The following is a 72,089-nucleotide window of genomic DNA, read 5'->3' as shown; positions in this document are numbered from 1 at the left end:
AAATTCTCCGATCTGTGAGTTTTGTTGAGTTATATGCTTAGAAGCCCGCGCGTCCACTGTTTCTGCACTTAAAATCTTATTTATGCACATAACAGCCAAATGACGTTCGCCATTATGCCTTTGGCGCTCGCCATTTGGGCTTTTTTTCCAGAATAAGAGCGTTTAACGCTAATGGCGTTCGCCATTAGCCTAATAGCGTTCGCCATATCAGTTTGACGGACAGTTTTTCCAGAATAAGAGCGTTTAACGCTAATGGCGTTCGCCATTAGCCTAATAGCGTTCGCCATATCAGTTTGTCGGACATTTTTTCCAGAATAAGAGCGTTTAACGCTAATGGCGTTCGCCATTAGCCTAATAGCGTTCGCCATATCAGTTTGACGGACAGTTTTCGCGTTTTAAACTCCCAGATGCATTCATGAAAGGCCGATGCCTAGTGATGAACGGACTGAGTTCCAATGATGTTGTTGACTCCGGGCTTGTGGAGAGGCTTGGTTCCTTGCGGGGAACTCGGATTCTATGGTGATGAATCTGGGAGTGGTGATCCTGTAGTTGGTCACAAAATGGGTATACCGAGTCGTGTTGAGTCATGCATGGGTGTGTGCATTGCATTTGATATGTTGTTTTGTTGATGTTTATGAGTATGTTGATTATGATGATTATGATGAGCTGTGTTGGCATATGTGAAATATATTTATGTTTATATTTCTGTCGTTATATTATTATTTAATAACGTAATTCTCACCCCTTCTGCATGTGTTTATGTTCATCTATGATGAGCAATGTGCAGATAAAGAGGAGTAGCTATTGTTGAGGTTTGAAGAATAAGTGTAGAGTTATTCTACAGAGTCGAGTCAAATGCTCTGGTCATGTGACACCGGGGTTATGGGATTCGATAGATAATTGGTTATTATTTACGTTGTTTATGATGACTAATATGTTGAGATGCTTTGTTGAGATAATGTTGAAACATTATTATGAATTGTTATATGATGAATGATAATATTTGTGTTGTTGTCCGCTGCGAAGTTTTAATAAAATAAATAATATGTTTTATGTTGTGATGCGATAAGTGTTATGTTGTAAGAAATGTAAACTCTTCTACATGTTGTACTCTGATAATCTATTTAAATATGTCGTTTGGGTAGAAGGGTGTTACATTACCATGCCCTGCTGTTACTACTGTCCTTCAAAAATGACAGAAAAATTGCTTGTACTTTGCTGCATTAAATATGGCATGGTATGGTTGTCCTTTAAGTGCACAGCATGGTGTGTTTTAAGAGGAATGTCAAGAGTGTTTGTAGTTGGTCTTGGTTTGTGGCAGGTTTGTGAAGAAATGGCCAAGGGTTTTCTGGTTGGAAATTCAGTGAAGGTTCTTTGTGGTCTGCTATATGATGTTTGAAAACATTGTGTTTTGGTTCATTATGCTTGGACAGAAAATGCAAAAAAAAACAAACTGACTGCAACTCTTGGATTTTCAAGGCAGGTTTTGTTCTTCTTCTTTTGACAGCCAAAATCCTTGGCCAAGAAAATGAATTGTTTTTGAGAATGGGAAGTTGGTCCTTTTGCTGCAGTTTTTTTCATGACAGGTGGTCACTACAAACTCTGCTGTCTTGTGTTGCTAGCGGGGTTCAGTTTTGGATGAGTGTGGTTTTGAGCAAGGGCCAAGGTGTTTCCTTTGCTGCAGTATGGTGTGACAGCACAAATTAAGGTGTGGAAGCATGGATGAATGATTGCTTTGTACTCATTTTCCAAATCTTAAGCAAGTGAGGCATGGCTTTATGTACAATTGGTTATTTGGCTGCATAATGAGGCTCTAATGACAGAAGAAATGCTGCATAATTGCTGTCCTTTTGAGGTACAAGGCAAGGCATGGACAAGTATGGTTAAATTGTACCTTTCTTACAATTCAAGCAACCAAGTATAGATTCACATGTGCTGCATAATTTGACTTTGCAAACACACTTAAAATGATATTTATGAGCTGTCCCAATTGGCCAAATGCTGAAAAAATGTTTGAGTCAAAAAGTCAACTCTTGGTCAAACTTACATTTAAATGAAAAAGGTCAAAATATGCCATTTTGATTGGTGAAGTTTTGGCTCATGAAATTTATATTTTTGGAAAGAGGGGATCAAATGTGACTTGTAGGAAAAAACCTCACCAAAATTGGCCAAACGGTTTGAGAGATATGGCCTTCTGAAGTTCAAGATTTTCTGAAATCGATTCGATCATAACTTGCCAACCACACATGGGAATTGAGAGTTCTAGGACTTTTTGGAAATGGGAGAACAAGCTCTTCAACTTTCATGTTGGGCAAAAATTCATTTGAGGCTTGTATCAAAATGTAGGTTTGAGGATCAAGACTTTCCATTTATGGTAAGTTTCAGTTACAGGCCCAGTTTCTACTTTTGGAAATTTTTGATCTGGCTTCAAATTCTTCCATGATGGTGTTTGGCATGATGTATGATGACTATTTGGACATGAATGAGCTCTCACAAACCAAATCCAATCATCAAATCACTGATTAAATGGACAGTTGACCAACAGTTGACTTTTAGGGTTTCTGCCTGATTGTGTATTGACTGATGACTTCCAAACCCTAATTCCTTGAGAACTTGACTTCAAATGATGTCCCAAGTTGTATGAACTCTTGATTATTGACCATGGTGCCCGAATTCCACAAGAATGACCACCATCCATTGCTTTGACTGACAGTTGACTTTTTTAGGGTTTTTGACTGTCTGGGCATGAACTGCTGACCTCTGAGCCCTTAACCCTTGACCAAAATACTTCAAATAGACCTCTAAGCCATGTGAACTTGTTGGACAAACCCCAAGGCCTTGATTCAATGAGAAATTCTTTTGCTTGCTTGGTTGACTGATCAGGAGATTAGTTTGACCTAATTCTTGATTGCTTGCACTTGAGGCAACTGGGAACAATGCAATGCTATGCAATGGGCCATGACATGCTATGACCTAATATGAAAATGTATGTATAATGGTAGGTGCAAATTTGAGGTGCTACAGCTGCCCCTATTCAATCAGCTGGGAACCCGAACGGATGATAGCAACGGCTGTCAGACTTTCAGGGTAAACAGGGATTGAATACCAAAGAACCGTAGAATTTGCACAGACTGGATATAATATAAAAAGAACCACGTCATTTACCGATGACGACTGCAATTGACAGCTTCAGAAAAAGCCAAAACCATTTACCGATGGTTGGAGAACTGGAAACTTGATATTTACCGATATCAACTTCAGCACGAACATTTACCGATGGCGGCTGGGGAAAACAAACTTCTGAAAAGCAAAACCATTTACCGATGGTTAAAACTGGGCCCTTGATATTTACCGATATCAACTTCAGCCAGACCATTTACCGATGGCCGCTGGGAAAACAGATTTCTGAAAAGCAAAACCATTTACCGATGGTTAAAATTGGAAACTTTGATATTTACCGATATCAACTTCAGCACAACCATTTACCGATGGCTGCTGGGAAAACAGATTTCTGAAAAGCAAAACCATTTACCGATGGTTAAAATTGGAAACTTTGATATTTACCGATATCAACTTCAGCACAACCATTTACCGATGGCTGCTGGGAAAACAGATTTGATGTTGGAAGGAAGCAAGACCATTTACCGATGGTGGCTTCAAAGAAATTTGACATTTACCGATGTCAAACTTAGCAAGACCATTTACCGATGGCTGCTGCAACTGGGAATTCGACATTTACCGATACCGAAGAAAACGGGGCCATTTACCGATAGCATCTCCACTTGGGGAGGAATAAACTCTTTGTGGTGATACCAGACAAGACGTTTACCGACGACTTCTGGGGATCTTGATTTTGTTGACCAGACATTTACCGATGACTGGGATGAGACTCGACGTTTACCGACACCGAAACAATGGCGTTTACCGACACCAAAACAATGATGACCAGACATTTACTGATGACTGGAGAAAATACTCGATGCTTACAGACACCGAAACAATGGTGTTTACCGACACCAAAAATGATGACCAGACATTTACTGATGACTGGAGAGAAGACTCGATGTTTACGGACACCGAAACAATGGTGTTTACCGACACCAAAAATGATGACCAGACATTTACTGATGACTGGAGAGAAGACTCGATGTTTACGGACACCGAAACAATGGTGTTTACCGACACCAAACAAAGAAACACACGCGGGTGTTGATATGACACTTACTGGTATCACAAGAACGACATCTTAGATATGTCCAAGCAAGGTTGACCACCTGCTGGGGGTTTCTCTGAGGAGAAACAAACTTTCTGTCACCATCGGGTGAGGAAATAAACCTCTGTCACCATCGGGTGAGGAAATAAACCTCTGTCACCATCGGGTGAGGAAATAAACCTCTGTCACCATCGGGTGAGGAAATAAACCTCTGTGGGGAATAAACAATTCTGAATGCTGTCGAAGCAACTGTAGCAGTCTTGCTGTGCTGATGTTGAATGAAATGATCCGCCTCTGCCGGGGATACGGTCTGGTGAAGTTAACACATGAATGCATATGTTTGAATTTTTTTATGGCGTAATGCTCCATATTGAATGGGAATGCTACGCAATTTTTGAGGATGCAATGATTACTACATGCAAAATGCAAATGAACCCTGGCTAGGGAGCCGAAATGATCAGATACTCTGACTCTGTGGGGAGACTCCTCTTGGGGAACTACTCTGCGGGGAACTCTGCTTGAGGAATGGTAAAGTGACTTCACACTCATGTTTGAAGAACAGTACTGCTGCTGGGAAAAGATAAACTCCGCTGGGGATATCTTTCAGTCCACAGATAGGATAAATGTTGGAGATAAAAATTCAATGAACCAAACTCACTTGGGGAGGAAATTGGCAAATACGGGCCTGCTGGGGATAGGCAATCCTCAGATCTGTTGGGGAATAGAAAGCACTATCCACAGACGTCTTCGCAGGGGAACCTAGCTCTGGTAGCTTCCAAACTTGCTTGGGAAAAATATCTGTTGAGGAAACGTCCTCACAGATGCCAATCTGAAAAAACAGCACAACAAGATGCCCCCAGGGGGTACATGGACAAGATACGCTCAAGTGTCCTCAACATTCAAAATGATTTTCAAATGTTTCATCATTCTGCACATTATTGTGTAGCCTTCATGTTCTTATATATGCAATGCTCATCAAAAATTCGGACATTTTTGCAAACAAAACAGTAAAAATAAAAACAAAGAAGCTGTTTATCTGAATAACGATTTTTATTGATTGAAAATGTGCCTGAAGAGGCAAATACATTGGGAAGCAATTCCTAGAAAGAGGTAATTGCGCACAAAAGGAAAAATCTATCCTAATGGCAATGTGAACACGGCATCCACTATTTCCCAACTCTGTTATAACTCACAGATCATCAGTTTTCCTCCCAACTCCTTGCTTTCTGAGAAGAATGACTGGACAGATCACATCTTTCGAGATGGCAGACGACAAAGCTCGATGAAGTACAGACAACTCAGACTGTAGTCTTCGCTTTAATCCCTAACTTTTGCCTGGATCGCCCTTTCGGGTTTTCAATCCACCGGGATACCCATTTTTGCCTAAGCCGCCCTTGCGGGTTTTCGACTTACCGGGTGTACACATTTTTCGTTTTATCCCTAATTTTTGCCCGAACCTTTTTTTTCTTCTGTTTTTTGGTTCGTCGGGATGCCCATTTTTTGCCTGGACTCTTTATTCTTTTTGTCCAGCGGGTCAATTTATGCGAAGTATTTTTTGACTACATCTGAGTTAACAGGAGACGGAAAATCTTCACCATCCATAGTTGTAAGCATCAAGGCTCCACCGGAGAAGACCTTCTTCACAACATACGGACCTTCGTAATTGGGAGTCCACTTGCCCCTGTTATCCGTACCGGGAGGGAGGATCCTCTTCAAAACTAGATCACCGATCTGATAGCTTCGAGGACGCACTTTCTGATCAAAGGCTCGCTTCATCCTTCTCTGATACAACTGTCCATGGCATACAGCTGCTAACCGTCTTTCCTCGATAAGGCTCAATTCGTTAAACCTTGTTCGGATCCACTCGGCTTCGTCCAGTTTGACATCCAATAAAACTCTTAGAGAAGGAATCTCCACTTCAACAGGTAGGACAGCTTCCATACCATACACAAGGGAGTAAGGGGTTGCCCCGGTCGACGTACGTACTGAGGTACGGTACCCATGCAAAGCGAAAGGCAGCATCTCATGCCAATCCTTGTACGTAATGACCATCTTCTGTACAATCTTCTTGATATTCTTGTTTGCCGCTTCTACAGCACCATTCATCTTCGGTCTGTAAGGAGAAGAATTGTGATGTTCAATCTTGAAATCTTTGCAAAGCTCTTTCATCATCTTGTTATTGAGATTCGAACCATTGTCAGTGATGATTCTCTCAGGAACTCCATAACGACATATGATTTCTTTCTTGATGAACCGGGTAACCACTTGTTTGGTAACGTTAGCATAGGAAGCTGCTTCTACCCACTTGGTGAAATAATCAATCGCAACCAAGATGAAGCGATGCCCATTCGAAGCAGTAGGCTCAATCTTCCCAATCATATCAATGCCCCACATGGCAAACGGCCAAGGCGAATTCATGATATTCAGAGGGCTTGGTGGTACGTGCACCTTATCAGCATAGACTTGACACTTATGGCACTTCCGAGCATACTTGAAACAATCGGATTCCATAGTCATCCAGTAATAACCAGCTCTCAGCAATTTCTTCGACATTGCATGACCACCAGCATGGGTACCAAACGAACCCTCGTGCACTTCTTGCAATAACATGTCTGCTTCGTGTCTATCCACGCATCTGAGCAAGACCATGTCAAAGTTCCTTTTGTATAGCACATCATCCTGATTCAAATAGAAGCTTCCAGCTAGCCTCCTCAGGGTTTTCTTGTCATTTTTCGACGCACCTTCGGGGTACTCCTGGGTCTTGAGGAAATTCTTGATGTCATAATACCACGGCTTCTCATCAATCACAACAGACTCGGCTGCGAACACATACGCGGGCCTCTCAAGTCGATTCACCGCAACATGTGGCACATGATTCCACCAATGAACTTTGATCATAGATGACAAAGTAGCAAGGGCATCAGCCATCTGATTCTCATCCCGGGGGACATGATACAACTTCACTTTCTTGAAGAACGTCAGTATTCTTCTGGTATAATCTCTATACGGAATCAAATGCGGCTGGTTCGTATTCCAATCTCCATTGACTTGATTGATCACTAGAGCTGAATCTCCAAATATGTCAAGTGTTTTGATCCTCAGATCAATGGCTTCTTCTATCCTCATGATACAAGCCTCATACTCAGCTTCGTTGTTGGTGACGTCAAACGTCAATCTGGCAGAAAAAGGTATATGAGCACCTTTGGGATTGATCAATACTGCCCCAACACCGTTACCATTCATATTCACAGCCCCATCAAACATCAGTGTCCATTTGTCATCCGGGTCCGGTCCTTCCTCGACAAGAGGCTCTTCGCAATCTTTCATCTTGAGATACATGATGTCTTCATCAGGGAACTCAAACATCATAGGCTGATAATCTTCAATCGGTTGTTCGGCGAGGTAGTCTGACAGAATACTACCTTTGATGGCCTTCTGAGACGTGTACTGAATGTCATACTCTGTTAGAATCATCTGCCAACGGGCAACACGTCCGGTGAGAGCCGGTTTCTCAAAGATGTACTTTACTGGATCCATCTTAGAAATCAACAAAGTGGTATGGTTCAACATATACTGTCTTAGTCGGCGAGCAGCCCAGGCCAAAGCACAACAAGTTTTCTCGAGTAGTGAATATCTTGTTTCACAGTCGGTAAACTTTTTGCTAAGGTAGTATATGGCATGCTCTTTTCGACCAGACTCGTCATGCTGTCCCAATACACACCCCATTGAGTTCTCAGTCACTGACAGGTACATTATCAAAGGTCTCCCTGGAACTGGAGGTATAAGGATTGGAGGTTTCTGTAAGTACTCCTTGATCTTGTCAAAAGCTTTCTGACAATCATCATTCCATTTGATCGCTTGATTTTTTCTGAGTAGTTTGAAAATTGGTTCACATGTAGCAGTTAGATGAGATATGAACCTTGCAATGTAGTTCAACCTCCCTAAAAACCCACGGACTTGCTTCTCCGTCTTCGGTTCAGGCATCTCTTGAATAGCTTTGACTTTCGCTGGATCGACCTCAATCCCTTTCTCACTGACAATGAAGCCTAAGAGCTTCCCTGATCTCACTCCAAACGTACACTTGTTCGGATTTAACCTCAGCTTGAACTTTCTCAACCGGTCAAACAGCTTCTGCAAGTTAACCAGGTGCTCCTCTTCTGTCTGCGACTTCGCGATCATGTCGTCCACGTACACTTCAATTTCTTTGTGCATCATGTCATGAAAAAGAGTCGTCATTGCCCTCTGATAGGTAGCACCAGCATTCTTCAGCCCAAATGGCATCACTTTGTAGCAGAACGTGCCCCAAGGTGTAATGAACGTCGTCTTTTCCATGTCCTCTGGCGCCATCTTGATCTGATTGTATCCGGAGAAACCATCCATGAAAGAGAAATACCGAGGATTGAGCCGTATTATCAACCAATACATCGATGTGAGGTAATGGGAAATCATCTTTCGGACTCGCTCTGTTCAAATCCCGGTAATCAACACACATTCTGACTTTACCATCCTTTTTCGGCACAGGAACAATGTTGGCTACCCACGGTGGATAATTGGTAACAGCCAGAAAACCTGCATCCCACTGCTTCTGAACCTCTTCCTTGATCTTAGTTGCCATGTCAGGACTCGTTCTACGAAGCTTCTGCTTGACCGAAGGACATCCTTCTCTAAGAGGTAATCGGTGCATCACAATATCTGTATCTAACCCAGGCATATCTTGATACGACCAGGCGAACACTTCCACATATTCTCTCAGCATCTCAATCAGCCTCCTCTTGACAGAGTCCTCTAAAACAGCCCCAACCTTGATTTCTCTTTTGTCGTCCTCAGTACCCAGATTAATAGTTTCCAGCTCCTCCTGATGAGGTTGGATGACCCTTTCCTCCTGCTTCAGTAATCTGGCCAATTCTGCAGGGAGTTCACAGTCTTCCTCACTCTCCTCTTCAGCTTGGTATATGGGATTGTCGAAATCATACTGAGCCATAACAGAACTGTTCATAGTGAATGCCATAAGATCGCTTCTGCATGTTTGATGCTTTGTTTTAGAAAAAGAGTTCAATAAAGTCACAAAAACAAAAAACATTGCCATTTTTATTGTTTTTGAAAAAGTGAAATGAAAGCAAAAAATAGAAAGACAAGGATCACAAAGTTTGTTCAAAAAATGTCCTTCGTTAATGATAATCATTAAAACATGATGAGGCCCTACAAAAATGAATCACTACGCCTTGGGCAGAACGTAGGATTTTCATGCAAAATGACAAAACAACAGAAAATTACTCTGTCAGAAGAGTAACTTGAACCACTTCTTCAGCTGTCCAGTTGTTGATAGACCCCCCTGGTGCACACGGGCGAACCCAGTTGTCCAAATCGCAATCACCGTCACAGTCTTCAATACCGGTTGCAGAGACGTCGCCATGATTCATCAGCCCAGCGCTGGTAAAGGTACTTGGACCCGCTTGACCATTCTGCTCTGCTTGGAGAGGCTCATAACCAACACCAAATTTGTCTTCTTTAACCGGCAAATCCACCATCTTGCCCCAGCCTTCAGCTTTTCCGGAATCAACGACCTCCTTAGCCTGTTTGTAAGAAGTAATTGAAACACTCGGCTTCCTCTGCTCAGCGTACGCCGCCTTCTCAAGAGCCACAGTCTCAAACGCCTGGCATAAGGTTTCGTGGATCTCGCCATCCACCTCAACATATTTGAACGAGGACAGATGACTCACCAGAATCTCTTCATCACCGCACACAGTCACAATCTGACCGTTCCAGACATACTTGAGCTTTTGATGGAGAGTCGACGAGACTGCCCCTGCTGCATGAATCCATGGACGCCCCAATAGACAGCTATAGGCGGGCTGGATGTCCATGACATAGAAGATGATATCAAAAATCTCAGGACCTATCTTCACAGGCAAGGTAACTTCTCCACACACAGAACGTTTGGATCCGTCGAAAGCACGAACGATCAGGTCACTGGGATTAAGCACGAACCCTTCCGCATCAATCTTCCTCAGAATCTGCTTAGGCAACACATTCAGCGACGACCCGGTGTCTACCAATACATGAGACAACACTGCCCCCTTGCACTCCATGGTGATGTGCAAGGCTTTGTTATGGTTTCGCCCTTCAGGCGGTAAGTCCAGGTTGGTGAATCCTACACCATGCCTGGTGCTCACATTGGCCATCACGCCCTCCAGTTGATTGACAGAAATCTCCTGAGGTACGTAAGCCAGATTCAACATCTTCAGCAAGGCATTACGGTGTGCCTCAGAGCACATCAACAGCGAAAGTATAGAAATCTTGGACGGAGTTTGATTCAACTGGTCTACAATCTTGTAGTCACTTTTCTTGATTATCTTCATAAACTCCTCCACGTCTTTCTCAAATGAGCCCTCGGGCGCTTCCTTCTGAACAGGCTCTTCCTCAACCACAGCTTGTTTACCCTTTGCTTTGGCGAGAGCTTCGGCATTATTGTCCCTCAAAGGCTGCGGTGCGAATAGACGACCGCTTCTGGTAAAACCTCCTGGACCCCCTACATTATCCACAGCCGGACCAACAGTTGCAGGAACTCTATTCGGTAAACCAATTGTCACTGGAGTTTGATTCACTGGTCTTGTCTGACTTTCAGCCCTTCTGTAATTGCGGTGAGCATTATCATACTTCCACGGCACAGCTCTACTATTCTCAACAGCCCTTCTTCCAGATGCAGCGGTAGTAGTTGGAACACTGATGGTTACAGGCACGGGAATGGTAACTGGGGTACCATTTGCTGCAGGTGCACTGACGACCCTTTGTCCACGTTCTTCAGACGGTTTAAAGTAAATGGTGATAGTTGACGCTGTTCCACGATCTTTTACAGCCCTACTGAATTGCAAACAACCCTCATCCATCATACCCTGGATACCGGCCCTTAACTGGTCGCAACCATTCTCAGATTCTGCACAGCCCAAACAATTCTCATCACAGCCCGGGTAGACACCCCCCTTTAGCAGACGGCACTTCACAACTAGCAGAGAGGTCTGAACATCATCAACATTAACAACCAGATCTTCAGCTTCTTTCCCCTCAATATTGTTCACTCTATGCCCACCATGCTGAGGCATAGGGTTGTTCACGACGTTAGGCACTGGAGCGAAGTTGATTGCCTTGGCATCGATCAAATCTTGAACCTTGTGCTGGAGAGCTCGACACTTCTCAGTATGGTGGCCTGGTGCCCCAGAGTGAAAGTCACAACGGGCGTTTGCATCATAACCAGGAGGCAGCACTGTAGGCGAAGCCATTGTACGCAACTCAATCATCCCCAACCGGAGTAGTTCGGGTAGTAGCTCTGCGTAAGACATAGGCAGAGGATCAAATCTTCTATCAGCCTGCAATTTCTGTCTGGGCTGATAAGGACGCTGCTGTTGTTGTTGTTGTTGCGGTTGTTGAACTCTTGGTTGTTGTTGTTGACGAGGTTGAGGTGCCGGAATAGTCACTGCAGCCACTGGACGATATTGATCTCTGTTAGCATTTGTTCTGTACACACCCCCTCTGTGCTGTACAGCATTGGTCTCTCCTTCTCTACGGCGAGGTGCCCCAGAGAAGGGTTTCTTTAATGAAGACGAGGAACCAGCATCATGGATCCTACCAGCTTTTATTAGACTCTCAGTCCTCTCTCCACAAATGACAACATCAGAAAAACTACCGAACGGGCAGCTCCCCATCCGGTCCATAAACACACCTTGAAGAGTACTAATAAACATGTCTGTCAACTCCCTCTCCAGCATAGGGGGTTGAACTCTAGCAGCCAGTTCACGCCACCTCTGGGCATACTCCTTGAAGCTTTCTCCGGATTTCTGACATAGACTCTGCAGCTGAGTCCGGCTAGGCGCCATATCCATGTTATGTTTGTATTGCCTCAAAAAGGCCTCACCCAGATCCCTCCAACAGCGGATAGAATCTCTCTTCAATTCCATGTACCAGTCCAAAGAAGCCCCAGATAGACTGTCCTGGAAAAAATACATCCACATCTTTTCATCATCGGTATACGCAGAGATCTTTCTGTAGTAAGCCTGCACATGGGTGCGAGGGCAAGAAGTACCGTTGTATTTGTCGAAGGACGGTGCTTTGAACTTGTGAGGGATTCTCAAACCTTCAACCAATCCCATATTAGTAACATCAAAACCAAGAGAATTTTGACTTTCCATAGCACGGATCTTCTCAGCAAGAGCTTCAACTTTACGGTCTCTCTCATTAACCCTTCCCAGAACGTCTTCGTCTTCACTGAGCAGAGAGAACATATCCTCTTGTCTGTCAACAATCGGAACAGGATTACGGGCCGGAGCACGGACTACTCTGGCATTAGCGACATCTGGAACAATAGGTTGACCGTTGATTCGAATACCCCCCAACTCATCTCCCACAGCATGGTTGTTGACGGGTACAGCAGCAGTAACATTGTTATCATTGACTGGGCCTCCCTCTGGCGGAGCATGGTTGATCGGTGGATTTGCAGCCTCTTGTCGTTGAACCATAGCTCGAAGTTCTTCTTGACCTTGCGCAACCCCTTGCATCATATTCATAAACTGGGCCATGCTAGCCTTCATCTCAGCCAACTCAGCTTGAAATTGATCCATACTTCTCTGTTGATTCAGTCTTGTTGAGTAGCGGTGCGGACGTTGATCAGCTATCCTGCCTGAACAGGAACCAAGAGTGAGAAGTCACGATCAAGAACACCTGTTATGCAAGATGATATGAGTATGATGCTAATGATGCGTATGATGCACATGATATGCTCATTTCTCAGGCATTCAAAGAGCCTGACCCATCCTGAAAAGATGGCAACCTGCAGCAACAAGAGAACAAACAGATACAAGGAAATGCTGACATCCTTATATATACATAAGGGTGAAAAGGCATACAACCAATGTCAACAGAATATCTGAATAAACAACGTACAAAGAAAAAGAATCCCATCCAACAAGCCTGGAGGTGATTCTCAACAAAAAGATCCAAGAGATGGCTTACACGCAAATGAATCCCATCCAACAAGCCTGGAGGTGATTCTCAACAAAATACAATCAGAGATACAAACTAAGACAGACGGTCTTCAGGAATGAGGGTCTTCAGGTAATGGCACTGATCGATCAACAGTGAGCATTCTGAACAATCTGGTAAAGGAGTGATCTTCTCTTTCAACTGTCTTCTCAGCTCCAAGACTTCTCCTCCAAGGTGGTCCTCTGATGCCTGTCTCAAGTCTACTTCCTTCTTCAACTGGATGTCTTTATCTCTGAGTTGCTTCTCCAAGTCTCTGATCTTCTTCTGATAACTGGCTTCTGCTCTCTGCAGTCTCAAGCGCTCCCTATGCTCCTCATCCAACATAGACTCTATCTCCTCATATGACCTCTTCTTGCTCCTTGCTCTGCTAGCATCTTCTCCTTGCACTTCCCTGAGTTGATGGGCCATGTGCAACCTATCAGCTTTAGCTTTGTACAACTCCATATGGGTGTCTTGCTCCTTCTCCCTCAACCGACGATTCTCCATCAGGGCTTGCTTATAGTGCTCAGCAGACACACTATCAGCAAGGATCAAAGGTGGTTGCTCCTGCAACGGCTCCATCCTATCATAGGGTAACAACAAAGTTTCCACTCTCTTCTTGACCCAATCAGTGTAATCGGGCATAGCAACGGCAAACTTCTTCCCCAAGACGGATCCATCCTTCACTCCCACATCTCTCCAGGCTTTCCCTATCTGCTCCAACTTAGCAGGGTCATCCTTCTTCTCAAAACAGAAACTCTCAGCTATCTCTGCTTCGAGCGGTCTCTCACTCATAACAAACCCTAGCTGGCGAAGAGAAAGAACTGGGTTGTAATTGATGCAACCTTTGGTCCCTATGAGTGGCACGCCCCGGAATTCACCACAACTTATGATGACATCCTTCACATCCATCCGGTACGACTGCCACCTGATGTCATAGGAAGTGAGCGACATGACCCTCTGAGTCCACTTCAGAGTGCTCTGGGTGTCCACAAATGGTCCACTGGCTGGCAGGAGAGACATGAACCATTTGAACAGAAGAGGTAAACAACACCTAATGGCTCCTCCCTTACCATACCTGCTGTGGATGGCATAGTAAGTATCTGCTAGCAGAGTAGGGATTGGATTCCCTCTGATAAAGATGCTGATGGCAGCATGGTCAATGAAGTTTGGCATACTGGGAAATAGGACAATCCCATAGATCATGGCAGCTAACTGTGCGTGAAAAACTTCCCAATTCCCCTTCTCTGCTTCATCTCTGGCAATCTTCAACAGAAACCTCAACGGCAAACCTACAACTTCCCCACAGGGTTTCCAATTCTTACCGACCTCCTCAACACTCAACCGGAGAGCTCTGGCAATCAATCTGAAGTCGACCTCCTTTGGAACGTCCAAGAAGGGAGTCTGATGCTGAATAGGGATACCTAACAGGATAGAATACTCCTCGAGAGTAGGTGCTAACTGGTAATCTTGGAAAGTGAAGCATCTGAGTTCTGGATCGTAGAACTGAAGAAGCGTCTGCAGAGGCACTGGATCCACTACCGTCTTCAATACTGTCAAGATATCTCCATATCGCCCAACAAAACTCTTCAGTCGATCGTCTGTCACGAGGCTACCCAACTCAACTAGCGGAGTCAACGGCTCACGGTGGAAACTGTAGGAACAGGTCTTCCGCTTCAACTCTGGGACTGTTGCCATCTCTATCAGTAGACAAGCTCAGGAATGTACCTGAGAAATGATATGCATGCAGAGATTAGTTTTTTTTTTCTCTTTTTTTCTCTTTTTTTTTTTGATTTTTTTTTTAATGCGTTTCTTTTGAAAAATAAATATGCTATGATGCACATGATGCAGACATGGCTGGCTGGTTGTGCAGATTCTGATCACTAGGTCGAAGCTTCAGTCAAAATCAGAACATAAATCCAACTTAAGGTCAACTGAACACTGTCTGAACACAAAGTCACCATCAGAACCAAGTCACCAACGGAACCGAGTCACCAACGGTACCTGTAATGAAATAACCCTTCCCCACTCACGGGTGTAGTCTAGGCCAGGGTAAAGCTTGAGAGAAACGCAGCATAAATAACCTTTCGCAGAATACTGTCATATACACACCCGAAGTATGTAACGACAGCATCCCACCAGGGTCTGAACTGCTCGTGATATCAATGTTCCGCTAAGTGGCGCCATACCACCCGCTTCCCATGAATCACTCTATTCCTAGGTATCCTAGATTGCACTCATGGTCTGGGTATTGGACCTTTTACCTCAACTGACTCTTCCCCCCCACACAGAGAGAAACAAACAACCAGCCAGGTGAACAGATGCAAACATCAATGCAAACATGAATGCAAACAATAGACAATGAATGCAAACAATAAATAATGAATGCAAACAATAAATAATGAATGCAATTAATAAACACAGCACAAAGCAACCAAAACCCTAACCTAGAGAGCGCTAGGAGAGACTCGCTCAGGGAAGATGGACCAGCATAGGTCAACTTCTCTATTGTCCCCAGCAGAGTCGCCAACTGTCGCATCACGCGAAAAACCGGCGGGAAAACAGGACAACAGAGCCGCCACCGTGCGTTATTTATCCCAAAAGAGGGAAAGGAAACGCTCAGAGTAAACCTGGGAAAGACATGGTCTCGCGACCAAAGAGAATGGGATCGGGAATCGGTTATGCGAAGGGAAGGTATTAGCACCCCTACGCATCTGTAGTACTCTACGGGATCCACGCACAAAAGGAAGGATAAATTGGTTGCTAAACACTGCTTAAATACTCAGACACACTGGCTGAAAGAGACACAAGAAACTGACTGAAACTGACTCGGCAGGATATCGCATCCTGGGCCTACTTAGTCTATCAGGCATAGACATCAGAGTCGAAGTAGTTCGGACTGGGGAAACGACACATGCTCGCTAGGATATCGCATCCTATGCATACGTATCTTCTCGGACGAGAGAAGAATCAGAGCATTCGTAGCTCGGCTGACATGCATACAGACAAACTAGACAAAGGCAAACATGGAGCTTGAATGCCAATTGCTGGACTTACATCAGCATCCGAACCAAAACACACACAAAAAGGCAAACGTGGAGCCTGAATGCCAATTGCTGGACTTACATCAGCATCCGAACCAAAACACACACAACAGATAGATGGGGAGTCGGGGACTCAGCCTGTAACTGTCAAACACACGCAAACAGACAGCAAATGCTAAGGAGTACGGGGACTCGAGCCTAGCAAAGGTCAAACAACACACGCAAAAAGAAAAAAGGGCGACAAATTGCTAAGGAGTCACGGACTCGAGCCTAGCAAAGGTCAGACAACACACACAAAAAAAAAAGAAAAGGGCGCCCGGAGAGATCAGCTCAATCTCCTGCCTACATACTTCATCTGGTATGAAGATCAGGGCGATGTAGTTCCCCTACGCAGGGATAAAGGTTCTAGCCTAACCAGATAACAGAGGGAGACACAACTCTAGGGAGACTACGACTCGAGCCTAGATGTTGTCATGCAAAATCAACCCTAAGTTAAGGTTTCTAGCTAAGTGGCACAGGGAGCCAGCCTATCCTAAGTATGGCTCACACAGGAAGCAAGCCACACACACTTAACTTGCACAGGAAGCAAGCCAAGCAAAACCTACTTGCACAGGAAGCAAGTCTAAACTAATCCTAACTTGCACAGGAAGCAAGTCAAACAATCCTAACTTGCACAGGAAGCAAGTCAAACTATCCTAACTTGCACAGGAAGCAAGTCAAACAATCCTACAAGCACAGATAGCACACGCTATACACAAACAAGTGGCTCAAACAAAGGTTAGGTTTTAGTCAAGGGGTCATATCAACCTCAACAAACAAACCTCTGGAACTGGGTGCATGTTGCTCTTAACCTTGCCATTGAGAGACTAAGGTGAAGCAGATGAAAGGTGATGAGGGGTGTGCCTCATTGCTTCTATCCCTGGCCAGGGAGAGCATTTGACAAGAATGTGTGGGTTCAGAAAGTGGGAACCCTTCTACACATTTAAAACTGACTCAACTGTACCATTGTACAAGATCTTGGGTTTGTATCTGTAATGCATCAACACAGTGGTGTGAGCAAAACAGATGACACACTGAATAGTGGGGGATAGATTGCATATCCCTACCTTCCACCAATCGCCTCTTCACTTAGGAGGACTTTGACTCTATGCAAGGACAAAATTAAACAATCACAAACATTGCCTCTTAAGGAGGACTTCAGACAGTTGCCTGGCCAAGTAACAGGCCAGGTCTTCCAGACTACATGAAGTAGAAGAGACATACCTCAATGCAAATTGCTTATACAAGCAAAGCAAAGCAAAAGCTCACAAGGAACTAAAAGCAACTAAAGTACCAATTTGGAGGAGCAGTTGTGTTGCTGATGCTTTTTGATGGAATTGAAGTGAAATAATTGTCCCTTAGAGTCCTAGATGATGAATGATGAGAGTTGTTTGACTTTGTGGATGCTTGGAGTGAAATTCAATGTTCAGCCTCTTTGATGATGAACCAACAAGACAAGGTCAAGGTGTGGTTTTGGTGTTTGACAGCAAAATGAAAATGCATAGCAAGGGTGAGGTTTGAGTGTAGTGTAAAATGCCAAGGTTCTGTTGTGTTTTGGACAGGGTTTTGAAGAATGCAAAAAGCAAGGTGAAGCTTGAGAGAGTGAAAACTCACAGGTTGGTCTGCTGCTGCAAGGTTTTTATGACAGAGAAATGCAAGTGAGGTTTGTTTGCCAAGCAAGGTTGAATGGATGCTTGTTCTACTGTGTTGATGACAAAAAAAAACTGCAAATGGCCAAGTGAGTTGGTGCAGTCTTAGGGTGAGGGAGTGTATGCATTTGGTTGCATTGGCAAGGCTAGGTCAAGTTGGTTGGGGTAGGCTGCCATGACAGAGAATGTTGGAGAGTATGGTTTAAGCATTGGCCAAGAGTTGTTCTTGCTGCAGACCGGTTTTGATAGGCCCAAGCAAGGCAGAATTAATGCAGTTAGGAGGAGTCCTCTTCTGCTGCAGAATGTGTTTTCTTTTGGTGAATGCTAGTGGTTCAACATAATGAAAGGTTATGGAAAATGCAATGGCCAGGTTTAGGTTTTGGAGGTTTTGGACATAAGAAAATGGAATGCAAAATGGTAGGGTTAGGTCTGTGTTATTTTGGGCAGAAAGAGTGAGATGCACCTAGCAGGGTAAGTGAATGCTGTCATGTGGTTGTGGCAAGGCCAAGTCTGAGTTGGTTGTGGTGGACAAGGTTTTGGCAGAAAATGCACAAGCAAGGTGAGACTTTTAGGATTAGTGAAAGTGTTGTGGTATGCTAATGGTTTCTCATGACAGAAAAAGAATGGGATTAAGGTCTTGCCCTCCTGTTTTTGAAAATGCCCTTGCCACCTTTTAGCAAAGAGAAAAACCCCTACTGTTGAGTGTTGGCCCTTCTTTGTGTGCCTGTCCCTGGTTTTCTTATGACAGGTGTGTTTTTGTCATGGCCAAGGTAAGGTGTCTGGGATCATCCCCTGCTGCAATGTGCTTTTTAGAATCAGAATGCATTCCCTCATTTGCCTTGGCCAAATGGTTTTTTCTGCTGCCACTGCTATTACTAGTGAAAGCCAATATACCATGCCCTGCTGTTACTACTGTCCTTCAAAAATGACAGAAAAATTGCTTGTACTTTGCTGCATTAAATATGGCATGGTATGGTTGTCCTTTAAGTGCACAGCATGGTGTGTTTTAAGAGGAATGTCAAGAGTGTTTGTAGTTGGTCTTGGTTTGTGGCAGGTTTGTGAAGAAATGGCCAAGGGTTTTCTGGTTGGAAATTCAGTGAAGGTTCTTTGTGGTCTGCTATATGATGTTTGAAAACATTGTGTTTTGGTTCATTATGCTTGGACAGAAAATGCAAAAAAAAACAAACTGACTGCAACTCTTGGATTTTCAAGGCAGGTTTTGTTCTTCTTCTTTTGACAGCCAAAATCCTTGGCCAAGAAAATGAATTGTTTTTGAGAATGGGAAGTTGGTCCTTTTGCTGCAGTTTTTTTCATGACAGGTGGTCACTACAAACTCTGCTGTCTTGTGTTGCTAGCGGGGTTCAGTTTTGGATGAGTGTGGTTTTGAGCAAGGGCCAAGGTGTTTCCTTTGCTGCAGTATGGTGTGACAGCACAAATTAAGGTGTGGAAGCATGGATGAATGATTGCTTTGTACTCATTTTCCAAATCTTAAGCAAGTGAGGCATGGCTTTATGTACAATTGGTTATTTGGCTGCATAATGAGGCTCTAATGACAGAAGAAATGCTGCATAATTGCTGTCCTTTTGAGGTACAAGGCAAGGCATGGACAAGTATGGTTAAATTGTACCTTTCTTACAATTCAAGCAACCAAGTATAGATTCACATGTGCTGCATAATTTGACTTTGCAAACACACTTAAAATGATATTTATGAGCTGTCCCAATTGGCCAAATGCTGAAAAAATGTTTGAGTCAAAAAGTCAACTCTTGGTCAAACTTACATTTAAATGAAAAAGGTCAAAATATGCCATTTTGATTGGTGAAGTTTTGGCTCATGAAATTTATATTTTTGGAAAGAGGGGATCAAATGTGACTTGTAGGAAAAAACCTCACCAAAATTGGCCAAACGGTTTGAGAGATATGGCCTTCTGAAGTTCAAGATTTTCTGAAATCGATTCGATCATAACTTGCCAACCACACATGGGAATTGAGAGTTCTAGGACTTTTTGGAAATGGGAGAACAAGCTCTTCAACTTTCATGTTGGGCAAAAATTCATTTGAGGCTTGTATCAAAATGTAGGTTTGAGGATCAAGACTTTCCATTTATGGTAAGTTTCAGTTACAGGCCCAGTTTCTACTTTTGGAAATTTTTGATCTGGCTTCAAATTCTTCCATGATGGTGTTTGGCATGATGTATGATGACTATTTGGACATGAATGAGCTCTCACAAACCAAATCCAATCATCAAATCACTGATTAAATGGACAGTTGACCAACAGTTGACTTTTAGGGTTTCTGCCTGATTGTGTATTGACTGATGACTTCCAAACCCTAATTCCTTGAGAACTTGACTTCAAATGATGTCCCAAGTTGTATGAACTCTTGATTATTGACCATGGTGCCCGAATTCCACAAGAATGACCACCATCCATTGCTTTGACTGACAGTTGACTTTTTTAGGGTTTTTGACTGTCTGGGCATGAACTGCTGACCTCTGAGCCCTTAACCCTTGACCAAAATACTTCAAATAGACCTCTAAGCCATGTGAAATTGTTGGACAAACCCCAAGGCCTTGATTCAATGAGAAATTCTTTTGCTTGCTTGGTTGACTGATCAGGAGATTAGTTTGACCTAATTCTTGATTGCTTGCACTTGAGGCAACTGGGAACAATGCAATGCTATGCAATGGGCCATGACATGCTATGACCTAATATGAAAATGTATGTATAATGGTAGGTGCAAATTTGAGGTGCTACACACATGTCTACGTGCTATAGATCCAAACACCCTCAGATGACTCAAGCTAGGCTTGACACCAGACCAACATTCTTCTGGTGTGATTCCTTCTAGCTTTTTTGTCAGACATCTGTTTAGGATATATGTCGCAGTCGACATAACTTCTCCCCATAATTCTCTGGGTAGATGCTTGCCTTTCAACATACTTCTAACCATATTCATAATGGTTTTGTTCTTCCTTTTTGCGAATCCATTATGTTGTGGAGTGTACGGTGGCACCACCTCATGCACAAACCCTTCTTTCACACATAATGCATCGAAATATTTCGACACATATTCTCCACCACCATATGTTCTCAAAATCTCGATCTTTCGACCGCTCTGTCTTTCAACCATAAATTTAAACTTGGAAAATACCTCGATCACTTCCGTTTTCTTTTGGATCAGATAAGACCAGAAATTTCGATGGAAATCATCTATGAATGTAACAAAGTATTTGTCACCTCCAATCGAATCCTCCTGGAGAGTACCACATACATCAGAGTATATGACTTCAAGAATTGCCTTCGACCTGCTTCCTGCATCCTTACTGAAGTTGTTCTTATGTTGCTTTGCCTGCACACATTCTTCACACACTTCGTTTGGAATGTCGACTTCTGGTAATCCTGAAACCATATTTCTTCTCTTCAAATCTCTAATGTATTTGAAATTGAGATGGCCAAGTCTATAATGCCATATCCATTCATCTCTGCTGGCTGCTGTTGCAAGACACTTATGCTCTATCTCATTTAGTTCAATCTTGAAGGTTTTATTCTGAGACATTGGAGCCTTCAAGATCAACCTTCCATTTGAGTCGAGAACTCTCATTATCTTGTCTTTGATTGACACCTTATAGTTCTTTTCGACTAACTGCCATATACTGAGCAAATTACTCTTCATGCCTGGTATGTACAACACATTCGAAATTACTGATCTCTTGCCATTTTTCCTCATAATCAGAATACCACCAACACCTTCAACTGCTAGAGTGTTGTCATTTGCAAATTTCACCATGTTCTTCATTGCGGGCTTTATGTTGACAAACCAATCTTTCCTTCTAGACATGTGTGATGAGCATCCTGAGTCAAAGTACCATTGGTCCTTGAACCTCTCTTCATCTCTTGTTGTAACCATCAACAATGTTTCTTCTTCTTCATGTTTTGCCAACTTTGCATAAGTTTCTTGATTCTTCTGCTTTTTTGGACAATCACTATAATAATAACCATACTTCTGACAATTGTAACACTGAATGTCTCTTGTCTGGCTTTTGACCACCACCTCTTTGGTTGCCTTGGTTCTCAGGGTTTTCTCTGATTCGACCAGTTTCCTTTTTGCTGATTTCGACCAGTCGAATTGTTGTAACCTCCTCTGCCTTTGTTGCCATTCTAACTTCCTTTGCCTTTTCTTTCGTTTGTTGATTGAGCCTGCAAAGTCATATCACTCTTCAACTTTCCTACAACTCTTTCAGCCATTCTTTGTTCATGAGATTCAAGCGTCCCTTGAAGCTTTTCCTTTGTCAGTTTTGACAAATCTTTCGACTCTTCTATGGCTACTACCACGTGGTCGAACTTTGGAGCCAACAACCTCAAGATCTTTCCAACAACAGATCTTGATGTCAACACTTCTCCACATACTTTGATTTGATTCACCAGTTTCGTAACCTTGGTAAAGAAATCAATTATGCTTTCATTATCTTCCATCTGAAGTAATTCATATGTTCTTTTGTGAGTTTGTAACCTCACCTCTTTCACCTTCTCTGCGCCTCCAAACGGTTTTTCCAGAATTTCCCATGCTTCTTTTGCTGACTCTACATCACTAACATTTTCAAAGTTATATGCATCAACATATTATTGGATTATAAAAAGAGATTTATAATCTTTCTTCTTTAATTCTTTATGTGCAGCCTTTTCTTGATCCGCCGCGGCTTCTGCAAGCGTTGCTACTCCTTCCTTTACAAGATCCCAAAGATCTTGATAACAAAATACAACATTTATCTGCTTGCACCAATTCTCATAATTGTTGTTCTTGAGAATCAGAAGATTTGCTGGAAAATGCCCGTTTGAATGATTCGTTTCCATGGTGATTTTCTTCCCACAAATCGTTTTAACCGGAGCTCTTGATACCAGATGTTGGAAATTCCAAAAAACCTATGGAGAATTTCAATCAATCTTGATGAACAAGATTGTCATTATCCACATAGTAGCAATGAAAAGAGAAGAACAATGGAGAAAGAAGAGTGTAAAGAACGATGAAGGAGAAGAAGAATTAGAATTCTGCAGAGTTTCTCTCTGCCCACAAACTGTGAAAAACTTCTTATTCACTTTGCAACTGCAAAATAGTGTGAATTACAAGTGTTATGAATACTATATTCACCTCATTACAATAATAAGAGTTACTCTCTCTATTTATAGATTTAGGTTAACTTGGACCTCAAGCCAAAACCCCAAACTATAAAAGCCCAAAATAGCTAACACTACTAAAATAGGCCTAAGTCGAAATCCTATGTGAAGCAACCTGCTTCGTCACTTCGACACTAACACAACTCAATCACACTAGGTGGTTTGACACTTCCTTATTCTGTCGAGCAACCTGCTTCGACACAAGGAATTACAATTAAATAATATATATATATATATATATATATATATATATATATATATATATATATATATATATATATATAAAAATAGAAAACGACTTATTATTATTTACTTATTAAATAAATATAAAAATAATAAATGATAATATTACCTTAATTTTGGCTCCAATAATTATTTCAAATATATATAAAATTAAATAGACATAATGATAAATAGAAATAGAAAACCACTTATTGTTATTTAAGTATTAAATAAATATAAAAATACAAAATGACAATATTACCTTAATTGTAGCTTCAAAAATTACTTTAATAACTTAACAATTTATAGATATTATTATTTACTTATTAAATAAATATAAAAAATACAAAATAACAATATTAACCTTAATTTTGACTCCAATAATTACTTCAATGACTAAACAAGTTATATATAAAAGATATTATTTACTTATTAAATAAATATAAAAATACAAAATAACAATATTAACCTTAACTCCAAAAATTACTTCAATAACTTTTTGACTCCAAAAATTACTTTAATGACTTAAAAACTTTTATATATTATTATTATTATTTACTTATTAAATAAATATAAAAATACAAAATGACAATATTAACCTTAATTTTGGCTCCAAAAATTACTTCAATGACTTTTTAACTCTAAAACTTACTTTAATGACTTAACAACTTATATATATTATTATTTATTTATTAAATAAATATAAAAATACAAAATGACAATATTAACCTTAATTTTGTCTCTAAAAATTATTTCAATGAATTAGCAACTTTTATATATAAGATATTATTTACTTATTAAATAAATATAAAAATACAAAATGATAATATTAACTTTAATTTTGGCTTCAAAAATTACTTCAATGACTTAACAACTTTTATATATAAGATTTTCTCTTTCTCATTTTTATCTTTACTAAGTCAATTAAAAATAAAAACATTTAAATTAATTGTATTTTTTATATTACTTTATATTTATTCGATAATTCAATAATAAAATTTTCTTAAATATGATAATTTTTTTTTGAATGAGGTTATATATAAAAAGAAAATATGATACAAAAAGAGAGAGAAGACCAAGCCAAAACACTCTCAAGATTGGACAAACCTAAAAAAAAAAAAGGCAAACTAAGCCTATTTTTAATAAAATCAGCCCTAATGCACATAAGGATAAAAGAAAAATGAGAGGTATCAGTCAAGGATAAACCTAAATTAGCAAGGGTGTCTGCACAACTATTCCTTTCTATAAAATTATGAGAAACAACAAAATCCCACTTAGAGACTAAATTAATACACTTAATCCATTTGATCCTAATCAACCAAGACACACAATACAGAGGAGAAAAAGCTTTAACCACCATCGTCGAACCCGATTCCAACCAAACATTGCGCAAATTGTTCTCATTAGTGAATTCGATTGCTAGCATAACACCCATGAATCCGACAATGAGAGAATTGGAGACACCAAGAGAAGAGGCGAAACCACAAAAAACCCACTATAATCTCTAGCAAGACCCCCACAAGCCGATAAACATGAAGAGGAAATAGAAGCACCATCACAGTTTAACTTAACCCAACCCCTCAGAGGGGTTTGCCATATGACCTCCATAATGTTAGAAGCACACGAGGGTTGAATAGAAGCCTTAAACTGCTTAAGAATCCCAAAGTCATGCAAACTCATATGAGAACCAACCGTAATGTCATTACCTGCCGTAGAAACCGCAACCATAATGAAAGAAATAGAAGAGGACAAAGAAGTGAAAGAGTATGAATGTCCAACCAAGTTTCTAACCTTCCAAATCGAATAGAGAATGAAAATGTTGGCGACTTTAGAAATAGTCTTGCCAATCCTTAATAATGAAATTAAGATCAAGCATATTTTTCAACCAACTGCAAAGCATGGAAGCATAGGAAAAATTAAAGAATAAATGAGGTTCCATTTCCTCCTCCGAGCCACAAATATCACACCTAGAGGGAAGGGAAAAGTTACTTCTTTTCCATTGATTATCAGTGGGTAATTTTGATGAATAAGCCTTCATACCAAAAAATACTTAGATGGAGGAATTGATTTATTCCAGATTCATTTTCAATAATTCTTGAGTGTACCCTTATTCCGTTTAAAATCGTAAGCCGCTTTAAGAGGTAAATCTCCATGAGAAGAAAGATTCCAACATCTCTTATCCAGACAAAGATCAAATAGAATATGACAGTTTCTAATGCGCATCTGCAAAGAAAGCAAAATGGAGGTGGAAGATTTGGAAAAGTCCCAAGAACCATTAACTAAAATGATGCTGACCGAATGGCCAACAATGACGTCCGGAGTAACATCATCTAAAATTAACGGAGAACCACACCAACTATCAAACCAAAGACTCATAGATTCACCATTATCGATACATCAAGAGGAGTTATCTAAAACATTTTGGATTTCAAACTTAGCACTGGACCAAACAAAAGCGAAAAGATGATGGTTGATAAAATTATTATTGCGCATAACTCTCTTTCGAATAAGAACAACCCAACAATCATCATAGTTGATGATATCCCAGGCCAATTTCAGATTAGAGGCTTCATTTATCTTGTAACTTGATCTCAGGCCTAGATTGCCCTAATCAGTAGGCTTGGATATGTTATTCCAAACAACTGTTATCGTCTTTAATTTAGAAGTATCCCCGCTCCAAATAAACCTCAGCATAACCCTCTCAATATCACCAATAAGAGATAGCGACTAGGCGAACAAACTCATACTACGAGTAAGCATCCTGATATTAGTTGAATTAACCAACTCCACCCTCCAAGCAAAAGAAAGCAAATAACCTTTCCACGAAGCCAACTTATTGATCAATCTATCCGCAATTGGCTGCAAAAAAATTTCTCAGGTTTACTCTTGAAAAGAGGGACACCAAGATAAATGAAAGGGAGAGATCCTCTTTAAAACCCGGAAAGAGCAGCAAGAATATTAAGGTGAAAAAATGGATATGAGAATATTGATATTAGAGCATTTACCTTTGTAGAAAATAAAAATGTCGTCGACATAAAGAATGCGAGAAGGAACCATAACATTCTTCGTCCAACAATCAGATCTAACTTGCATGAGGAAACAAACATGAGAAGTTTTCAACTCAAAACTTCTTCAGCAAGACAAAACAGAAACGACGAAAGTTCAATAAACTAGTTAATAACTTATCAATTACTCCCTCCGTTCCTTTTTAAGTGTCCATTTTTTAAAAAAAATTTGTTTCTTTTTAAATGTCACTTGCAAAATTCAAGGTAGTACTAATGACACTTTTGTCAAAATTAGCCTTAAATAATTATTACAAAGAGAGAAAGTAAAATGAATGTAGTAAATAATTAAGGGTATTATAGGTAAAAGAAGAATTATTGTTTGAAAAGTAACTATAGCGATTAATTTTCTTGGTACGTATAAAAAGTAAAAAAATAACATTTAAAAAAGAACGGAGGGAGTATCATTTTGATATCATCCGACATAATTATTTTCTTCCTTTAGTATAAACACATCCCATTTGTTTTACTTATATTGAAAATATTAACAAATTTAATATATTTACCTATATATATATATATATATATATATATATATATATATAACTATATATATAACTATATATATATATATATATATATATATATATATATATATATATATATTTATATGTATTATTTATTCTAAAATAAAACGATAGTAACAATAAAGTCAATTTTGAAAAAAAAGAAGATAAATATACCAAATAAATTGAATTGAATATAGTTTTACACTACTATCCTTCAATAAAAAAAATCATCATTATATAACTAAATTATATTTTATTTAATATAAACCGAACATCTTTTACCCTCACCGTATTTTTAGGGCTGATTTTATTTTTCCGAATTGAAGTCTTAAATTATTCTTCATTTCGTTAAAGACTCAAACGATTTCTGTCCTAATGTGTAGTAACAAATGTTGGGAATCTCCAAAGCGACGCGCTTATTCCATTTTGTTATTTACGGTAGTACGGATTTATTTATTTATTATTAAAAGAATATACAAAAACCTTTTGAAATTTCCAAGTGCCTTTTCTTTCTCCCCCACCACTCTCAGACGGTTACCTTCTAAGAAATGTGCTAACACTTTCCTTTAAAGCCTCTACTCTCGCACCCATTTTCTTCCAACCATTATTTACAAAATCATATTCGCTCTAGGGTTTTCATCTTCACTCAAAAACACTTTCTCTATCTATTGTAACCGTTTTCATCACAATGTCTCGTCGCGGTGGAGGAAACCACCCCGATAATCGCCGGAGTCAACCATCTCCTGCACAACAATCTTCTGTCAATGCTGCAGGATCAGGCCGCGGCCGTGGACGCGGCTCGCGCGGTGGACGCACCGCCGGTTCTTCTTCCTCGGTACATCCACCTCCTCCGTCATATGCTTCGGCACCTGTTACCGTTCCTCCATCTGTTGCAGCACCGGTTGTTCCTCCATCTGTTGCAGCACCGGTTGTTCCTCCATCTATTGCAGCGTCCGTTGCTTCCTCGAGTTCGGCTCCAAATCTCCCGTCGCCGGCGACGGTTTCCATCGAGACACTATCGGCTGAAGTTAAACAGAAGGCTACTCTACAGTCTGCTCCATCGTCTCAGAAGGCGATTAGGTTTCCTAACCGACCTGATTACGGTCGATTGGGAAGGAAGATTCAAGTTCGTGCTAATCATTTTCAGTTGCAAGTGGCTGATAGGGATCTACACCACTATGATGTTAGTATATTATGCTCATACATTTTTTTAAACTATGACTTTAAGTGTATAGCTTTTGTTTTTCTTTATTATGTAGATAAGTTACAATGTGGTATGAATTTTTGAGAGGCTGAAAAGTTTGATAAATGTTATTAGGTATCTATTTCGCCAGAGATTACTTCAAAAAAAGTGTGCAGAGATATTATCAACCAGTTAGTTAAAATGTATCGGGAATCCCAGTTGGACAACCGCATACCTGCTTACGATGGGAGAAAGAGCTTATTTACTGCCGGACCGTTACCTTTTACTTCCAAGGTTTTTGTGGTTGTCTTGACTGACGACAATAGAGGATCCTCTTCTGATTCTGATAGGTGAGTTTGCTGCAACTGGGTTAGTAATGAGTAAATATGGTTACTATTTGTGATATGTTATGAATGGATTGCTGATTTTATGTACTGTTACAGGAAAAAGCGTGAGCGGGAGTTTAAGGTTACTATAAAGTTTGCTTCCAAGACGGATCTCTACAACCTTACTCAGTTTCTCCGTCGCATGCAGCTGGACTGTCCTTACGAAACCATTCAAGCTCTTGACGTTGCTTTGAGGGCAACTCCATCTGAGAAGTAGAGTTATATTTTGAGTGTTGTTTATTTGGGTTTGCTGAGTTTTTTTTTTAAGTGATCATGTTATAATTGATGAATTGTGTTTCAGCTATATTGTTGCTGGGAGGTCTTTTTTCTCTCCTAGTTTGGGGCAACCGGGTCCTCTTGGTGGTGGGACGGAGTATTACAGGGGCTTTTATCAAAGCATCAGGCCGACCCAAATTGGGCTTACTCTTAACATAGGTTTTAGTTTTACACATTACTAATATTTTCTTTTTGAGAACTCTTCAACTGAATCTAGGTTGCAATTGCAGTATTTGACCAGTGATACTTTGATTCAGATGTATCTTCAAGAGCTTTTTATGAACCGATACTTGTCACGGACTTTGTTTCCAAACATTTTAAATTGAATTTTTCAAGGCCACTGTCTGATCAAGATCGTGTCAAGGTAATACTTGTGATTTTATATGTTATGAGCCATGAACGAATACTAGTAGCCTGAAATCCTATGTTTATATTTTACTTTGAGTCAGATCAAGAAAGCTTTGAGAGATGTTAAGGTGAAACTATCTCATAGTGGGAAAATAAGGAGTTGTAAAGTGACCGGTGTCTCAAGAGAGCCACTCAGAGACCTAACGTGAGCAATTTGAATTTCTTTCTAGCATTTTAGTTATTCCTTGTCTGGGGTAAATTTCTCTTCTATAAGATAAGGTTTAGGTTAAGGGCTAGCTGTAAACTCCTTGGTCGAGCTTTATTTTTATCTCTCCACTCTTTGTAATTTGTTCTTCTTTTAGGTTCATGCTTGAAGATAATGTGACCAGAAAAAAAGTTATTGATTATTTTTATGAGAAATACAATATTGTCTTAAAGCATCCAGTTCTTCCTGCTCTCCAAGCTGGAAGTGACTCGAGACCTATGTTTTTTCCAATGGAGGTTATACTCTTTCTCTGTCTACGTTACGTTAATATAATGTTCTGGGCAATATTTTGTTAGACCTTATATCTGCTGCGTTTTTATTCGTGTCAGCTTTGTCAAATTGAGCCTGGTCAGAGGTACTCCAAAAGATTGAATGAAGAGCAAGTAACGGCTCTTTTAAGGGCTACTTGTCAGCGTCCTCCACAAAGAGAAAATGATATTAAACATGTATGTTATGTTATAGATTAATATATTATTTTTTGTTAGAGAACTTATATTTAGGTTGTGAAAGAGTCCATGCTTTTTTCCTTTCATAATTATCCTTCCATTTCTTTGTAGATTGTGAAGCAGCACCATTTCAACACTGACAACGTTGTGAAAGAGTTTGGCATAAATGTTAGGGAAGAGCTCGCATTGGTTGATGCCCGTGTTTTGCCTCCTCCGACGGTATACATAGTTCATGCTCACTAAAATTTGACATTATCTTGATTGTAACATTTCATTATGTCTTCTTACTCCAGCTCAAATATCATGGAAGTGGAGGTGGATCAAAAATTGACCCTCAGATGGGTCAATGGAATATGATTAATAAGGTTTGGAATGACAAATCTATCTTTTTGAATGAATGCTCTCAAATTCTTGTGGTCTCTATACATTACATTTATGCCTATGATGGGTTTTGTTCTCATTACATTTATCAATCTTTGTGCTTTTCTTGGACTTATTGTTGAGCATGACAATGGTTAGACTAGTTGACCAATTTATGTTTTACATTAGGTTTCTTTCTTATGTTGATGGTCACATTTTTGAAATAGTGTCAGCGTCTTATTTTGTAGAAAATGGTTGATGCTGGCAAGGTGCAATTTTGGACTTGCATTTGCTTTGCAAGTAGAATGGACCCAACTCAATTTTGTGCTGAGTTGGTTAATATGTGTCGAAGCAAGGGAATGGTATGTTGTTTTTTTTGTATCATTTTATGAGATTATTAATATATAGGCTTCCTACAATTTTTGACCATTTTTATTTGTTTTGCTGTACTAGGATTTCAACCCAGATCCTCTGATACCTATATACCCTGGGAATCCAAATCAAATCGAAAGAGAGCTTGTTGAACTTCAAAAGAAGTGCAAGGCAACACTTGATAGGACAAAGCAGGCGGGAAGACTGCAATTGTTGATCATAATTTTACCGGATTTTAAGGGTAAATCATATGGTAAGTTTTTTGTCAGTCTAAATCAAATCATAAGGTTTTGTTTTATTATGTTGAATCTATTTTTTTTTGCAGATAGAATAAAGTGTGTATGTGTTTTATTATGTTGAATCTAATTTTTTTTTGCAGATAGAATAAAGCGTGTATGTGAGACTGAATTGGGAATAGTTTCTCAATGCTGTCAACCGCGACAAGCCATAAAGATGAATAAACAATATCTTGAAAATTTGGCGTTAAAGATCAATGTTAAGGTTCAAGTTATTCCGTAAATGTCCACTTGTTTTACTGCTTGATTTTATTTCTTCTAAGTTTTAATGTTAATCTTGACTGTATATAGTCTGGAGGCCGTAACACGGTGTTGAATGATGCCTTTGAGAAAAGAATTCCTCTAGTAACTGATATGCCAACAATAATATTTGGTGCTGATGTAACACATCCTCAACCGGGAGAAGACTTGAGTCCCTCTATAGCTGCAGTAAGCTTTGTGTTTCTCCATAATTTATGTGTAAGTTTTTTTTTATGAAATCATATTTCAATATCACTCTGTTTGCTTGTTGTACATTATAAGGTGGTGGCATCAATGGACTGGCCTTGGGTCACAAGATACAGAGGAATTGTTTCTGCCCAGGTTCACCGCGAGGAGATAATTCAAGATCTCTTTAAAGTAATAGAGGATCCTCAGAAGGGAAATCGGCCTGCTGGAATGATAAGGTAATTTTGTTAGATTTGTGGATTCCTCATGATGAGACATAGCTGATTTTCTTTTAATTTTCAGGGAGTTGCTTGTGGCTTTCTTTAAATCTACTGGGTGTAAGCCAAAGAGGATTATATTTTACAGGTTGGAGTTGGTTTTTTCTAAATGATACATATTGATGTATATGTATATATTTTAACTTAATTTGATTTTATATATGATTTATTCTTCATTGTTAATTTCTGCTTATCAGAGATGGGGTAAGTGAGGGCCAGTTCAGTCAGGTTTTGCTTTACGAGATGGATGCAATTCGGAAGGTATGACATGGCTAACTTTACTCAATATTTGAATACTGCACGGTGAACACAGAAACACTCTGTTTTTTGTTGTATCAACTTTGCAGCCCTGTACTGTAGGCAGAATTTAGGACTTCTCAAAGTTGATTTCTTGTTGCTTTGTCGTTCATAAATATACACCACTAAATTCTCTGCGTTTAATTTTTATTTTTTTTTCATCAGGCTTGTGTCTCAATAGAGGATGGGTATCTACCTAAAGTTACTTTTGTAGTGGTCCAAAAGAGACATCACACCCGTCTCTTTCCTGTCAACCCCAAAGAGACCGATAGAAGTGGAAATATTATGCCAGGTTTTTTCAATTTATTTCTCAACAAAGCTGGTATATATTATCATTTGAATTTATCACTTTTTGCTGATTTTGTTGTTGTAAATTGTCAAAGGAACCGTGGTAGACACCAGCATTTGTCACCCTAGGGAATTTGATTTTTACCTTAACAGCCATGCAGGAATTCAGGTAATATTAGCTATTTAACTTTATGCCATTGTTTACTATTTGTTGCTCAATCGCCTTTTGAAAGTTGTGTTATTGCATTTGGACGTGTTCTTTTTGCAGGGGACTAGTCGACCAACGCATTATCATGTGCTGTATGATGAAAATAAATTCACTGCAGACCAGCTACAGTGTTTGACCAATAACTTATGCTACACGTAATGATATCATTTGCTTTTTTAATCTTAATTAATGTTTTCTAAACTTATACTGTTTTCATTTAATTTTAGAAGCCTTCTGATACTATTTTTTTCCATTCAGTTATGCGAGGTGTACTCGATCTGTCTCAATAGGTTTGTTACTCGATTCCCTTTGCTTGTTTTTGTTTTAGGCTATACAAAACTTTAGTTTAACAAAAATGTTATCTTGTATGCAGTTCCTCCTGCCTATTATGCACATTTGCTAGCTTTCCGCGCTAGATACTACATAAGTGAAGTTGAAAATTCTGATTCTGGTTCTGCAAGTGGAAATAGGAGTGCCACCAACTTTGTGTTGACTCTGCCATCTATCTTGGAAAATGTCAAAGAAGTAATGTTTTACTGTTGATCTTGATTTGTCGTACAAGCTTCGAGGATAGATTTGGGAGTTAGGATATTCACCATGCCTTTTTTTGGATATACTACTTATGCTGCCATCTGTTTTTTTGGTTTTGCCTTATTTTGTATGAATGTGGGATAAAACTACTAGACAGCTTTTGGATATTAAGAACATGTTTGCCACCATGGGTGGATGGGCGTTATTTTGTTTAGTATTGGTTAGAACTACTAGACAGCTTTTTGGATGCAGAACATGTGGCCACCATGCGTGTTTATAAGTATTTTGAAGTTATTTTTATAGCATTGCTCTAGCTAGTTGAGAGTTTAGATAAACAGTAATTATATGCAAGGATGCAATTTTAATTTACTTTTTGTGCTGTGCCGTACTACTCTGTACCAATTTTATAACCAAAAATCCAATATTTCACATTTATTAAGAAAATTTAAAAATTTAATGTCTTTTTTGAAATATACTTTTTGAGAAAATGTAAAAAAATTAAATGCGTTTTATATTTAATTTTACCTTGAGAGAGAAAATGGGTTGATAAGGTTTTTTTAATTACGACTCCACTGACTCTGTTCTGTGAAAGTACTTTGGTTTTCTACGGTTATAATATTTGAACTGTCACAAATAACCAGAAAGAAGTATTCCATGCGTCTTTTAGATAGAATTTCGCCACGGCTTTCAGTCACATTTATTGCTGGGTGAAATATACACAAAAACCGTCCGTGAGATTTGACGCTTGGTAAATTAAGACAAATTATAAATGAAAGATAAATTTAACTAATTGAAAGAAAAAAGGTAGTTAAAAAAATTATTATAAATATTTGACAAAATATCTTATAATTTTGGTCACTTTAAAATCTCTTTCTATGTCCGGTAGCATGTTTCATATTGGTAATTTGTTTGCATGGTTTTTTGAACTTTCTGAAAAGCAAAACCACAACATCAAAAATACAACTCTTAAATTTGTTGGAGAAACACCCATCACCGGTCATGCCATTTTCCAAAAATTGTTGTGATAGCTAGCTTTGTGAATTATGATCAAAATGTGTATATGCACCCACCTATTTCCCAAAAAATTGTTTAGTTTAAAACTTAGGGTCTTACTAACTTGTGTCCTTGGGGCACAAGTTAAGGTTACTATTATTAAAAAGTTTGTGTGGAATAAAACAAAATTTTAAATTTCAAGAAATCAAATGCGCGCGCTCCAATCTATAAGTGCATTATTAACTTGTGCCCTTGGGACACATGTTAGCATTAGCCTAAAACTTATTATGAGGGTGGTGTGGTGTCCCAATTACTTAATGCAATAGATTAATCATTACACATATTATTTAATACTAGTTGTTATTATTGTCGGATCGCTAGGGTTTTAGATAATTCCTATTAACAAATTAGCTAACAAATTACAAGTTGGTAAGATTTTGAAAAGAATTCAAAAAAATAAATTAATGCTGAATTAATTGGTTCTTGCAAATTTGTTTGTAATTTTTTGTGTGGAATTTATATGTATATAAATAAATTTTAACCATCAAATATTCATCCTTATTATATTTAGTTTCACGAAATTCTTTTAAGAGACCTTGAAGATATTCTTTTAAGAGATCTTGAAGATATGTTAGTTTAGTTTTTTAAAAAACAGACATTCAACTCTCAAATGATTTTTTGTAAGAAAAATTGAAAGTTTCAATGAAAAAAATATCAGCGACATTGTAACAACAATTTTTTTTAGAGATATCTATATACACTATAAGAAATATCAGGGACATTCAATTTCTTTTTATAAAGTATTAAAAATAGTGTATAGATTAATAATTAAATAACATAATTAAAAAAATTATTATTATATTCTCCCTGATAAACTTTTTATTATAATAGTAGATAGAATATTTATAATTTATAGTTGATAATTGATGATTGATAGTTGATAACGGATAATAATCGATAATTGATAGTTAAATGATATTATTAAATAACTTTTTTATTAATATAAGTTGAAAAACTAAAAACTACTCCCTCCATTCATTTTTAGATGTCATTCTTTTACATTTTACATATATCAAGAAATCTAATAATTATTGTTATTTTTTAAATAATAATATTTTATTTAACTATAATGCTCCTAATTATTTATTAGATTCATTTTACTTTTTCTCTTTATATAATACTTGAGATAATTTTACAAAGTTGTTATTAATATGTGACAATTAAAAAGAAATAATTTTTTTTTTTTAAAAAGTGGAGGAAAAAAAAAGATAAACATTCTTTTTCTAGTTTTATTAAGCAGATTTAAATTGTTTTATAATAATATTATTACATTCTGTAATAATATGACTGATTTGATATTGACAAAACTGTTGGGAGTTGAGTTACATTGTTATGACAAACTTTTTACTTTCTACTATAGGATCATTCCAAATTGTTTTGTTTTTTCTTTTCATTTGCCTTTTCATTCTGAGCCCCAAGTATGGCAGAGGCTGACAAGAGCACTGCTGCAACTTTTGTCATCACCCATCCCACTCTTTTTGAGATGTTATCATAAAAAGAAAACTATTGCTTTGCATAAAATTATTGCTTTGTATAAAACTATTGTTTTTTCTTTAAATGTATTTTTAGAATGAATCAATAGTCATTTTTTAGAGTTTTTTCCTGCCTTGCCCCCATTTTGAAAACTTTTTTCCACTATACCCCATTTTGAAAAAAAATTCCTAGAGTACCCCCTTTTTAAGTTTGGGCTCGTCACTTCAAGTGACGAGGGAGTGATGAAAGATTTTTTGCGTCATGGGCTCGGCAAATGGAATGACGAGGGGGTGAATGAATTTTTTTTGCCTCATGGGCTCGTCACTTAAAGTGACGAGGAGGTGCAGGTTTTAAATTTTTTTAATTCTGTAATTATTTAATTCTTTAATATTGAATAAGTTTTTAATTGAATAGTTTTTTTAATTCTTTAATTCTTTAATTCTTTAATTGAAAAATAATAATTAATATATTTTTTTTAATTCTTTAATTCATTAATATTTTAAATAGTTTATTAAATACTAATAATAATTAATATAATTTTTTTTAAGTCTTTAATTCTTTAATATTGAATAGTTTTTAATTGAATAATTTTTTTTAATTCTGTAATTCTTTAATTCTTTAATTGAATAATAATAGTTAATATAATTTTTTTTAATTCTTTAATTCTTTAATATTGAATAGTTTATTAAATAGTTTATTCTTTAACTCTTTAATTTTGATATAATTTTGATAATTTTTAATTGATTTAAATAAATTGTAAATAATTATAGTTTTTAATGATAATAAATAATTTGTGATATTATTATTTTTGAAATATTAATAATAAAAATGATTAATTGATATAATGGAAGCAAATTCATTTTATTGATATAATGGAAGAAATACATTTTATTGATATAATGGAAGCAATACATTTTATCTATAGTGACCGCCTGTTCCACATCTTGTGCCAACTTTTTTGCATTTTCCCTTGCCCAAGTCTTCTTGTCTTTGTCTTACGGGAGACGGAGATGAGTCGGAAGACAACTAATCAAGGGCGTTTTGTTGTTGTTGTTGACTTTGACGTTGTTGTGATGTGTTAGGAGGCATATGCATAACGTTATGTTATGGTGTTCCAAGCTTGGACCATAGTCATGTTATGGTGTTCACTTAGACATCTTGGCGGAGACGGTATTTGAAATTCTAGTTATCAGACTTTGGATGTCACACTGGTTGTTATGACATCCAATTCTGCACAGACAGGGATTATGCAGAACTTAATAGTAAGTGCAGTAAATAACACAAGTAATTGTTCACCCAGTTCAGTCCAACATGACCTACATCTGGGGGCTACCAAGCCAGGGAGGAAATCCACTATTAGTAGTATCAATTCAAAGCTAAACTCACCCGTTTACAACTTATCACTTAATCCCTACCCAATGCAATTTCAATCTTAACCTAAGATCAGAGTTCCTACTCACTCCCCCTCAATCACCTCAGTGATATTAAAGACACTTTGAAGTCACACTTCAAAAACAACTCTTGATTATGCTTCACAGCTTAAATCAAGATACACAGCACTCACGCTTAAAAGCTTTGAGTGACACAACACTTACAACTCAATGAACACCCTATGCCAAAGCAATCATCTACTTGATAATGGCTTGGCTTACAAGATACGTCTAATACAAGACACACAAAATACAGCAGTGAAGTATGATGGACACACTGACTCTTCACGCTTCAAAATCCCCGAGTCTGAATGAAGGAATGCCTTCCTTTTTATATTGCAGCACCTGGGCTTTTGCACCTGCATTTTCCTGAATTTTAGGTCACACAAGTTCCCTCAAATTCAACATTTAGGTTGCTAACAAATAGGCTATTTGTTAGGTTCATTGAATGTAGCTTGGTTGTTGATTTCCTGGATTTTCTCTCAGCTGTTGAATCCCTAAAGAATAGCCTGAGAAAAAGCTGAAACAGAAAACTGAACAACCTACAATTTAGCATATGCTGTCAGGCACGAATGTCACGACATTCAGCTTGACATCAAGGTCCATATGCTGAGTCTGTTTTTCCAGAAAACAGACTGTACAATTTGCTGACCTGTACATGATCAAAATGACCATACTACAGTAACAGCTTACATTAGTAAATGTCAAAGTGTCCAACTTAACATTTACACATTTGGCATTAAGTTAGTTCTGTTATTCTCTTGAAGAACAAACTAAGTTATATGCTGAAGTATAGCAGAACACCACTCTGCCTAATCTTCACCAGCTGCTGTTAATGATGAATGTCACAACATCCAGTTTGACATTCAGTCAGTAGGCCTTATGCCAGGTCTGGTTCTTCCTTGATAACCAGACTGCAAATGAATACTAAGTTCTAACAGAACTTCTGTTCCTTAGTATCTGTTGACAGGTATGAATGTCACAGCATTCAATAATCCTGTGTTAGCTAGTCCTGCAGTAACTACAATGTAGTCACATATACATGTCATGACATCAGTCAAGACATTAGTGTTTTACCATATAATGCAGCCAATTTAAACACCTACAAACTCCCCCTTTGGCAAATTTTTGGCTAAAACACTTTGATCCCCATAACAGAGTTCATGGCAGCGGAATACTACTAGCTAATACACTCAGAGTGGCAGCACACTCACACACATGGAAGTTAAATAAAAACTTCGCATAGCAGCACACACATATTAGAAGTTGCACCTAAACTTCAACATCAGCTGCAGGGGGGGAATCTTCAGATCTGTCATGAGAGTCTGTTGTAGAGACCCACTCTGTTTGTCAGGGGTGTTGGTGGTTATTACTCCCCCTTTTTGTCACAAATGTTGCCAAAGGCAACAACATAGCCAGAGCACAATGACAGAGTTCCAGACTTGGTTTTACTTCACAGTTTCAACCAAGTTAACATCCACTTGATCTTGCTTCACAACTTCGATCAAGTGATCACCATCTTTTGCTTCACAGTAGGTACCACCATATCAGATGCCATGATTTTGTTTCTGACATCCAGAACCACTCCTGCATGAACAGCATCCTTGAACTCCTGCAGGTACAGAGGTCTTCTCTCTGTAGGGTGTCTCCTAACCCTCTTGTATCCACCCTTGTTGCAAGCAGCATAGCTATGATCTGTTGACCATTCATAGCCTAGTACAAATTGTTTAATAGGCAGATATATTAAACAATTTATCCCAAACATCAGTGGTTGCTATAAGGTCTCAGAGAGACATATTCCCAGTTTGCTCCTTAAGTTTTCAAACTGAGTAGCATCCAGAGCCTTTGTAAATATGTCAGCCAGTTGAAGATCCGTGGCTACATGTTCCAAAGTGATCACCTTGTCTTCCACCAGATCTCTGATGAAGTGGTGCCTAATGTCAATATGTTTGGTCCTGCTATGTTGGATGGGATTCTTGGAGATGTTGATGGCACTGAGATTGTCACAGAACAATGTCATGACATTTTGAGTGACATTGTACTCAGTGAGCATTTGTTTCATCCAAACCAGTTGGGAGCAACTGCTTCCAGCAGCTATGTATTCAGCCTCTGCAGTGGACAGAGAGACACAGTTCTGCTTCTTGCTGAACCACGATATGAGGTTTTCTCCTAAGAAGAAACATCCACCTGATGTGCTTTTTCTGTCATCAGCACTTCCAGCCCAATCAGCATCACAGTACCCAGATAGGACAGGCTTAGACCCATGTGAATACAGCATCCCATAGTCACACGTCCCATTGATGTACTTGAGAATCCTTTTGACTTGATTCAAGTGGCTCACCTTGGGCTCTGCTTGGTATCTGGCACACACTCCAACTGCATAGGAGATGTCAGGTCTACTTGCAGTTAGATACAGCAGACTACCTATCATGCTTCTGTACAGACATTGATCAACACTAGGCCCTCCATCATCTTTGGTTAGCTTCAGATGAGTAGGAGCTGGAGTCCTCTTGTGCCTGGCATGATCCATACCAAACTTCTTAACTATGTTCTTGGCATACTTGCTTTGGGAGAGAAACATAGAGTCCTCCATTTGGTTTACTTGCATTCCAAGGAAATAGGTCAGTTCTCCCACTAGACTCATTTCAAACTCAGATTGCATCTGGTGAACAAATTTTTTAACCATTTGTTCTGACATTCCACCAAAGACTATATCATCAACATAGATTTGAGCTATCATGATTTTGCCTTCTTCATCCTTCACAAACAAGGTTTTATCTATGCCACCCTTTCTGTATCCATTTGAGGTCAGAAATTCAGTTAACCTTTCATACCAAGCTCTGGGTGCTTGCTTCAACCCATACAAGGCTTTCTTCAACTTGTATACATGCTCAGGTTGGTTAGGATCACAGAACCCTTTGGGTTGTTCCACATAGACTTCTTCATTCAGGTAGCCATTCAAGAATGCACTCTTCACATCCATTTGGAATAGCTTAAACTTCAGGATGCATGCTACCCCCAACAGCAATCTGATGGACTCAAGTCTAGCCACAGGAGCAAATGTCTCATCAAAGTCTACTCCTTCAACTTGAGTGTATCCTTGAGCTACTAGTCTTGCTTTATTTCTAGTAATTACTCCTTTCTCATCAGATTTGTTTTTGTAGATCCACTTGGTACCAATGATGTTGGACCCTTCAGGTCTTGGAACCAGCTCCCATACTTCATGCCTTGTGAACTGCTCGAGTTCCTCTTGCATGGCAATGATCCAGTATTCATCAGTCAGGGCTTCTTTCACATTCTTTGGTTCAACCTTGGAAACAAAGCAGGAATTTGAGTTTATTCCTCTTGACCTGGTAGTTACACCACTGGTGGGATCCCCTATGATAAGATCCTTAGGGTGGTCTTTCTGAATTCTGATAGATGGCACTCTGGTGGGTGCTTCTACTTCACATTCAGGAGGAGGTTCCTGTACTTCTTCAGGCTTGACTGGACTGTCAGTTGGACTATCAAGGAATGTTTCAACATCCTCCAAGACATCGGTTCCTTCCTCTTTATCATCCACAATGACATTTATGGACTCCATCAGGACATTGGTCCTGTAGTTGAACACTCTATAGGCTCTGCTGTTAGTGGAGTATCCCAGAAATACGCCTTCATCACTTTTGGGATCTAGCTTCCTTCTCTGTTCACGATCTGTGAGAATGTAGCATTTACTTCCAAAAATATGAAAGTACTTCACAGTGGGTTTTCTACCCTTCCATATTTCATACAGAGTGGAGGAGGTTCCTTTTCTCAAGGTGACTCTGTTGTGAACATAGCACGCGGTATTCATTGCTTCAGCCCAAAAGTGCATAGGGAGTTTCTTTGCATGAATCATTGCTCTGGCAGATTCTTGAATAGTTCTATTTTTTCTTTCAACTATTCCATTCTGCTGAGGAGTTATAGGGGAGGAGAACTCATGGCTTATTCCTTCAGATGAGCAAAACTCATCAAACTTGGAATTCTTGAATTCAGTACCATGATCACTTCTAATCCGGACCACACAACTGTCCTTTTCCCTTTGAAGTCTTATGCACAGATCTTTGAAGACATCAAATGTATCTGACTTCTCTCTGATGAAGCTTATCCACGTGTATCTGGAATGGTCATCAACCACCACGTAGGCATACTTCTTCCCACCAAGACTTTCAACCTGCATAGGTCCCATTAGGTCCATGTGCAACAGTTCCAGAACTCTGGAGGTTGTGGAATGTCCCAACTTTGGGTGTGACATCTTGGTTTGCTTGCCCACTTGGCATTCTCCACAGACTCTTCCTTCATCAATCAGAAGCTTTGGCATTCCTCTGACTGCTTCCTTGGATATGATCTTCTTCATTCCCCGTAAGTGGAGATGTCCAAGTCTTCTATGCCACAGCTTCACCTCCTGTTCTTCCTTGGCTGAGGAGCATGTTGTGGAAAAGTTAGAGAGATCAGGTTCCCACAGGTAGCAGTTGTCTTTGGACCTGGTTCCTCTCATAACTTCCTGATTGTCACCATTTGTCACAATGCACAGCTCCTTAGTAAACTGAACATGAAAACCTTGATCACACAGCTGACTTATGCTGATGAGGTTTGCAGTTAGTCCTCTTACTAACAGCACATTGTTCAGTTTTGGCACTCCAGAACAGTCCAGTTTGCCCACACCTCTGATTTTTCCTTTGGCACCATCACCAAAAGTCACATAGCTGGTGGTGTGAGGTTGAATGTCTACCAGTAGATTTTCCATACCAGTCATATGTCTTGAGCATCCACTGTCAAAGTACCAGTCTTCTCTGGAAGAAGCCCTTAGGGCAGTGTGTGCTATCCTAGCATACCATTGTTGCTTCTTAATGGGAACACATCGCTTACGTGTTTTATGCTTAGGTCTGACATGTGAGGCTCTGTTAGGGAAGCCATGAATCCAGTAGCAGAAGGCTTTTATATGTCCAAGCCTGCCACAGTGGTGACACCTCCAATTCTGGTATATTCTCTTCTGATGATCATTCATCCTAGCTCCTCGATGTTGAGACATTTTCTTTGACATTTGCTTGAACTTCTGAACTCTAGCCTTTGGGCGTTTGTGTTCAGCTCTTTTTCCAAATCCTAGCCCAGATTTGGTTCCAGACTGCTGTCCCACCTTTAGAATTTCTTCCAAGGTGTCAGTTCCCTTATTCATCATTCTGATGGATTTGGTCATCTGGTTCAGCTTGGAGGTCAGCAGGGCTATCTCATCATTTAGCCCCTCTATGGTAGACATTTGCTTCTGTCTCTCATCTTCCAGTTCCTTGATGAGTTTCTTCTGCTTTTCTCCTTGTGCACGCACTTCAGCACTGGTGGTACACAACTTCTTATATGCTGCAGCAAGTTCATCAAATGTCAGCTCATCTGCACTTGTGTCATCTTCAGAGACACACACACTGGTTAGTGCAGTGACATGTTTGGCAGATTCTCCCTCAGATTCACTTTCAGAATCTCCTTCAGACCATGTGATAGCTAGCCCCTTATTTTGCAATTTGAGGTAAGTAGGGCATTCAGCTCTGACGTGTCCATACCCTTCACAGCCATGACACTGGATTCCCTTCCCATGGTTGAACTTCTCCTCAGAAGTTGATCTTTTCTTAATGTCAGTCGGGATGTTCTTGACATTAGGTCTCCCTCTTTGATCAATCTTCTTCATGAACTTGTTGAATTGCCTCCCAAGCATGGCTAAGGCTTCTGATATACTTTCATCACCTCCTGTATATCCTTCTTCTGACTCCTCTTCAGCGTTTGATATAAAGGCTATGCTTTTCTTCTTCTCAGCATACTCACCTAAGCCCATTTCAAAGGTTTGGAGAGAACCAATGAGCTCATCTACCTTCATATTGCTGATGTCCTGAGCCTCCTCTATGGCAGTGACCTTCATAGCAAACCTCTTAGGCAAGGACCTGAGAATCTTTCTTACAAGTTTCTCTTCAGTCATTTTCTCACCTAGTCCACCAGAGGTGTTTGCAATTTCAAGAATATTCATGTGAAAGTCATGAATAGTCTCCTCCTCTTTCATCCTCAGATTTTCAAACTTGGTTGTCAACATCTGAAGTTTGGACATCTTCACCTTGGAAGTACCTTCATGAGTTACCTTGAGGGTATCCCAAACTTCCTTAGCTAGTTCACAATGGTGCACCAGCCTGAAGATGTTCTTAGTGATTCCATTGAACAGTGCATTCAAGGCTTTGGAGTTTCCAAGAGCTAATGCCTCTTGTTCCTTGTCCCAATCTTCTTCGGGAATCTGCACACTGACTCCATATTCACCAGTCCTCGTTGGATGTTCCCATCCCTTGTTGACAGCTCTCCAGACTTTGCTGTCTAGAGACCTTAAGAAGGCTATCATGCGAGGCTTCCAGTCATCATAATTAGATCCATCCAACATGGGTGGTCTGTTTGAGTGTCCTAAATCCTTGTCCATGGTACTAGAAAGTAACTTCCCTAGATCTCACCCAGAACTTCACAGGCAGGGTGCCTGCTCTGATACCAATTGAAATTCTAGTTATCAGACTTTGGATGTCACACTGGTTGTTATGACATCCAATTCTGCACAGACAGGGATTATGCAGAACTTAATAGTAAGTGCAGTAAATAACACAAGTAATTGTTCACCCAGTTCAGTCCAACATGACCTACATCTGGGGGCTACCAAGCCAGGGAGGAAATCCACTATTAGTAGTATCAATTCAAAGCTAAACTCACCCGTTTACAACTTATCACTTAATCCCTACCCAATGCAATTTCAATCTTAACCTAAGATCAGAGTTCCTACTCACTCCCCCTCAATCACCTCAGTGATATTAAAGACACTTTGAAGTCACACTTCAAAAACAACTCTTGATTATGCTTCACAGCTTAAATCAAGATACACAGCACTCACGCTTAAAAGCTTTGAGTGACACAACACTTACAACTCAATGAACACCCTATGCCAAAGCAATCATCTACTTGATAATGGCTTGGCTTACAAGATACGTCTAATACAAGACACACAAAATACAGTAGTGAAGTATGATGGACACACTGACTCTTCACGCTTCAAAATCCCCGAGTCTGAATGAAGGAATGCCTTCCTTTTTATATTGCAGCACCTGGGCTTTTGCACCTGTATTTTCCTGAATTTTAGGTCACACAAGTTCCCTCAAATTCAACATTTAGGTTGCTAACAAATAGGCTATTTGTTAGGTTCATTGAATGTAGCTTGGTTGTTGATTTCCTGGATTTTCTCTCAGCTGTTGAATCCCTAAAGAATAGCCTGAGAAAAAGCTGAAACAGAAAACTGAACAACCTACAATTTAGCATATGCTGTCAGGCACGAATGTCACGACATTCAGCTTGACATCAAGGTCCATATGCTGAGTCTGTTTTTCCAGAAAACAGACTGTACAATTTGCTGACCTGTACATGATCAAAATGACCATACTACAGTAACAGCTTACATTAGTAAATGTCAAAGTGTCCAACTTAACATTTACACATTTGGCCTTAAGTTAGTTCTGTTATTCTCTTGAAGAACAAACTAAGTTATATGCTGAAGTATAGCAGAACACCACTCTGCCTAATCTTCACCAGCTGCTGTTAATGATGAATGTCACAACATCCAGTTTGACATTCAGTCAGTAGGCCTTATGCCAGGTCTGGTTCTTCCTTGATAACCAGACTGCAAATGAATACTAAGTTCTAACAGAACTTCTGTTCCTTAGTATCTGTTGACAGGTATGAATGTCACAGCATTCAATAATCCTGTGTTAGCTAGTCCTGCAGTAACTACAATGTAGTCACATATACATGTCATGACATCAGTCAAGACATTAGTGTTTTACCATATAATGCAGCCAATTTAAACACCTACAGTATTTGTTGTTCAAATCCAAATTGGAGTTTGACTCGATCCGTCTGATGCATCTCAACGGTATAGAAACATATGATATATGTTGTTGCACTCCATACTCGGCTGTCATTATAATCAGGCATTGGGTATTGTATGTACGGCCTCCAAATAAACTGTTAAAAGAAATATAACTATTAGAATGTATAAAATAAATAACTTTAATATTATAATTAATATTAGAATGTATATAATAAATTTAAATAAGTTAAATATTATAATAAATCATTCTTACATCTTTTTCTTCCATGTGTTCTATTGCAACACGGTACCCTTGTAAATGATGTCGAGGATTAGTTCGATAATTCATACCTCGTTTGCACCATCTTGCATATTAAAAAAAATACGTTAAAGTGAGGTATAAATAATTTTGATAAATATAAATTGCATTTAAATGAAAATCGTTACCTTAATGCATAAGGAAATGATGGAACCTCGTTACTAACCGGGGCTATCAAGGGTATGCGTGTGAATGCCCATACAGTTAGTAATACCACACATCCTCCTATGCTCTTTACTCCTTTATGGGCCGCCTTGCACATATGTCTATATAATGTAGCCAAACAAGCAGAAGCCCAACTGTATGAATTACATTTTTCAAGGTCTCCTACTAAAGGTAACCAAGAAGAATGCAACAAATTATGACTTTTATCTGGAATTAAAAAAGTAGCAATTAAAAGTAAAATATAAATTTTTGCATGTAAAATATTTTCTGCCTCGGACGGGTTAGGGTTATTTTTGAGTTGCGTTAATACTGCTTCTAGCCAAACAATTTTGACAGAAGCCCCATTTTTATCCGAGGCGGTCGGTTCGATTCCCAAATTTTCCATGTAAACGTCATTGGTTACGTTTGTTGGCCCATTGACAGCTTTTCCATGGATTCGGAGACCGAATAACATGCTCACATCCTCTAATGTGATGGTACATTCACCGGTTGGTAAATGAAATGTGTGTGTCTCCGATCTCCATCTCTCTAACAATGCCACAATGAGTTTAGAGTCTACTTTTAGACTTGCAATTTTTGCCACATTCGCAAAACCTGCTAGCTCCAAGTACGGTATTATAACCGCACTTGGTTGAATATATGAATGCGAATGAACCCGAAATTTTCCATCTTGCTGAAATTAAAATAAATAACAGTAATGAATGTTTGGTCTAATAAAGAACGAAAAAAAAACGATAATTAAAAACGATAATAAAAATGAATATTTGATTGAGACTTACGTATTCGGCGATGTTTGCCGCCGTTCCACGGTGTGATTCGCCCATCCATAGGAGAGACATCTTGAAAGGTAGTGTAGAAATTGAAGAGAATAAATATTTGATTAGGGAAAAAATGTGTGTAATAGAAATTGTAGGTAGTTGATGAGTAAGAAGTGTAGAAGTATTGAATATTTATATGGGTAAAATAATAATAAAAAAATGTGGTAAAATTTTGAATAGTATATGATTAGACTCTTGCATGGCATGGAATGCATGTAAAAAAAATTGGAATCGGATTCCCCTGCAACATGAGATTCCCATGCTGAAGGGAAAACTCAATGAAAATTTTCTGCACCTAGTGCTCGTCACTTTGATTGACGAGTTGTGCCTACTTCTTCATCAACTCGTCAAATGGAATGGCGAGTGCATTCGTTCTCTTCATCAACTCGGCAAATGGAATGGCGAGGGCTTTATGCTTAGAGTGTTGGCTCGTCACTCCAAGTGACGAGGTATCACATGCATCATTCAGCACGCTTTTCCCCTCTCTCTCCTCTATGTTACTTGGATTTTGTTTTATTATGTTTACCAAATTAAATTGATTTTTCCTATAAATACTACTACTACCTCATTTACATTCATCAACTCAAATCCTCAATTTACATTCACACAAAATCAAATTCATATTTCCTATAAATACTACTACTACCTCATTTACATTCACCAAACCAAATCCTCATATATTTTCAAACTAAACTTACATATCCATGGCTCATAGAAATTTAATTGTTTCTATCCATTCCGAAGGATCACTTTTCACATGTTCAAATGAGGGATTCTCATTTTGCAATACGAATGTAACTATGTTCAAGATCCACATCAACTCCGACTATTTTCATTTAAAAGACCGTATTGAAAAGAAGTTGCAACGTTATGTTGAAGACATCATTTATCGTCAACCATTATTTAATGGAGATGATAATACCGTCTTTCACATAATGACACCGATTAAGACTGACGAAGATGTCAGATCGATGTTTCAATGTCATGTAACATTATCTCAATTACCCAGCATTGAGATATATGTTCGTCTAGTTGATATTCCCGAAGAACAACCGAGTGACAATGTTGAGGAACAACCATCTCACTGTTATCCAACGCAATCTGTACAGTCACACGACTATGGAATGAGTCAAGCCATTGACGAAGAGCCGACTCAAAATAATGAACCTTTCATACCAAATGAAGAGGTGGGCGAGAATAGTGAGGATGATCTTGAGGAGGTTCGATTTGAAGATCTTTTCGGTGTTAGCGATGACGATGGCAATGAGGAAATATTAGACACACCGGATGTTGCACTAAGAGCGCAACCAATTAGTTTGTACAATCCACCTGCGCACATGCAAAATATAAGTTTGGATGATGCCGAACCAAGCTCCGTTTTCGGCAGTTCCATACCAACTCACAACTCTGACGAAATTGAGGAGGGCATAGAGTATGAAGATAAGGAAGAGTGTCTTCTGGCGTTGCAACAATGGCATATAAAACGTAGTCTAGATTTCTCTGTGGTTAAATCTGACAGTGTACGTTTTGTCATCAAATGTAGAAATGCAACATGCAATTTCAAATGCAGGGTGTCTTTGCGCAAGGGCAACTCAAGGTGGAGAGTTGGTAAGTCTAGTGGGCCTCATACGTGCACAACCACTTCCATGTCACAAGACCATACAAAACTCAGTTCAGAAATGATTAGCAAGAGCATAATGGAGCTTGTAAATCGGGACGCTTCTCTTAAGGTGAAGGTTATCATTGCTCATGTTGTTGAGAAATACCGGTATATCATATCATACAAAAAGGCATGGATTGCAAAGTGTAAAGCGGTTGAGTCGCTCTATGGAAATTGGGAGACATCTTACAACGATCTTCCGCAGTGGATACTTGTAATGAAAACATATCTGCCAGGTACCGTTATAGAATTACAAACCCTACCTGTGATTTCAAATGATGGTTCATACTTGGGTGACCAAAGGATATTTCATCGTCTGTTTTGGGCGTTTAGACCATGTATACGTGGCTTCGTGTATTATAAACCAATTGTGCAGGTTGATGGAACTTGGTTGTATGGCAAGTACAGAGGGACTCTGCTGATGGCTGTGGCACAGGATGGGAACGGGAACATATTTCCGATAGCGTTCGCATTGGTTGAAAGTGAGACAAAGGAAGCCTGGAGTTTCTTTCTTAAGAATTTGAGAATGCATGTTACCCCCCAAGCAAATCTATGCCTAATATCAGACAGGCATGAATCAATAAAGAGTGCATACAACAACTCGGAAAATGGATGGCAGTTTCCTCCTTCATCACACGTCTATTGCATCAGACATATCGCGCAAAACTTCATGCGGGAGATTAAAGACAAGGATCTGCGGAAAATAGTTGTTAACATGGGTTATGCGTTAACAGAGGCAACGTTTAACTACTATCGGGGGGAAATCCGAAAAACAAACAACGACGCTTTATCATGGATAGACAACATCCCTCGCGAGAAGTGGGCAAGGGCATTTGACGGAGGGCAACGCTGGGGTCACATGACAACTAACCTAGCAGAAGCAATGAATGCGGTGTTGAAAGAAACCCGGAACCTTCCAATCACTGCATTGGTCAAATCTACGTACTATCGTTTAGGATCACTATTTGGTAGAAGAGGCCATCAGTGGACAAAAATGTTAGCCTCTGGGCAGGTTTTCACTGATAACTGCAACAAGGGGATGGCTGAGGAAGTCATCAAAGCTAACACGCATAACGTCATGCAGTTCGACCGAGAGAGATTTTATTTCATGGTCCAAGAGAAGATTAATCATAACGACGGTCGACCAACCGGAACTTTCAGCGTTGATCTGAGGAAACAACACTGTGACTGTGGGAATTTTCAGGCATTTCACTTACCTTGCTCCCATGTAATCGCAGCATGTTCGAGCATACGCCAGGACTATTCCATTCACATTCCAGACGTCTTCAAAATTCGTAACGTCTTCAAGGTCTATCAGGAGAGTTTCCTAGGACTTCCCCATGAGGAGAATTGACCACAATATGAAGGATTTACTCTTTGCCACGACGACTCTATGAGAAGGAGGAAGAAAGGGCGCCCAAACAGCACCAGGATTAGAACCGAGATGGATGACGTTGAGAAGGAGAAGAGAAGGTGTGGAATTTGTCGCGAAATAGGACACATGCGTAGGAAATGTCCTAATGTTGCAGGATCATCCCAAAGACCTCCCAGATGATTATCTTGTTGTTTTAAATATCCGTTCAGATGACTATGTTTATTTATTTATTTATTAACTACTATGCACATAATATATATAAACCATTTTGTATTTCTAATGTCTTTTGGGAACAAACATTTATGAAATACATTTGTTAATCAAAGGGTTATGGTTACAAAGTAAGACCACATTAACTAAACAACAACAACAACCAACACAACTGGTAATTAAAAAACTAATCAACAACAACAACCAACACAAGTGGACCTTCAACTCCTCTATTAACTTCACCACTATGTGCCGAAAACATACACTGGACATCTTCATCATTTTCTATACGATCCAGGTAATACATGTACGTACCATCGGGGCTTGCATCAGTCAACGTTATGTATGGACAACGATACTCTACTTTCCTCACCTTCATACGACGCCCGCCAAACTGTCGGAAGCCAGTGTGGATGGCAGAAATCAGTGTTCTGAAATTCCATTGCGGATCAAGGCAAACACTCATTTTTTCACCGTGTCCATAAAATACAAGACCACAAACAGACATTATGAACTAAAGAAAGGATTTGGTGGTGTGAGTTACATTTCTACAAGTTCTGCTACTTATGCAAAAATTAATAAGTGAATACTCAGCAAATCATTGGCCGAGACAGTAAAAACACAAAAACTTTTTGGCGGGAAAAATATCATTCCCAAAAAAAGATTGACATTTTGGAGGGAAAAATAACAATTTTATTATTAATATATAAAACACCAACTATTTCTATTATTAATATTCTAAAAATTATTCATTTTTATTAATAATATTTCAAAAATAATAATATCACAAATTATTATTATAATAATAATAATAATTATTTACTATTTACTATTTATTATAAATTATTTATTATTTATTTTAAATATTTTTTTATAAACAAATTATTATTATTTTTAATTAAATCAATTATATTAATTAAATATAGAATTAATATATAAAAAACAATTATATTAATTATTATTAGTATTTAATATACTATTTAAAATACTATTTAAAATAAAAACAAAAAAAAGTATTCCTTTAGCAACTCGTCACTTCAAGTGACGAGCCCATGAGGCAAAAAAAATTCGTCCACCCCCTCGTCATTCCATTTGCCGAGCCCATGAGGCAAAATATCTTTCAGCACCCCCTCGTCAAATCAAGTGACGAGGCCCAACTAAAAAAGGGGGTAGACTGAGATTTTTTTTTCAAAACGGGGTATATTGGGATTAAATTTTTAAGAGTGGGGCATTTCAAGCAAAAACTCCATTTTTTAAGTAGATAAAGTGACAATAATGATCATAACTTCACACACAACATGAAAATTTTGAGTTTGAAATTAGGTGAATATTTTCCACTTAACAACATTTGTCAATGGAGTTAAACTTTGTATTTACTTTTTACTAATTGTTTTTGTATTATAATGAAAAAACACAAGTCTAATGAAAAATAATAATTTTTTTAAAGTATACATTTTAATTGTTTTATTGTTAACTCTATTTAGTATTTTGATAATATTTTATTATTATTATTATCATTATTATTATTATTATTATTATTATTCATTTCAAACTTGTAAACAATTAAATTAATGGTTAGAAATTAATTTTAAAACTAAAATTAAATATTTTAATAATTAAAGCATAAGATTTCTCATGATTTTGATGGGGTTCAACTAATCTAATGAATGTATGATTTGAATATTAAATTGATCCATTTTTATTTTTATTTTTAAAATAAAACTAATAATTTCTTTTCAAAATTATGCTTGTTTTTATTTGAACTAAGATTTAATTAGTGGTAATTCAACCAGGATCAAAGGATGTTGATATCACTTTGTTGATTTCAGTCCAATGATGTCACTCTTTTGGAGTAGTTATCTATTAGAATGCTCTAGCACTCCATAACCTAAGCTAAACATGTCATATCTGACAACAACACGTCATATCTGACAACAACACGTTAGTGGGAGAAGAAGGTTTTAGGTCCTTCATACCTTAGAATAAGTAGGGATCCTTTCGATTTCTCAAAAGAAATGGAGAACGCAATCACTAAAATTTTTGGGGTGTAAATGTCAAACTATATAAAATATGTAACACCCTAAACCCCGAAACTTATATAAAAAGATTTACTCGACTATTTAAGGTGTCACCAACGACAATCCACCACCACAACAACAAATATCAAACAATTATCAACATGCAGCGAAAATCATATTATATCAACTTGAAATAAAGTATTAAACTAAAAACAATATAATTTAGAATTAATTCAAAAACATAGCAAACACCCTGTTCTCGATGTTACAAGATTAGAGCACTAAAATCACTAATGTGCAATGAAATAATAAATAAAACGAAGAGTAGCTCCACAAGCCACCTTCCACACACATCAATAACTTTACTCCTGATTATCTGCAAGATGTCCATGGTGGACAACATAAAGCAAATGGGTGAGAAACAACTTCAATATGAAACGATGTAAAGAATGCAAAGATAGAGAAACATACAACATTTCATACATTAAATACACAACCAACATCACCATAATGTCACACCTATTCACAACAATATATAAATATATGTATAAGACTCACGACACAATGTGACACTATGCATGTGGTGCTAACTAAACATTTAGTTCTCTCTATAACCAGGTCCCCCTTTTGAACCCATGAGTCCCCCTTCAGAGTTCCAAGCCCGCCTTCTAAGCTTGAGACAAACCACTAATGTTCCCTTATGCACTAGCAAACATACAAATCAATGCAACAACAATAATAATGTTTACAACCCCCCTTCTAACGATGAACAACATGCATTGACACACAATAGTAATCTCCCCTTATGAATTACTATTCACCAATAACTATAACATATGCACATCAATAATACATAATTAATCACCATATAATCATGCATTGCAATCATCATACCAGTCATATTCACATCATATAACATCAATATTGTAAGTAAACCAATTATCATTCAACAATGATAATCTTACATAATTAATTAACTCATGATAATTAATCAACAACCTCAACATAACCAAACAATCATTACTTATCACCCAAACAACAACACATCATCAAATATATGAATCAACAACTTAAACCATACAACAAGAATGAGAACGCCCATTCTGATAGCATGACGGGTGACTCGTCACCTGCTTCAAACTCCAATCTTGTCACCATGACCGACTTAGAAAACAAGATTGAAGACCATGACGGCCTCCCCATCAGAATACTGACACCCGTCAGCGTCTCAATATGCATGATGGGTAACCCGTCATCTAGGTGACGTTCGTCACCATGCACTAAAAGGCAAAAATACACATTTTTCCATGAGGGTCTGTTAGAACTCCAAATCTCTATCCTTAATCATCCCTACTCCCAGAAAATTATACATATCAAATAACATCTCTATAACATGTCAAATCACAGAATTTCACAAATTACTCATTTAATTTCATCAATTTGAGTTTATATTCAAACCTTCAGCAACCCCAACAATGGCATAAACAACATTTATACAAAAACAAAATATTATACATATAATTCAATCACGAAAATTGAATAATCACGCATCAATTTTCAGAACAACATATGACAATCACAATCCATGAGAATTTCACATAATCCCTAATGAGAGTAAGAGTCTCTTTTCTCTATCCTTTCATGTTATACACCCATAAAAAAAACCCTTTCTCCCCCTTACCTTAGATTCCTAGCGAGCGAAATTCTGAATTGAATTAGTGTTCTTCGCTCTTAAAGCCATAACCTCTTCTTCTCTCAAAATTCAATTTTCACGTATTGACAGTTCTAGGTCTCTAATCCCTTTTTATCTAGTAAACCTAATTTAATCTTTATGTAATTACACTAATGCCCACTTTTTTTGACACATCACTGAGGCCCAGTTATATCATGACTTTCACCACTTCCCTTATATTCTCTAATTTCCTCTTTTCCATTCAAAAACCTCTCTTTCCCAATTTATTTTACTTAATTAATAAAAACAACCATCTATTCTAATTATTTTAATTATTTTAATCATTCTAATCTTTCTAATCCTTCTACCACCCCACCAACGCTCTCACTACACCCAACCAATGGCTCTCATACACATAAAACTCCATATACATTTTTAATTAAAAGTACACTGCATAATAATTAATTAAATAAAAATATATGAATAATTCGATTAAATAAATTAACCAAATTTTGGGGTGTTACAAAATACATGTCATAAATTTCAAAAATATATGTATCATACATAAAAAACACCAGCAATGAATCTCTTCATTTCTTTTGAGAAATGGAACTCTCCATTTCTGTTGAGAAATAGAGAGGATTTCAACTCATAAAAGCCAATTAAGGTGTCACATCAAAGTACACACTACTCTAACCATAAATACCACTCACTTTGAAGTGTTAATGACTTGAACTACAAAGTGTTTGCAAGCATCTTTGGAGCATCAAAGTGCGAACAATATATCATACTTTGCTCTCAGAACTAGGTTCACCATCTCTCTTGTTAACAACCTCAATAAATCATTTAATCTGATTGTGTGAAATGATTTTGAATGTTCCCACCACATTAATGCACTTCCAAAATGGTAAACAAAGAAAAGAGAACTGGACAATAGCAGATGACTAGACCATGTCGATCTCTGGCCAGTGAGATGTTAGAATCACCCACAAGCTAGAGGACAAACTCACATCATCTTCCTCGCACCAAGAAACATTAATTCCCATGCCTCTGCCACTAGTAATCACAACTTTTCCATCATCTATTATGCAGATAGAATGTGTCCAACCACAAATGACTTCTTTACCAGATACAGAGGCTACACTACTGCCTCTACGTCCATAAAGTGACAATATCAAACCATAATCATCAGACTTGTCGTCCCCTATTATTGCATGCGAAAAAACAAACATATTGATAAGAGGCTTCTTGATTTTCGTCTAGACGCAATCAAAAACTGTAATGATAAAAAACTAAAGACTATGAAGGATTAAAGTGGACAATCCAATCCACCATACACCAACAATACCAAGAAATACAGTGGGAGTTCTAATTTGAGTCAATGACAAAATAGTAACATAGTGAAGGAGAATTGCGGTCCAAAACGCAGCGGAATTTAAAATTTTCTCCTTTAGAGATCCTTACGAATGGTCATGATCAGTGATAGAATATTTACCTCTTGTGACGACTGAAACCTTTGGTGCAGATCTCTTGTGACGATCAAAACCTTTGATGCAGATCCACGAAGCGATCACGAACGTTGAACGATGACAACGTCTCTACTCAGTCCACACGAACGGATTCCTTCAATCTCAGTGCTAGCTGGTACGAATGAAGGCTTTGAGTGAGAGAGAGAGAGTGAGAGAAAACGAAAAATAATGCAACCGCAAATTTTTGCTTCTGCACAAGGGTTCTATTTATAGAACCACTTGTGTGGGCTTCAAGCTAAAAGCCCACTTAAGTGTATTTTGGCCCATATCTTATAATATGCCCAAAATCACTTAAGCTCATGGTACCTTACCATATTTCGTATTCTACTCAAGTACACCGTACCTTACGATGTTCTATAACTCACTTAAGGGCACCGTACCTTACGGTATTCCTTAGTTACTCTATCTCTCATCAATCCGTCCTTTGTGTGTGACCCTGTAGGTTTTCGTGACGTTGGCAATTATACTAAATCACACATTTAATATAATAAACAGTGAGCGGTATCTAGCAACACATCACTGCTACCCAAGACACGAAAATGTCATGTGATCTGACAAAACCTTTCTGTGATAATAATTATGTGTATAATTACCCTTTTGCCCTTATGTCTATATTGAACACAAGGCATAGACCGTGTCATCCTTGTTTAGTTCAATATTGGGCCCATAGACATTTATCCTGTTACGCAGGATGGGCAAATTCCATCTAGGACACTCATGTCCCTCAGCATGCTTTGTGGAGTACCCATTAACTGTCTTTATGGTTATCCAGTTACGGACAACGTTGGATCAGCAATAAAGCACTCGACTCTACATCTAGGATCCATAGTGGTTTCAGGTCGAAGAGTGGAATACACTATTATCACCATGAGAATAACTTATGACACTTTGCATAACTTTCTATATAGTATTCTCATAGTGGGTCAATCCGGTACAAATATTACTCTTAATATTCATACCTATGTATAAGACTTGATAACTCTTTATCCATGATCCATGAGATGTGATCATCAGTCTACAAACATAATAGTCTTAATGCTTTAATGTTATCCCACTTCACACTAAAGCTCGACTACGGATACTTTAAGAATAGTGTCCTTATGTTTAATGTGATATCATGATTAAGTCATACTTGATACATTAAACAGACTAGATATTCTAGGGACTTTATTAAACAAACGTAATAAAGAAAAAGCCTTTTATTATTAATAAATAATTCGATACAAGTACCAAAAGTATTGGCCTCTAGGGCTTACACCAACAATCTCCCACTAGCACTAGAGCCAATCAGGCATACCCTTAATACCCATAGATCTAGTATGGCCATCATGCTTCTGCTGCGCAAGAGGCTTTGTCAGTGGGTCAACAATATTGTCAAGTGTAGGTACTCTGCATATTTTCACATCTCCTCTATCTATTATCTCTCGAATGAGATGATAACGCCTAAGTATGTGTTTGGATCGTTGGTGAGATCTAGGCTCCTTGGCTTGTGCGATAGCACCATTGTTATCACAGTAGAGACCAATGGGATCCACAATGCTAGGAACTATGCCAAGTTCACTAATGAACTTTTTGATCCAAACAACTTCCTTTGCTGCACTTGAGGCAGCAATATACTCAGCCTCGGTTGTAGAATCAGCAACTGTATCTTGCTTTGAACTTTTCCAGCTCACAGCGCCACCGTTTAAGCAAAACACATAACCAGATTGCGATCTAAAGTCATCCTTATCTGTCTGGAAGCTAGTATCGGTGTATCCAATTACAGCCAACTCTTCCTGACCTCCATATATCAAGAATGAGTCCTTAGTCCTTCTTAAATACTTAAGGATATTCTTGACAGCTACCCAGTGAGCATCACCAGGATCAGATTGGTACTTACTCGTTGCACTCAAAGCATACGAGACATCTGGTCGAGTACATAACATGGCATACATGATAGATCCTATTGTAGATGCATATGGAATCTTATTCATGCGATCCCTTTCTTCCTTAGTTAAAGGGGATTGTGTTTTTGATAGACACAGGCCATGTTGCATAGGTATGAATCCTTTCTTGGAATCATGCATATTAAAGCGTCTCAACACTTTGTCTATGTATGTACTCTGACTTAGGCCAAGCAGTTTTTGTGATCTATCTCTATAGATTCTGATTCCTAATATATAGGCTGCTTCACCTAGGTCCTTCATAGAAAAGCATTTCCCCAACCAAGACTTTACTTGTTGTAGGGTAGGGATATCGTTTCCAATGAGTAATATGTCATCTACATATAATACCAGGAAAACGATCATGCTCCCACTAACCTTCTTGTAGACACAAGGCTCATCTTCGTTCTTGATGAATCCATATTGTTTTACTGTTTCATCAAAACGAAGATTCCAGCTTCTGGAAGCTTGCTTCAATCCATAGATTGATCTTTGTAACTTACATATCTTTTGGGCTTCCTCTGGTATGTCAAATCCTTCAGGCTGTGTCATGTACACATCCTCAAGAAGATTTCCATTAAGGAAAGCAGTTTTGACATCCATCTGCCATATTTCATAATCATGATATGCAGCGATAGCAAGTAAAATCCGAACAGATTTAAGCATTGCAACTGGTGAAAAGGTTTCATCATAGTCAATCCCATGAATTTGTTTATATCCTTTTGCAACCAGTCTTGCCTTATAGGTATGTACCTTACCATCCATGTCAGTCTTCTTTTTGAAGACCCACTTGCATCCTATAGGGTTAACTCCTACAGGAGGCTCTACCAAGGTCCAAACTTGGTTTGTGTACATGGAATCCATTTCAGATTTCATGGCTTCTAGCCACTTCTCAGACTCGGGACCAGTTATGGCCTCTTGGTAGGTCACAGGCTCATCTTGATCCATGAGTAATACATCACCTTGATCAGTTATGAGATATCCATATCTCTCAGGTAGTTGACGTATCCTGCTTGACCTACGCTGGTTTTGTTCTACTTGAGCAGGTTGCTCTTCCACAACTTCTTGTGTTTCCTGCTCTAATTCCTCCATAGGTGTATCTATGCTTTGTGATTCTTGAATTTCTTCAAGCTCTACTTTCCTCCCACTGGTTCCTTTGGAAATAAAATCCTTTTCTAGGAAAACTCCAGTTCGAGCGACAAACCCTTTGCCCTCAGAAGGATTGTAGAAGTAATACCCTTTTGTTTCTTTAGGATACCCCACAAATAAGCATTTGTCAGATTTGGGCTCAAGCTTAGTTGAAATTTGTCGTTTCACATAAACCTCACAACCCCAAATCTTCATGTAAGACATATGTGGTTTCTTACCACTCCATATCTCATATGGTGTCTTTTCAACCTTTTTGGATGGAACACGGTTAAGTGTGTAAGCTGCTGTCAATAGTGCATGTCCCCAAAAGGAGTTTGGAAGATCGGCGTGACTCATCATGGATCGGACCATGTCTAACAGGGTTCGATTTCTTCTCTCAGATACACCATTCCATTGGGGTGTTCCAGGAGGAGTAAGTTGGGATAGGATCCCACACTCTTTCAGATGGTCATCAAACTCTAGGCTTAAATACTCACCACCTCGATCTGATCGAAGAGTTTTAATATTCTTACCTAGTTGGTTTTGTACTTCATTCTTGAATTCCTTGAACTTTTCAAATGACTCTGATTTGTGTTTCATTAAATACACATAACCATATCTACTGAAATCATCAGTAAATGTGATGAAGTACTGAAAACCTCCTCTGGCTGGTATGTTCAGTGGTCCACATACATCAGTATGTATTAGGCCCAAAAGATCATTCGCTCTTTCACCTTTTCCTGTGAATGGAGACTTTGTCATCTTTCCAATTAAACAAGATCTGCATGTCTCATATGATTCATAATCAAAAGAGTCCAAGAGTCCATCTTTATGGAGTTTGGAAATGCGTTTCTCATTTATGTGGCATAATCAACAATGCCAAAGGTAAGTTGGATTTAACTCATTAGGTTTCATCCTTTTAGTATTAATGTTATATATAGGCATTTCGAGGTCAAGGACATATAGTCCATTGCTCATTTGTGCAGTAGCATAGAATATATCATTCAAATAAATTGAGCAACAATTGTTCTTTATTATAAATGAAAAACCAAACTTGTCCAAACAAGAAATGGAAATAATATTCCTGCTAATTGCAGGTACATAATAGCAGTTCTCTAACTGAATTATTAAACCACTAGGTAAAGTTAATACATAAGTTCCTACGGCTAAAGCAGCAACCTTTGCTCCATTGCCAACTCGTAGGTCAACTTCACCTTTTGCCAAATCTCTACTTCTTTTTAGCCCCTGCACATTTGTACAAATGTGAGAACCGCATCCAGTATCTAATATCCATGATGCAGAAGTAGATAAATTTATTTCAATAACAAAAATACCTGAAGTTGAAGTCTCTACTCCATTCTTCGTATCTTCCAGGTACTTTGGGAAGTTTCTCTTCCAGTGTCCGGTCTTACCGCAATGGAAGCAGGTGCCTGCCTTTGCTATGCCTCCAGTAGGCTTCAAAGCCGCAACAGTGGGTCTGGGTTTGGCAACTTCCTTGCCTTTCCCTTTATCACCCTGCTTGGTGGGCCTTTTGTTCTGTCTCTTTCCATTTCTGATCATCAGAATGGACTTCCCTTTTGTCTTCAGATTCTGTTCAGCTGTTCTTAACATGCCTAGCAGTCCAGGAAGAGATTTATCCATATCATTCATATTGAAATTTAGGACAAATTGACTGAATCTATCTGGCAACGATTGCAAGATCAAATCAGTCGCAAGTTCCTTTCCGAGGGGAAAACCCAACCTTTCAAGGTTTTCCACATACCCAATCATCTTGAGCACATGGGAACTTACAGGGGCTCCCTCAGCTAACTTGCTTTGAAAAAGGGCTTTTGAAACTTCAAACCTCTCATGCCTTGCTTGCTCTTGATAGAGCAACTTTAGGTGTTCGATCATATCGAACGCTGACATGTTCTCATGTTGCTTTTGCAATTCTGAGTTCATGGTAGCTAGCATGAGACAAGCAGTTTCATTGGCATCATCGACATGCTTCTTATAAGCATCTCTTTCTGCCTTAGGTGCAGAACTAGGAGGTTCCTCTTCAGGAACAGGAGTCTCCAAGACATACAACTTTTTATCATGTTTGAGGACAATCCTCAGGTTTCGGTGCCAATCCAGGAAATTTGTCCCAGACAATTTTTCCTTGTCAAGGATTGATCGCAAGATGTTGTTAGAGGTGTTTGTTGTCATGGTGATCTACATAAGAATTAATGAAAATATAAGTATCAATAACATATTTAATTAGGCCTTTAATTAAACATGCTCCCACTATTTTATTCAAAACAAATGACCCTCATCATTTGATTCGGAAAATCCCGTTGGAAGATTTTCTAGTGGGTCGAGATCCATATTTCACTTCGTTCTAAGTCCGCGTAGGCGGATTACACAAACTAGGTTATTTAGGTAGGAACTCCTTCCAATTGTATCTCATACAACTCTCGAAATTTCAGTTGGGTGAATAACTCCTTATTCCAATCCATCATATGGATTATTCCCAACTCTTGCTTCTAAAACATATATGATATTATTATAATTAAGTTTGACCCATTGTCTTAGCAGTTGGATATTACAATTATCCCATCGCACCTTACTAATATAGAACATGCACCTCGCTTTGGCGAAACCTACATTATCCGATACTAGTCTTGATGAGTGCTAAAACTTGGAAAGCAAACATATATAATATCATCATAATTTGTTTAGTTAAGTTTGACCCATTGTTTTAGCAGTTGGATATTACAATTATCCCATCGCACCTTACTAATATAGAACATGCACCTCGCTTTGGCGAAACCTACATTATCCGATACTAGTCTTGATGAGTGCTAAAACTTGGAAAGCATAAACTTAATATTTTAGTTTGAGGGAATTGCAATTGTTATGATCTCACCGGCTTGTTTATCATATAAATCGTCTCTCACATGCATCAACATACATTCACATGCATCAACATACATACAAACAAAATGAAACAGTTATGGCCCCTAGCGCAATTGTTCTCCCAAGCCAATGAGAGAACCTAAGCTAACCTACAACGATCTAAGCTTCTCCAAGCAAGATCTTCAAGGTTGTCCTCCTTTAATATTGAATTCTTCTCTAAGCTTCTCCAAGCAAGATCTTCAAGATTGTCCTCTTTTGATATTGAAATCTTCTCTTCCTTCATAACATTGTCTTCTTCTCTTTATTCATAACATTACATTCCAGAAGAAACTCGTTTTACATACGAGGGTTTGAGATGAGAAAAGAAGTTACATTAAGAGATCAAAAGGAGAGGCACGACACGCAGGTCGTATTTAAAAAACCCAAAACAAAACAAAATAAAGGACAACTAAGGCCATAACTGATCACCACAAGGCAATAATAATAAACACATTGTTATTATTAAATTTTAATTCCTTTAATTTATTAAAACCAAATTAAATTTCGACGACCGATCACACTACGCAGAGTTAGCCGGGGGACATTGTTTTGCATGAACACAACCCTTGCGTAGTCACAAAACAGGAACCCCAAAATTTTGACTCTGGGAGTGTGACGACCGTCACAGGCGTGTGACGACCGTCACAGGCAATGTGAGTGTGACGACCGTCATGGGCGTGTTACGACCGTCACGCATCCAGTTTGTTACGCCTGTTACGCTCGTCACACGAACTTCACGCGACCAAACTAATAGGACTTTGAAACAGTCTACGGACCTCTTCCAAAAAGCCCTAAATTCAGAACTCCTTGACGGCACAACCCTTGCGCCGTCACCAACCCTAATGCGCCAATTTCAGACCGTCAAACACACCTCGATTGTTGATTCAGTATGATTGATCAACAGGTCATTGCTTCACCATACTAATGTCGGATTCCGAAGCAAATGACCATTGATCGCTCAAAGGAAAACAATCATTTAGTGTTCGAATGAACGAAACAGAAACAGTATATCACATATACCGTATTTTGCATTAGGATTACTTATATCATATATAAGTTGATCGGTCTCAATTGCGTAACCTATGGACGATCGATGTATCGCTGCTTCACCATACTAATGTCGGATTCCGAAGCATAGTCAACATCAATCATCCAACTCGTACACTCATGATGCCAAATTTAATTACCCGATTAATTAATTGATTCATTCTGTCTTTTAATCATATTAATACAGAAAGTAAACAGCTATCCGAGTCATGGTTTCGTAAGTGGCTCTGATACCACTGAAGGAGAATTGCGGTCCAAAACGCAGCGGAATTTAAAATTTTCTCCTTTAGAGATCCTTACGAATGGTCATGATCAGTGATAGAATATTTACCTCTTGTGACGACTGAAACCTTTGGTGCAGATCTCTTGTGACGATCAAAACCTTTGATGCAGATCCACGAAGCGATCACGAACGTTGAACGATGACAACGTCTCTACTCAGTCCACACGAACGGATTCCTTCAATCTCAGTGCAAGCTGGTACGAATGAAGGCTTTGAGTGAGAGAGAGAGAGAGTGAGAGAAAATGAAAAATAATGCAACCGCAAATTTTTGCTTCTGCACAAGGGTTCTATTTATAGAACCACTTGTGTGGGCTTCAAGCTAAAAGCCCACTTAAGTGTGTTTTGGCCCATATCTTATAATATGCCCAAAATCACTTAAGCTCATGGTACCTTACCATATTTCGTATTCTACTCAAGTACACCGTACCTTACGATGTTCTATAACTCACTTAAGGGCACCGTACCTTACGGTATTCCTTAGTTACTCTATCTCTCATCAATCCGTCCTTTGTGTGTGACCCTGTAGGTTTTTGTGACGTTGGCAATTATACTAAATCACACATTTAATATAATAAACAGTGAGCGGTATCTAGCAACACATCACTGCTACCCAAGACACGAAAATGTCATGTGATCTGACAAAACCTTTCTGTGATAATAATTATGTGTATAATTACCCTTTTGCCCTTATGTCTATATTGAACACAAGGCATAGACCGTGTCATCCTTGTTCAGTTCAATATTGGGCCCATAGACATTTATCCTGTTACGCAGGATGGGCAAATTCCATCTAGGACACTCATGTCCCTCAGCATGCTTTGTGGAGTACCCATTAACTGTCTTTATGGTTATCCAGTTACAGACAACGTTGGATCAGCAATAAAGCACTCGACTCTACATCTAGGATCCATAGTGGTTTCAGGTCGAAGAGTGGAATACACTATTATCACCATGAGAATAACTTATGACACTTTGGATAACTTTCTATATAGTATTCTCATAGTGGGTCAATCCGGTACAAATATTACTCTTAATATTCATACCTATGTATAAGACTTGATAACTCTTTATCCATGATCCATGAGATGTGATCATCAGTCTACAAACATAATAGTCTTAATGCTTTAATGTTATCCCACTTCACACTAAAGCTCGACTACGGATACTTTAAGAATAGTGTCCTTATGTTTAATGTGATATCATGATTAAGTCATACTTGATACATTAAACAGACTAGCTATTCTAGGGACTTTATTAAACAAACGTAATAAAGAAAAAGCCTTTTATTATTAATAAATAATTCGATACAAGTACCAAAAGTATTGGCCTCTAGGGCTTACACCAACACATAGTACAACAAAGATCAAGCCGAATGGTCTCATCATTGTAAACCCTGTTGTACCCCAAAATTTGCCCTCCCCTTTCTCACTTATTCATCCATTCACTTGATCAGGAGATCACTTGCATATATACATAATTCATCCACATGCATAATTAATCATGTATTTAGAAGAAACTTGGGCTTATGAAGCTAGGGTTTGTATGGATATCAAGGCTCAAAGACATGGTCTAACCATGCCATCAACATGGGGGATATGAAACCCTAATGGTGGTGGTGAAGGCTTGAATTCAACAAAGGTGTGACCAGACAATCTAGGGCCTTCAAAGCCCTAATTCCTCAAGGCATGATCTCATGGAGCTTCCCCAGGCTTTGTCTTGGTCTCCAAACCCCTAATCAGGAGATGGTGAATCAGATGAACTTGGTGGCCTGACTATGCCTTCGTGACCCCTCAGTCTTCACACATCATCAATGTGCTTGGCCAAACTTTTTTGGGTTTATATAAGCATTGGTCTTGGCCCAAAGTCATGGTGTTATTCATATGGTTGTGGATACATCTTTGGTCCTGGTCATCTAAACAACCAAACTTCTTGTGTTTCAAGCCACTTGCTAGTCATGCCATTGGTTCATGGATATCATATCAAAACCCTAACCTTATGGTTTCATTTCATGGCTTTGTTCATATACATTATCAATCAAGTTATTTTCTTTTCAAAAGTCAAATATTCAAGTCATAAATAAACCAATTGTGAAACCAATTTCCAACCATTTTTCAAACCATTTCAATCCATTTCATGTCACTTTAAACCATTACATGTGATTCTACACAAGAAAATACAAGGCTTGACATTTTTTGACCAATTGTTGACTTTGGTCAGCAGTTGACTTTTTGGTCAATTTTGACCAAAGTCAACCCAAAATCCAGAAACCCTAAATTTCACCCTAATCATTAATCCATTGTCCATTTACAAATAAAATGCCAAGAAAATGAGTTTTTGACCAATTGTTGACTTTGGTCAACAATTGACTTTTTGGTCAACTTTGACCAAAGTCAACCCTAAAATCCTAAAACCCTAATTTCCCAAACTCAGACTTAATCCCATTCCATCTTGTCTTGATTCACCACCAAAGTCCATGTGTGTTCTCATGATTGCTTTAAATGCAAGTTTCCATTCATGTTCATGTGTAAACCTACAAAACCAAAGTCAAGAACAATGCATCACTTCATCTTGAATTAGTGCACATACCATGTTCATTTGCACCACAATAATGAATGGATTCATGTGACCATTAACAATGCAGCCAAAACCAAGTCGTGTGCCAAAATTGCAACAAGGGTATGGAGTAAAGGGCATGAAATTCTGCAGCTGTCTCGAGCCATACGCCATACCTGCAAGACATTATGCCATGAGGCAAATAAACTCTGCAGCAAGTTCAGTTCATCAATGCACACATGCTTGCAACTTGCAAGACCATGTGATCTTGCAGCAAACCACACAAAACCATGGAAACACTTGTTGATGACTAGTTGAATGAAAGCTGCAGCTTGGAAACATGTATCCTACAGCAACAAACCAACACAATCACATCCAGTCATGGCACATGAGCCTAAAGCCAGCTGCTGCTCCACATTACCTTGCTAAATCATCCAACCTGCAATCAAACAACAAATTGCAGCAAGCTATCCTGCACTTCCATTCATCTACACACCAGTCAATAGCAGCAAGGGTGCAGAAGTCTCGGCATCACATATGCTAACAAGGGTTCATCAGGGCCTATTCCAAATAACAACACCAAAGATACATTGAACCACAAAACATGAATAGCAACACATACTTGCTGGCATGATTCAGAACAACATGAGGTGCAAGGTATACCAACCTACTTCCTCAGAAGCATGAGCTAATTGTGCAAAATCGAGCATACCGTCTGCAATGCTAAATGTTAGGCTATAGAGACAAAAGTCTAGACATTAAATGAAACTCCAACAAATCCTGCAGCAAACAGCACATGAAAACATCAAGCTAAGCCACAAAAACCTAGCACCAAGCAATGTATAATAAGCCTCATTAACATAACTTAAGACAATTCACTAACCAAGTTTTCAAAGACAAAACCTGCAGCAACATGGAAATGAATAGTGTAAAGGAAACGCACATCAAGCTATCAAGTAATGCACCTTGGACCTAACAGCTACCTCAAACCTGTGATCTTGCTAAAACCTGTAAAACTTGCAGCAATGCTCATGAAACCTCTCCAACATATAACATCCCCTGAACCAAAACCACAAAAGACCAATGGCCTACTATCAAACCAGCATTATCACAAACATCCCAAGCAAGCACCTCACAAGCCATGACCAAGCTGTACCATGGGTGTGGTTCAATGAATTTCTTGATTATGCTCAAAGCCTGCAATGAATAACATGAACCAACTTTGCAGTGAAACCAGTGGGGGATATATGAAAGACAAAGGGAAATCAGAGCTTGCAAGGCATTGGTAAACATAACATAACTTTTCTCATAAATCACTAACATTCACATACAAAAACCATCCTTCCTTTCAAGCTAAGCCAAAGTCATTTAAATTCACCTGAAACTTGGATAGCAAGTCACCAAAACCATTCTAACATGACTATAACCTAAGTTTCACCTGTAACAGCCAGTCAAAATCCTTTTCATTCACTCATTAACCAACTAAAACCAACTTAACTAACTGAGTTCATCACTCATTAACTAACTGAGTTTGCTGTCAACTTGTGTGATTTTGTGCAAACACTCTCTGCAATCTCTTCCCTCACCCTCACCAGAGCTCGATTTCTCTCTCAAAAGCCATTGAAGCTTCACATTGAAGCTTCAATTTCGCTTGAGCTAAGCCACAACATTCATACTTTCCCCTGTTCTAAGCCAAAAGAAGAAGAAAGAGACGAAGCAAGGAGAAGAAGAAAGAATCAAGGTCAGAAAACTCAGCGGCGAATCATTCCGATCATCTTCTCTGGTATGTCATTTCCGTTTCAGTTGCGTTTTCTTGCTTTGATCTCACCAATTGGTAGCATCTGGAATAAGGAGTATAAGCCCCATGGTTGTGAGGTTTGGTTTGCGTCATACGCTGTTTAATTTAGCATGTAAATGTTAGGGTTCTTCCCTTTAGAGGCGCGATTTGGCCAATACGAGGAGTGTTTCTCCAATTCATGTCCATTTTCATGTTCATCCTGAATTGGTGTTTCGATTGAGGTAGAAATTAGGGCCATATACTAACACCGACACCGACGACGGACGCTGGTACAACGAGTCAAGGCGGAGGACGGTGATAAGTGAGCGCACGTTAGGTTATGAGTTTGAACTTTGTTGACTTGGATAAGTCAATAGAGGTAAGGATTTGGCTCAATCAACAAGGCCCATGGTATTTTACTCTCCACACACTTACACTACTAGCGCACCCCCCGAAGGATTTATGAAGAAAGTGGAATTGGGCTTCGCTAGGTCCATTGGCACGCTTTGCTGATTCACCACGTTCCTTCTAGTACACCCCCTTGTTTGGAACGTTTAATTGTAGCGTTGGGCTCAAGCGGCCCATTTCCAATTTCGCTGCACCCCCCCTATTTTTGGATTTTGCTGGCTATACAAAAACCAGTAATGGGCTCAGCTAGCAGCCCATTAACCTGAATGCAATTCACACACCCCATTTAACAATTACACACCCTTTTCCAATTTTATTTGCTTTCTTTATTTTCTTTTTATTGTTTCACATTTTAATTAGGTTAATTAGTATTATTAGTTTAATTAGGATAATTTCTAGATTTAGATTTTAAATCTTGGTCATTAGGACATTAGAATTTAATTAGGATAGTAACTAAAATTTTAATTAGAAATTTAATTAGGATTTTGGTTAGAATTTTCTAATTAGGAAAAATTTAGGCTTGACTAAATTTAGAATCATGATGCTTCTCAATATTAGGTTAAGATCAATATTAGGAGTTAATCAACTTTAGACCGTAGAATTCGACACAATTTTGCAATTGACTATTTTGCCCTTATGGGCTTATTTTTGGTAATTTTGTGATAGAATGTTATGATCCCTTTAGGGTTAGAATGTACATAGAATTTAATCATTTCCTTACAATTGTAGGACTTATACATAGGGTTTTAATCAACATTTTTACCAATTTGCACATGCTTCCTTAGGACTTCTAACTTAGAATTTTTAATCAATTTCTAATGCATGATCCTTTAGGGTAGTTTCTAACCATTACTAACTTTGATTAAATCCAAACCTAGTTCCCTAAAACCAAAAAAAAACCCACGATTAAATTGATCAAAAGCCATTTTTATTGATTAAATCCTTTGAACTTGTATAATCCCACAGTCTAAATTGAGTGACCAAAAGACCCTTGGTCACTTAATAAGACTTCTCTTCCAAGCTGTGGAGCTCAAGGCCTCAAGACAAGATCTTCGATCAAGGCATCCTCAGTCAAACCAAGCAGCGAATTATTCAAGCACATCAAAGGTGGAAACTACAAACACTTGTTAAATCAAAGTTAGAAGAGTGTGACACGAGCCTTAAGCAATAGAGAAGGAGTGGGACTGGAGTATTCCTACCCCCATTCTGAGTATCTTTGGGTATGGGACGTATGACCCAGCGCTCATCGTATTCACATCTATTCATAGACTTTAACACAATTCTAACCATACGATTGACAAGTCTCACTACAAAGCAAAGGACAACAAAAGCAAGGACATCAACAACTTATCAATCATGAATCAAGTTGTACGGTACGAGCCTTAAGTAATGGAGAAGGAGCGGGACTGGAGTATTCCTACCCCCATTATGAGTATCTTTGGGTGTGAGAAATATGACCCAGTGCTCATCGTATTTGCCTTTATTCATAGACTTTAGTGGAATTTGAGTCTAACGATTGATAAGGTCTCCATCACCAATACAAGAAATAACTACAAAGATTCTTCTTTCTTCACTTGAAGTTTAAGACGAGAGTTACATGCCACGAGCCTTAAGTGGTAAAGAAGGAATGAGATTGGAGCTTTCCTACACTCATTCTGGATATCTTTAGGTGTGAGACGTTTGGCTCGTTGCTTATCGTATCCACCTTTACCCATATACTTTAGTGTGATTCTCATCCAATAACTATCAAGTCTATTCATTCTAATCAATTCAATCTCAATCATCCATTTCTTCTTGCCCCCAATCATTTGTTTTCAGCCCTAGTGGGGTGAACTATGAAAGCTCTTATTTCCTCATTGCACAATGAGGATACGTAGGCAAGAGAACCCAATTTCTTCGCGAGCTACCCTATTTATCAATCGATCATTCTCCATTCATTAAATTTATACCATCTTTTTGAGATCAATAATACTTCTCCTTGGACTCCTTGTGTATCCTTTTGGGATATCTTAACGACAGTCCGTCTCCTCAATCGAGAGTTGGTTGGGCTACAACCTCAAACACTTAAATATGTCTTTCTTTTTGGCTTTACCTTAGTGGTGGCCCGCTGGTCCACGTATTGGTAAATGCCTACCTTGCTCTTCAATTAAGATTCTATCCTTCTCTTGGATCCAAGATACTACCCTTATTTGATCTCGAATTGTTAATTCCCCAGCAAGTGATATACTTCTCCTTGCACCCCAGTACTGAAATCCTTCCTTGAAGAAGTGTTTATATTATGAGTCCCCGTTTCTTAGATAAATGTCTTTCTCTTTCTATTCTCGTAGTTCCGAACTATGATCGCTCTGACTTTCTCATTGTACGATGAGAATACGTAGGCACGAGGATGCGAATCCTTGGAGAGCATACTTCTAATTATTCCACCTTCTCCTTAAGGCATCATTCATATCTTTCACTATTCATTATCTAACTTCGATCATAAATCGTTCACCCAGTGACATACTATCTCTTTGCCATCGAAACATACTTCCTTTGGAATTCCATACATACCCTTTTAGGACACCTAATGTAGTTCATCTTTCTACCTAGGGTTGTTTGGGAAAACAACCCCAAACACTTAATACCTTCCTTTTTAGCTAACACCCTGTAGCGGTTAAAAGTTGTTTCCCTCTATGGTAGAAATCTCATTTATCTTATGGATTCCAATACAATTTTACCTTTCGGTTTCAAACAATACTTCTCCAGTCACTTATTTTTAAATACCCAATTCTATGACTTCGGTCGCTTCATTCCATTCATCTCAATAATACTTTCATAATCTACCTTCATTCACTCCACGTGATATACCTATTCTTTGAGCCAAATACACTATACCTTTGTGTTCCATCTTGTACCTCCTTGTGAACCAAGAGTTGTTTGGACCTTAAACCAAACACCTAATTCATTCCTTTTTCGGTTGTTCCAATACAGTGATGCAAGCGCCGTAGGCCCTCACTTGTTGGTTCATACCTGTTTACTCTTGGGTTCCCGTTTTCACCCTTGATGGAGTTCAAAATACCATTCTTTGGTTCAAACCATACTTTTATCACACTTCTTTTCATCTCCCACCACTATCTCCTTGAAATACGGAGCTTTGAATTCCTCATTACACTATGAGGATACGTAGGCATGAAGGCCCTAATCCTCACCGAGCACTTTATCTATTTCTCTTTTCCTTTCCATTCTTTTGCGAGTAATCTTTAGTTATCACACCTATTCGAGCGAGAACAATCAAAACGGTTCCCATGGCGTACCATGTATGTTTGGGGTGCTAATACATCCCCCTTGCATAACCGACTTCCTTACTCAGCATATCTCTTTCCCCCGGGTTTTAGCTATGTTTTCCCTTCCCTTTGGGATAAATAAAATTCGATGGCGACTCTGTTGTATATTCGAGCATGCGATACGTTCGGGTATATTTCCGCTAGCTTCAGACCCCATGATCATCGAACCACCCATCTAAATACATAGATTATACACCTTTGAACACATGTATAATGAATATTCTAAAATAATGCATCAATGTAGAGTTCTACCAGAATGAGGTCGAAATCCCCAAGAATGTTTGAGAGCGTTCAGACTTGGAGAAATCTCGATACTTCAGTTTTCATAATATTAAAAAAATAACATGAAGGCCTATGTCTAACTAAAATATGAGATAAAAGATCTAATTTAAATAGTAAAGTTGTCAAGGTTTCATAACCAAGAGATGGGAGATTCACATGTTGAATTTTAAGAGGGGTTTTCAAAAATTTAATCCTCTTAATGGAACAAATATATTGGGTGAGACGGTCTAGAGAAGGGGGGGAGGGGGTGAGTAGTGTCGCATCTCGAAAAATACGATTCCTCGCGATGGTCGTGGAAAATATTTATGTTCGAACAGAGTCGCCACCGAACTTTATTTATCTTAATGAAGGAATAGGAAAATATTGATAAAACCTTTAAGAAATAGAATAATGGTCGTCGCAACCATATTCGGGTTCGGGAGTGTATTACATAAGGGGAAGGTATTAACACCCCTTACGTCCGTTGTACTCAACGACAACCTTTTAGTTCTAATTTGCGTTTCGAGTGTTAATTTATGTTTGTTTGTTATCTTTGGGTTATAAAATGTTGAAAATAGAAATGGATGAGAACCTCAGAAAGGAGAAAGGGGAGGTTTTTTATTAGTGTGCTCGTGAAGATACAACAATCTCCTGCCTACGTATCCTTATGGTGCAATAAGGAAGTCAGAGCATTCGTAGTTCGGGGAACTACGGTTGGTTGGTGTTTTTTAGTGAACAACTGTTTTAAATCGCGTTCTAAAGGCTAAACGCTGACTTGTCTACTCTCGGCGGAGGCTTAAGCATTAGTTTGTTGTGTGCATTAGAAAGGATTAACAGTGTTCTTTCTGAAAAGAGTTTTGGTCACACGGGGGTGACAAGTTGACTCAATATGTTGGGTGTTTTGTTTGATTGGTTATGATCGCACGAGGGCGAGAAAAGATAGGTTTGATGTGTTGAGATATTTTGGTTGGATGACGATTACTCGGATAATTGAGTAAGACAACTCGTATCCTAACAGTCGGGAAAGGGAATAGAAGACTCTAGACCACCCTCTTTTTCATCCTTAATTATAAAAAGGATTTGATAATAATTAAGGTGTTTTGAATGGATGACGAATACTCGGATGATCGAGTAAGACAACTCGTATCCTAATAATCGAGAAAAGGAATAGAAGACTCTAAACCACTCTCTGTTTCATCTGAGTATTTATGAAAATAAGGTTGTATATGATTGACGTATTTTAGTATGAACGACAAATACTCGAATGACTGGGTAAAACAACTCATATCCAAGCATTTGAGAAGAGGAATTGAAGAGTCAAGACCATCTCTCTTTTCGTATAGTTTTGATTGAGAATGATTTGACTTACGGTATGAATTGGTGAAAAATGACAATTGTTCGACTGACCGAGTAAGAGAACTCGTATTCAAACAATTGAGGAGTGAAGTTGAAAACTCAAAGTCAACTCCCTTTTCATTTCTTATTATGAAAATAATTTGATTTAATCCGTGTTTAGAAGTTTGTAAAGAAATGACAATTATTTTACTGACCGAGGAAGAGAAATCGTATTCAAACAATTGAGGAGAGAAATTGAAGACACAAAGTCATCACCCATTTCATTTCTTATTATGAAAATAATCCGTTTTAATTGTGTTTATGTTTAAGCGGATAAAAATGACAATTATTTGACTAACCAAGTAAGAGAACTCGTATTCAAATAATCGAGGAGAGGAGTTGAAAACTCAAAACCATCCCCCTTTTCACATTTTTATTTATTGTAAATATTAATTTTAAGTTGTCTTATTATTTAATTGATAATCTAGCAACCTAATTAACTAATTAAAAAAACAATTACTTGAATTCACTAATTAAAATTAATTATCTAGATTAATCAATAAAGAGAGGTTCCATCAATATAATCAAGTTAATTAAGTTTACTTGATTAAAAAAAGTAATTAATCTTACTAACCAAGAC

At 38.5% G+C, this 72,089-nt stretch overlaps 2 protein-coding genes across 2 annotated transcripts; both read left to right on the top strand.

Annotated features, from left to right (window-relative positions):
* Positions 1-27,422: 27,422 nt before the first annotated feature.
* Positions 27,423-33,185, top strand: LOC127101541 (protein argonaute 5). Its single transcript, XM_051038981.1, has 22 exons — positions 27,423-28,106; positions 28,242-28,456; positions 28,550-28,705; positions 28,794-28,927; positions 29,026-29,132; positions 29,218-29,321; positions 29,479-29,617; positions 29,711-29,827; positions 29,939-30,046; positions 30,121-30,192; positions 30,436-30,549; positions 30,641-30,812; positions 30,939-31,060; positions 31,147-31,284; positions 31,378-31,520; positions 31,585-31,647; positions 31,757-31,820; positions 32,022-32,148; positions 32,240-32,313; positions 32,413-32,507; positions 32,611-32,642; positions 32,726-33,185. Exons 1-22 carry the CDS (start codon positions 27,612-27,614, stop codon positions 32,893-32,895), a joined length of 2,961 nt encoding a protein of 986 aa, XP_050894938.1. The 5' UTR covers positions 27,423-27,611; the 3' UTR covers positions 32,896-33,185.
* Positions 33,186-46,967: 13,782 nt separating this feature from the next.
* Positions 46,968-49,046, top strand: LOC127103585 (uncharacterized). Its single transcript, XM_051040833.1, has one exon. It carries the CDS (start codon positions 46,968-46,970, stop codon positions 49,044-49,046), a length of 2,079 nt encoding a protein of 692 aa, XP_050896790.1.
* The last annotated feature ends 23,043 nt before the right edge of the window (positions 49,047-72,089 follow it).

This window comes from Lathyrus oleraceus, chromosome 7 (assembly GCF_024323335.1).
Source record: "Lathyrus oleraceus cultivar Zhongwan6 chromosome 7, CAAS_Psat_ZW6_1.0, whole genome shotgun sequence".
Classification (NCBI taxonomy): domain Eukaryota; kingdom Viridiplantae; phylum Streptophyta; class Magnoliopsida; order Fabales; family Fabaceae; genus Lathyrus; species Lathyrus oleraceus.
Note: the sequence above shows the minus strand (reverse complement) of the source record. Positions and strands in the feature narration are given on the sequence as shown.

Coding starts and splice junctions, on each gene's coding strand:
- LOC127101541 (XM_051038981.1), top strand. CDS start 27,612: ATGTCTCGTCGCGGTGGAGGAAACCACCCCGATAATCGCCGGAGTCAA. Junction 29,322..29,478: donor GAGCCACTCAGAGACCTAAC/GTGAGCAATTTG, acceptor TTCTTCTTTTAG/GTTCATGCTTGAAGATAATG. Junction 30,813..30,938: donor TTTTAAGGGTAAATCATATG/GTAAGTTTTTTG, acceptor TTTTTTTTGCAG/ATAGAATAAAGCGTGTATGT.
- LOC127103585 (XM_051040833.1), top strand. CDS start 46,968: ATGACACCGATTAAGACTGACGAAGATGTCAGATCGATGTTTCAATGT.